At 42.2% G+C, this 72,089-nt stretch overlaps 1 protein-coding gene across 1 annotated transcript; it reads left to right on the top strand.

Moving 5' to 3' along the window:
• Nucleotides 1-23,188: 23,188 nt before the first annotated feature.
• Nucleotides 23,189-68,913, top strand: LOC139370551 (egl nine homolog 1-like). The gene is made up of 5 exons (XM_071110118.1): nt 23,189-24,276; nt 44,760-44,879; nt 61,092-61,228; nt 65,096-65,163; nt 65,517-68,913. Exons 1-5 carry the CDS (start codon nt 23,485-23,487, stop codon nt 65,570-65,572), a joined length of 1,173 nt encoding a protein of 390 aa, XP_070966219.1. The 5' UTR covers nt 23,189-23,484; the 3' UTR covers nt 65,573-68,913.
• Nucleotides 68,914-72,089: the final 3,176 nt, after the last annotated feature.

The following is a 72,089-nucleotide window of genomic DNA, read 5'->3' as shown; positions in this document are numbered from 1 at the left end:
ATGTCCTACAGAGAGAGAGTCCGAGTAAAATACCAGTAAAAGGACCGTTTCTATTTTTACCACTGCACCAAAAAATCTTACCACTCTGGGTTTTTACCAGAGTGATATAATGGAATAATGGAAGCATGCAATGACAATGTTGCTACATAGTTGTCTGTTGTTGCAGCTGGAACTTCCATCAGAGAAAGCTATTTGAGGATGACTGGAGGTCCTGTCTCCCCCGGGGCTACGCTTCAGGCATGCCGCCTCTGAACATCGACATCTCAAAGTGGAGGCTGAAGTGAACAAAGATTTCACAGCAGAGAGAACAATGACGCAGCTGCATACAGGCAGACATGGCCTCCATCACTCAACAAGCATCAACGAAACAATGACTAACTGAAGCAGTGTTCTCCACTTCACAGTTCTGATCTTAGAAATCTGTACATAGACAGTGTGTTCATTCTTTTATTCCAGCTCAACATTAAATCACCTAGTTTAATGATTCAGCTAATCCACTAATCATGGTCTTGGTCATTAGTTGACGAGACAAATCAGGTGTGTTGGTGCTGGGTTGAGACTAAAGTCCACACATACTGCAGCCCTCCATGAATAGGGCTGAAGGACACTGACTTAAAGGGACAACACCCTCCAAAATCAAACTTTGTCAAAAGTAGTCTAATGTCAAGATGAGTTCATGTCCCAGGAGATCTGTTTTGTATATCCAGCTCTATGCCACAATCCAAATTGAATGAATAAGGTAATCCCCATGTAATTTCCACATTTGCGGTGCTTATCTTTTCCATTAATTTGGGGTTGGGCTGGATCTCCAAACCAATGGCGTTTGACATCAACAGGTGCTTTGGTATACTCTTTTACAAAAAAGGTGCTGTCTAGAACCTAAAAGGGTTGTTCGGCTGTCCCCATACTGTAGGAGAACCTTTTCAAGAACCCTTTTGGTTCCAGGTAGAACCCTTTTGGGTTCTATGCAGAACACTTTCTACAGAGGGTTCTTCCTGGAATCCAAAAAGGTTCTACCTGGAACCAAAAAGGGTTCTCCTATGGTGAAGAACCCTTATGAAACCCTGTTTTCTAACATGCTGACAACCCCGCTCGCATCACGTGAGCAAGCGTTGCAAAATAAATGTACACATACATATTATTCAATCATTGCACCAACACTGCTTGTGCGCGTTAACGAGCATCTGCGTGGCCAGGTGCTAAAATTGAACTACTATTTACTCATTGGTTTTTATACCTACGTGGGTAATTGAAAGACGAACTGAGGTCCACACTCCATTCCAGTTGGTAGTGGTAATACACCTTAAAGTTGATTGCCAACCGCCATATGAAGACCAAAGAAGAAGAAGAAGCCTGAAGGAGGAGAGATTACTAGAAACAAACGTTTACCATTTAATTTGTGGATTAATTGTCGGAGCAGAGGACCTTGTGCATTTCAGGTAAAATAACAACCCAATGTTTATATCCTAAGATAAATTAGCTAGCAATAGCAAGCTAGCTAGCTAAATTGCCATAAATGTTTAATGTTTTTTGACCTGTGCCCAAATTAATATAGTTGGTTCAGAGTTTGTTTTGATATGTTAACCTAACTGTCCTGATCGCGTCCAGTGTGGGGGGACAGAATCAACATGCGCGCCATGGCGAACACGGACACACGCGCACATATGGGCTGGTCAGCATGTAGGAGTGTATTCTAGTGACAACCATAACGAGCATGTCAGTAAGCTCTCACAGCATAGCCATTAGGCTTCGGTGCTCTTAGTGGAATGGCTTGCGATTTTTACTGAGGGATGTAAGATTGCTCATATGAAACCATCCCTTCCTCTGCCTACAAGACAGTACAATGAGAATTTTGTACATCTATGATTCCATCATATTGGTCAGACAGCATAACGAGATAACTTGGCATGGTATCATTCTACAATATGACGATAGTAATACAACCAATTTGGAGGCCTTTCCTCTCTGTATGACTTGATAATGAACTTACAGTACTTGACATACAGTATATTCCGATATTCAATGAATATAATTTCATAGATACTAGATTGCAAAACTTTATGCCTCAAAAAGGTTGAGGAAAATTGAAATTGTCACATTCTGTATGAAATTTAAATGACTTTACAATGCTAAAGGCATGTAGGGGGACAGGCGTTGTCAAGCATGTACACACACAAACACACACAAACACACACACTTTTTGTCATGTCATTGGTCTATTGGGACCTTGCGTGAGAACAAGAAGGTTTGAATCTTAAATGCATTTAACCTCCAGTCTGGAATGGCTGCTAATTTCACTGGGTTAATTTGGTTATTGATGCATGAACAGACAATACCCACCCACATATTCCCATCCACACACACATATGCAAGCGTGTACGGTCGCACATGCGCACACACACACGGGCGTGCGCTAGCACACACACACACACACACACACACACACACACACACACACACACACGTCATTCAACAAGCCTCTGTATACTCAGACTGGCTGATAAGAATACACACTGAAAAATATCATCACAAGCACACACTCACACACACCGAACATACACACACGTAACAGTATAGCTTCCGTCCCTCTCCTCGCCCCTACCTGGGCTCGAACCAGGTACCCTCGAAGCATCGTGACCCATCGCTCCACAAAAGCCGTGGCCCTTACAGAGTAAGAGGAACAACTACTTCAAGGTCTCAGAGTGAGTGACATCACCAATTGAAACGCTATTAGCGCGTACCACCGCTAACCATTTCACATCGGATACACTCACTTCCCTTTTGACCTCCTTCTTTTCCTCAGCAACCAGTGATCCGGGTCAACAGCATCAATGTAACAGTATAGCTTCCGTCCCTCTCCTCGCCCCTACCTGGGCTCGAACCAGGGACCCTCTGCACACATCGACAACAGCCACCCTCGAAGCATCGTTACCCCTCGCTCCACAAAAGCCGCGGCCCTTGCAGAGCAAAGGGATCAACTACTTCAAGGTCTCAGAGCGAGTGACGTCACCGATTAAAACGCTATTAGCGTGTAACACTGCTAACCATTTCACCTCAGGTTACACACACACACACCAGTGCCTGCCCACTGGGCACAGACGTCAGTTCAATGTCTATTCTTTGGTTGAGTTGTCAACAAAAAATTTTACCATGACATTGGATTTAGGTTAAAGTAAGGGTGAAAAAATCTAAAAATTCCCTTATGTTGTTGACGTTTTGCAAACCCAATAATTTTTCCACATTGATATGTCATAACATAAAAAAAAACATTTTAAAAAACTTCATGACGTGGAAACAACACTTATTCAACCAGTTTTTGCCCAGTGGGTGGCTGCCAAAGAGCCCCTGTCACTGGCATCCCCCTGGCAGCGGTGGAATTTCAACACTGATCTCCTTCCACACAATAAGCTACTGTCACCTAAGTCTCAGCTCCTCCAACGCCAGCCATGCTATATACACACACACACACACACACACACAGATACCCCCGTTCCACACACACCGCCCCCATACGCACAAACGGTAGCCCCAGAAATGTCAAATGGAAAGGAAGGCGCCTTGTCACAAAGGCCAAGCCAACTAACTGTAAAGGTCAGTCCCAGAATCCACCTCTCAAATGGAACCCTATTCCCTATGTAGGTCACTTCTTTTGACCAGGGCCCATAGGGCTGTAATCAGAAGTAGTGCACTATTTAGGAAATGGATTGCCATTTGGGACACAGTCAAAGACTTCCTGGAGATAGCCGTCATTAACTGTCAAACTGAAAAGAAGGTCTTCATGTACCATTTTACTATTTACTTTTTAAAAATAAAACCTGCTGTAAGTGATGTGGGTAAGTATTTTAGGTCACAACTAGCATAACTGCTTTTTCTGTGCAGTAAAGTAATGTGTTACCCATGAAAATATAGTGTAATTGAAAAATATGATTCTAGTTATTTGGATTTCAAAGGCAATGGAGGGAGGGGCTTGCGTTGAGAAGCGCTGTCTTTGTTTTCCTTCTTTTGATACAGTTCTTTACAAGTGAATCATAAATCAAATTAAAAGAGCAGCCACAATTCTAACCGACAGACAATAATATCTGTTGAACACAATACTGTACATTTCTAGCTGAGCATTGCATTCTGTAATGGGGCCCTTTGGAACAGACTCCTGATTAAAGTTAGATGGGATTCTAGGTATCCTAGATGACCTATGCCCTTAAAGGTGAAAGGCAAAGGATTCCTGCTTTGACATTTAAAAAAAGACAGATAAATATATTACATTTTGTTTAGGCTCGAGCGATACTTTTCAATGTGTGAGCATGCGTGTGCTTTCTATCAGCACAATGGGAACGGAAAGCAAGCCCATGCTCGCACACGGAAAAGTATCGCTCGAGTCCAACATAATGGATTATAACATTGTGAAGTTCAGAATGACACATGTTCGTGTGTACAACATCTAAAGACCTACATCTCTATACTGAGAACTTTCAAACTGTCACATGCGCCGAATACAACAAGTGTAGACCATACCGGGAAATGCTTACTTACAAGCCCTTAACAGTGCAGTTCAAGAAGAGTTAAGAACATTTTTACGAAATAAACTAAAGTAAAACATTTAAAATAAAAGTAACACAATAACAAAACAGTAACAAGGCTATGTACAGGCACTGGTACCGAGTCAGTGTGCGGGGGTACAGGTTAGTTGAGGTAATTTGTAGATGTAGGTAGGGGTGAGGTGACTATGCATAGATAATAAACAGCAAGTAGCAGCAGTGTACAAAATCAATGTAATAGTTTGTGGCCATTTGATTAATTGTTTAGCAGTCTTATGGCATGGGGATAGAATATGTTAAGGAGCCTTTTGGTCCTAGACTTGGCGCTCCGGTACCGCTTTCCATGCGATGGCAGAGAAAATAGTCTATGACTTGGGAGACCAGAGTACGCACTACCCTCTGTAGCGCCTTACAGGTCAAATGCCGAGCAGTTGCCATACCAGGACGTGATCAGCTACTTTGTCTTGCTCACATTGAGGGAGAGGTTGTTGTCCTGGCACCACACTGCCAGTTCTCTGACCTCCTCCCTATAGGCTGTCTCATCGTTGTCGGTGATCAGGCCTACCACTGTTGTGTCGTCAGCAAACTTAATGATGGTGTTGGAGTCGTGTTTGGCCACGCAGTCGTGGGTGAACAGGGAGTATAGGAGGGGAATAAGTACACACCCCTGAGGGGCCCCAGTGTTGAGGATCAGCGTGGCAGACGTGTTGTTGCCTACCCTTACCCCCTGGGGGCGTCCCGTCAGGAAGTCCAGGATCCAGTTGCAGAGGGAGGTGTTTAGTCCCAGAGTCCATAGCTTAGTGATGAGCTTCGTGGGCACTATGGTGTTGAACGCTGAACTGTAGTCAATGAAAAGCATTCTCACATAGGTGCTCCTTTTGTCCAGGTGGGAAAGGGAAATGTGGAGTGTGATTGAGATTACATCATCTGTGGATCTGTTGGAGTGGTATGCAAATTGGAGTGGGTCTAGGGTATCCGGGAGGATGCTGTTGATGTGAGCCATGACCAGCCTTTCAAAGCACTTCATGGCTACCGACGTGAGTTCTAAGGGGCCGTAATCATTTAGGTAGGTTACCTTCGCTTCCTTGGGCACAGGGACTATGCTGGTCTGCTTAAAAAATATTGGTATTACAGACTCAGAAGTTAAAAATGTCAGTGAAGACACTTACCAGTTGGTTTGCGCATGTTTTGAGTACACGTCCTGGTAATCTTTCTGGCCCAACGGCTTTGTGAATGTTGACCTGTTTAAAGGTCAAATCAAATCAAATCAAATCAAATGTATTTGTCACATACACATGGTTAGCAGATGTTAATGCGAGTGTAGCGAAATGCTTGTGCTTCTAGTTCCGACAATGCAGTAATAACCAACGAGTAATCTAACCTAACAATTCCAAAACTACTACCTTATACACACAAGTGTAAAGGGATAAAGAATATGTACATAAAGATATATGAATGAGTGATGGTACAGAACAGCATAGGCAAGATGCAGTAGATGGTATCGAGTACAGTATATACATATACATATGAGATGAGTAATGTAGGGTATGTAAACATTATATTAAGTAGCATTGTTTAAAGTGGCTAGTGATATATTTTATATCAATTCCCATCAATTCCCATTATTAAAGTGGCTGGAATTGAGTCAGTGTGTTGGCAGCAGAAACTCAATGTTAGTGGTGGCTGTTTAACAGTCTGATGGCCTTGAGATAGAAGCTGTTTTTCAGTCTCTCAGTCTCTGCTTTAATGCACTTGTACTGACCTCGCCTTCTGGATGATAGCGGGGTGAACAGGCAGTGGCTCGGGTGGTTGTTGTCCTTGGTGATCTTTACGGCATCGGGTGGTGTAGGTGTCCTGGAGGGCAGGTAGTTTGCCCCCGGTGATGCGTTGTGCAGACCTCACTACCCTCTGGAGAGCCTTACGGTTGTGGGCAGAGCGGTTGCCGTACCAGGCGGTGATGCAGCCCGACAGGTTGCTCTCGATTGTGCATCTGTAGAAGTTTGTGAGTGCGTTTGGTGACAAGCCAAATTTCTTCAGCCTCCTGAGGTTGAAGAGGCGCTGCTGCGCCTTCTTCATGACGCTGTCTGTGTGGGTGGACCAATTCAGTTTGTCCGTGATGTGTGCGCCGAGGAACTTAAAACTTACTACCCTCTCCACTACTGTCCCATCGATGTGGATAGAGGGGTGCTCCCTCTGCTGATCTTGGACTTCAGGAAACATCTCCTTTGTTTTGTTGACGTTGAGTGTGAGGTTATTTTTCTGACACCACACTCCGAGGGCCCTCACCTCCTCCCTGTAGGCCGTCTCGTCGTTGTTGGTAATCAAGCCTACCACTGTAGTGTCATCCGCAAACTTGATGATTGAGTTGGAGGAGTGCTTGGCCACGCAGTGGTGGGTGAACAGGGAGTACAGGAGAGGGCTCAGAAGGCACCCTTGTGGGGCCCCAGTGGAGAGGATCAGTGGGGTGGAGATGTTGTTACCTACCTTCACCACCTGGGGGCTGCCCGTCAGGAAGTCCAGTACCCAGTTGCACAGGACGGGTCGAGGCCCAGGGTTTCAGTGGCACCCTATTGTCCTCAAAGCGGGCAAAAAAGTTATTTAGTCTGCCTGGGAGCAAGACATCCTGGTCCGAGACGGGGCTGGTTTTCTTTTTGTAATTCGTGATTGACTGTAGACCCTGCCACATACCTCTTGTGTCTGAGCCGTTGAATTGTGACTCTACTTTGTCTCTATACTGACGCTTAGCTTGTTTGATTGCCTTGCTGAGGGAATAGCTACACTGCTTGTATTCTGTCATGTTTCCGGTCACCTTTCCCTGGTTAAAAGCAGTGGTTCGCGCTTTCAGTTTCATGCGAATGCTGCCATCAATCCACGGTTTCTGGTTTGGGAATGTTTTAACCTCTAGCGACGAGCAATCCCGTATCCGGGATCTTAAGTATAGCCTCAAGCTCATTAGCATAACGCAACGTTAACTATTCATGAAAATCGCAAATGAAATGAAATAAATATATTGGCTCTCAAGGTTAGCCTTTTGTTAACACTGTCATCTCAGATTTTCAAAATATGCTTTTCAACCATAGCAAAACAAGCATTTGTGTTAGAGTATTGATAGCTAGCATAGCATTAAGCCTAGCATTCAGCAGGCAACATTTTCACAAAAACAAGAAAAGCATTCAAATAAAATCATTTACCTTTGAAGAACTTCGGATGTTTTCAATGAGGAGACTCTCAGTTAGATAGCAAATGTTCAGTTTTTCCAAAAAGATTATTTGTGTAGGAGAAATCGCTCCGTTTTGTTCATCACGTTTGGCTAAGAAAAAAACTTGTATCCGGGAGTGTAATTATAGCCTCAAGCTCATTACCATAACGCAACATTAACTATTCATGAAAATCGCAAATTAAATGAAATAAATATATTGGCTCTCAAGCTTAGCCTTTTGTTAACAACACTGTCATCTCAGATTTTCAAAATATGCTTTTCAACCATAGCAAAACAAGCATTTGTGTAAGAGTATTGATAGCTAGCATAGCATTAAGCCTAGCATTCAGCAGGCAACATTTTCACAAAAACAAGAAAAGCATTCAAATAAAATAATTTACCTTTGAAGAACTTCGGATGTTTTCAATGAGGAGACTCTCAGTTAGATAGCAAATGTTCAGTTTTTCCAAAAATATTATTTGTGTAGGAGAAATCGCTCTGTTTTGTTCATCACGTTTGGCTGAGAAAAAAAAAACGAAAATTCAGTCATTAAAACGCGAGCTTTTTTCCAAATTAACTCCATAATATCGACAGAAACATGGCAAACGTTGTTTAGAATCAATCCTCAAGGTGTTTTTCACATATCTATTCGATGATAAGTCACTCATGGCAGTTTAGTTTCTCCTCTCTTCAAAATGGAAACATGCACGCACCTGGAGATTACGCAATAGTTTCGACGGAGGACACCAGGCGGACACCTGGTAAATGTAGTCTCTTATGGTCAATTTTCCAATGATATGCCTACAAATACGTCACAATGCTGCAAACACCTTGGGGAAACGACAGAAAGTGTAGGCTCATTCCTTGCGCATTCACAGCCATATAAGGAGACATTGGAACACAGCGCCTCCAAAATCTGGGGTACTTCCTGTTTGAAATTTCATCTTGGTTTCGCCTGTAGCATCAGTTCTGTGGCACTCACAGATAATATATTTGCAGATTTGGAAACGTCAGAGTGTTTTCTTTCCAAAGCTGTCAATTATATGCATAGTCGAGCATCTTTTCGTGACAAAATATCTTGTTTAAAACGGGAACGTTTTTCATCCAAAAATGAAATACTGCCCCTAGAGTTTCAAGAGGTTTTAATCATTGCTATGGGAACGACATCATCAATGCACTTTCTAATGAACTCGCTCACCGAATCAGCATATTCGTCAATGTTGTTGTTTGACGCAATACTCACATCGGCTGCCGAGAGCCTTATCAAACAGTCATCCAGAACAGCTGGCATTCTCGTGCATACTTCAGTGTTGCTTGCCTCGAAGCGAGCATAAAAGGCATTTAGCTCGTCTGGTAGGCTCGCGTCACTGGGCAGCTCGCGTCTGGGTTTCCCTTTGTAGTCCGTAATAGTTTTCAAGCCCTGCCACATCTGACGAGCATCAGATGGACATATTTGGGTGTTTTTGGAGCCTTTCTACATGTTTTATCACCGCACAAAGCCGCTCAGTGTGGCTCAGTTGGTGGAGCTTAGCTCTTGCAATGCCAGCGTTGTGGGTTTGATTCCTATGGGGACCAGTACAAAAATGTATGCACTCCAGCTGCTCTGGATAAGAGTGTCTGCAAAATGCCCTCATTAAAAAATATATGTCAATGGTGGGGTAAGTGAAATCACAAAAAAAGTATCTGGACACTTCTATAATGTGCCATTTACATAAAAAATGTAGGTTTGGTTCACAAATATAATTTGTTCAAAAAGCTAACACCCACTATAGCTGATTCTGGCTTCAAACTCCTCTGGGTATTTATCTGTGTGCGAGTGTGTTCCTGAAGGGGTTTGCTTTAAAGAAAAACGACACATTTCGGTGATCTGAAAGCCTTCTCACAAAAACTTTTGACTCGCCAGTGATGGAAAGATCAATCCAAAGTGTTCAACCAACATGCCAACCTATAACTTTGAATCTGTCTTGACATTTACACTGTCCCTTTTACTGTCAAAATAAGTTTCAGAATCGAGTCACTCAAGTGTTGATTTTTCCTTCAAATGTGACAGATAAGCTGGCCCACTTTCCTGCTGAGAAGATACCCTGCCAAGCAAGCATTTACGACGTCCTGCTATTTCTCTAAATATTTCTATGCTCTCCCTAGACATGGAGGGAGAAATGCTTGCAGTAGCAGCAGCAGCAGTGCTACCTCAACGACTCATGTCAGTTGTCCCTTAACATCTGTCCCTAGACAACCTTGGGACAGTGTTGCATTTCCCCCAATAATGGTTAAGGTTAGTATTTGGGGAGTAGAAGCTGATCCTAGATCTGTACCTAGAGGAAACTTCACCCTGGAGCACCTCAGTGACTCACGTTCCAGAACAGGGAAAATGGCCCAGACGACACTGTGTGATTATGTCATAAGCCGTGGTGCGGCTCTTAAAAGCAAAAGGCAGACAGGTATGCATTAGCCCCTTAAACCAGACTGAGTGAGCACAGCGGCCAATCTGGTTGAGTTCAGCAGTCAGTAATATTGACCAGGCTAGGCATGCATAGCTACATATTCCAAAATAAAAAGTGTAGAATTCAGACTTGGGATAATAATGTTTATGCCACTGTCTTCATTTATAATGTCATGACGTTGGCCTGGGGGTAGGTTTATGACAGTCATAAATACCTCTTCCCCCCTTTTTCCTCTCTCTATCCTACTGATGTTACATTGGCAACACCTTGGTTAACATAGTGATTCTGGGAACATCAGAAGGTGGGGGGAAATAAACTATATTCTGGTAATCCGACCAATTGAACATATGCGGTGGTACTTAATGAATATGATGTCAGTTCGGTTGTCATCTGAGACATTCTCATCAATGATAAGATGACATAAACTCTACAGTGGAAAGTCTACACATCAGAGTTATCGGATTCACATGGAATTGTTGTTCAATTTAAATATTTGAATATGAAATCATTTGTGATGGGATGAAATGTGATTTTAGCATCTAAAATGTGAGATTTGGGTTTTCATAAGGTTAGGGCTATGCTCAATCAGTGGCTCGCCCCTGTGAAGGGACATGGGCTATACAACTTTTCAAACATGCCCGCCTCTCCCTTCCTATATAAAGCCTTGATGACAATGTAACCTCCTGTTCCGAGGATGTGAGGATGACTGTCCGATGTCAGAATGGTTCAGATAATAACTACAGAATGAAGCCAATATCAGCGTGAGCTTTGGTTGCGAATGGTATGAACTTTGAACTCTTATTCACTACAGAAGTGATACCTCTTAGCTGTTGAGTTAGCAACAGCTGCTGCAAACGAGGGTTAGGAAGGAACAGACAGAGTATCCCGTCTTTCACACAACGACTTTTCTACAACGTATCCAATTGACCACCAGAGACATTCTTCAAAGGACAAAGGACTCGGTTTGGCAACATGGCCTTCCATCTACCACCAACCTACTGAAGCGCAGCTCAGAGTAAATATTTATTGCATTTTCCTTTTCCAAATGGGCGGTAATTTAGAATGCATAAGATATTGTATTTACGATAGCACAGCTTCGCCCTTTGTTCCTCAGTCTTCCCACTCTTTCACTCAAACCCAGCCCCTTTTCTTTTGTGTAACAAGCTGACATATCCGTTCTGCCCGCCAGGGACATTTTCCTTTGTGACGTCATTTGTAATCAAGTTATGATTAATTATGTGTATGTGTAATTCTGTGTGATTAGTTAGATATTTAGTAAATAAATAATTAAACCCAATTTTTTATTGCTGATTCAACTTGTTAGACAGGGTTCGTGCAGATAACCAAGAATTTACAACTTTTAGATGAGACTGAATTAAGGTGACGATTAATATTGACTGCTATTGATGTAAAATATTACTAGGTCTTTAAGAGTTTATTCGGAAGATAACAGCTCTATAAATATTATTTAGTGGTGCCCCTACTCTCTAGTTAATTACATTTACATGATTAGCTCAATCAGGTAATATTAATTACGGATAAATTATTTTATAGAATAGCATGTCATGTCACTTAATCCGGCATAGCCAAAGACACGACAATAAGTACACGCACAAACACACACAAGCACACCCCTCATAGTGCACAGTAGGCCTATTTTACAGCTTCACTCACAACTGGGGCAAGAAGCCACGGGAGAAAATAACATTTGGAAAAAACTACAAATATAAAATAGTCTGTGAAAGAGACAGAAAGCGTTATGAATTCACAAAAAAACATGGGAAATCTCTGGAAGCATGTGCTACTTGAGTAATGGTGTGAAAAGTTAAACTTGCTACAAATAACCCTCACATGAGCAAGGCAAATTTAACCATTTGGGACTTGAATCAGCCTACTGCTTAAAGATTCATTACTTAAGAATCAGGTCACTGTGCTGCCACCCCAAAACACTGTGACATGCAGACTGGTAGTAGCTAGAAAACAAACTAAATAAATAAAAAGAAGGAAATTACAATAAAGTCTTGGCAGTGATGGCTTGACTACTGTAAACTCACATTCAGAAAACACACAGGCAGCCAATGCAGAGACCTAAAAACCGATTAAATGTTTGCTCTCCGTCTGGTCTTGGTCAGTACCCGTGCTGCATCATTCTGTATGTTTTGCAGTTGACCAATGGCTTTCTTGGGTAGTCCAGACAGGAGAGCTTGACTACTGTAATGCTCTCCTGTCTGGTCTACCGAAGGAAGCCATTGGCAAAACATACAGAATGCTCCAGCACGGGTACTGACCACGACCAGACGGAGAGCACACAGTACACCGGTTTTAAGGTCTCTGCACTGGCTGCCTGTGAGTTTCGGAATTCATTTTAAGATAATTTTATTTGCACCCCAATACATATCAGAAATGCTTTTATGTGTCCAGTAGGTCCCTCAGGTCCTCTGGCACTGGCCTTTTAACCATCCCAAACTCATCGAGAAGCATTATTTAGTTATTATGCTCAAGGGCCTCTGGAATAGCCTGCCAGAGAACCTGAGTGGGGTCGAAACTGTGGACATATTTAAAAGAGATCTTAAAACACATTTTTAGCTTTACTTTTCCTTAGGTTGCTTTTTTAGTTTTTCAGTTTTTGTCATTATTTTAGTTTTTTTTAATCTTATGTTTGTTGTGTAGTAAATATTTCAGCTTTTATTTTCATTATTACATTTTTTTCCCCTTGTGAAGCACATTGCGTTGCATTCCAAGTCTGAAATGTGATCTATAAATAAAGCTTGATTTGATGGGTCTCAGACATATATGTTTTTTGCATGTGCTCGCTGTTTCGGTACATTTTAAAATAAACCACAACCAATTACATCTGTGAGAATAATAAACCAATAAGCACACTTAAAATAAACTGTAATAATAATAAGCATAACCTTAACCATAGCCATAAACGTAAGGATAACCATAACCATGTAACTTGCTCCATTTTTGCAATACTGTGCATGCATTTTCACCATAAGCATAACCATATGACTTCCTCCATTTTCATCATACTGTAGCCTACATGCATTGATTATAGCTTGTGAAATCCAGCCGACTGGAAACTTTGACCACGAGATGAATCAAGTGTACAGAATGTTTTAACCAAGGTCATGAACCTTTCGTTCACACGCAAACACACACGCAGAGAGATACTTTATGCCTGCAGATAATGGCCAAACTCGCTGTAGCCAGAAAAGAGAGAGAGACAGAGAACAGAGAGAGAGAGAACAGAGAAAAAGGAGAGAAGAGAGAGGGAAAAGGTCACACCAATTAAGCAACACAGAGGTGGCAGAGAGTTCTCCAAATCTTGTCGTGGGGAGGCCAAGCGTGAGGGCCCTGACAGAGGCAATGTTCAACACGGACTCATCAGAAACAGGAGGGATAGATCAAATAAACAACCCCCCCAAAAAATAACAAGTTTCTATTTTGACTATGGTTCCGGGCAACTGCTGTCCCTTGGCTCTCAGCTCTCACATATATTTCACTTTGCAACAAGGGTGATTTCTGTTTACAAATTTCACATGCGCCAAAGTGATGCAACTAGGGCACACTGGCAGATGGGAGTTGGTTTGTGTAAATCATGAGAGGAGGAGCCCCTCCCCACCGACTACGAGAGGCGCAGATTGTCGACCAGACAGACTCCTTGTTGACCTGTTGCAATGCATTCATCCACCAGGCGGGAGTGTAACTTCACAAAATCTAAATTGGAGCACTGATGAGCCCAAGTTTGGGTCATGTTCATTAGGACATACAACAGGAAATGTTTTTAAATGTTTTAAAACAAGCAGTTCTTATTGGACAAGTACAGATAGTACCTCCCCATTTCACTCCATTTAGGTGCGTTTCCCTCCTTTCATGCCTACCCAACACAACTATGGTCTAGTTAACTATGGTCTAAGGTGAACCTGCCCATCGAACTGGGACAAACATAAAATGTATGTCTGAAAGCGCAATGTAGAAAAACCCACTATCTGTGTCTGCAACAACTGAATACTGGTCTGAGTTACAGTAAGCATAGAGGGTGCTTGTTTAATTTCATTAACCTCGACAACACTGCAGGAATAGTGACTTCAGTCAATTGATGTGGTGCTTTTTCAAACAGTTTTGTAGTGACATTTTATTTTCTATCTGTACTGTACTGTATGTAAGACTGAATTTGCTGAGCACCAATTGCCTGTATTACAGCGACCTCTACTGGAAGCATGTTTGTGTGGTTTTCGTGACAGCTCTTTTGAATTGATGAGATGACAGACATTTTTGTTATGGTGACTATAACATCATTGACTTGACATTTGACATCAAGATATGCTGTGCTGTTTGTGTGACACTGCATTTTTAATTAAATAGTGCAGGAGAAATAAATACTATGTGGTATCTTTACATTTGTATATTTTCACCAGTAGATCAGTTTTCCTCTTATTTTGCACTTTTTTTCTCTCTTATATTGTGAACTTTGCTTATGATGATTAGCACCCAACCACAGAATTATAGACGGTACAATATCACCTCAAAATAATCTCCATCCAGTACATTTGATACACTGTGACACCGAGGGAAAAAACAAGGAAAAGGTTGTAGCCTGTACATTAACTGTAAATCATCAAGCACATATAAAAGAGCAGAAAAGTAGCTGAGCCACAAAATCAACACAGTTTAGCCAGCATTTCATCAGCTAGATGAGACTCTTAATGACAACCATGAACACAAATGAGGTCATATGAGGTCTTGAGCGGCCCATCAGTAAACAATAGCTACAGGCCCAATAGCCACAGGAAGGAGGGTTTAGCACTTGGATCTATTTTTACTGCGGCAATTAACATCAAAGAATGTGATATCTCTCCATTCTTTGGCCACAGTCTGACACGTAGCTTCGTCGAATGTTGGATGGCTCCTTTCAACGCTGCTGCTATCACTTGGCCTGTCTCCATCTGTTGCAAGAGCATACCTCCACGACACAGATAGAAGGGAGATTGTGGTGTGAGAGAGGAAGGGAGAGGGAGATATAAAAAGAGAGAGAGAGAGAAAGAGTGTGTGTGTGTGTGTGTGTGTGTGTGTTTGTGTGTGTAACGCTTCTCCTCTTCGTCTGTGGAGGAGTAGGAAGGATCGGACCAATATGCAGCATGGTAAGTGTCCATGTTAATTTATTAGAACTGAACACACAAAACAAACTAACAAAGTGAATGAAAGAAAAAAAACAGTCCGGTCAGGTGAAACAACAACTACCCACAACTCAAGGGCGAAAACAGGCTGCCTAAGTATGGTTCTCAATCAGAGACAATGATTGACAGCTGCCTCTGACTGGGAACCATACCAGGCCAAACACATAGACATATAAACATAGAACAAAACATAGAATGCCCACCCCAACTCACGCCCTGACCAACCTAAAATAGAGACATACAAAAGGAACTAAGGTCAGGACCTGACTGTGTGTGTGTGTGTGTGTGTGTGTGTGTGTGTGTGTGTGTGTGTGTGTGTAAAACCTTCTTGGGAAAACCTTCTTATAACCTTATAATTGTTAACAATTATAAAGACTAATAGACACAATAGAAAGACTATACAGAGTATACTGTATGAGAAATGTATCAGAGGAGTTCAGGGTTGGGGTTGGGGTCAATTCCAGGAAGTAAACTGAAAGTCCAACCCCCCCCCCCCCCCCCCCCCAAAATGTAACCTTATAGGAGGCAATGAGGAAATTTGAATTGATATTGGAGAATTTACTTTTTGTATTGACTGAATTTATGAATTATATTATTCATGTTTAGAAGCGTGTTTAAGACGTAATTTCTGGGACATAGAACATTTGAATAATGTGTCCTAATTAACAGTTTTATTTCATAAAGACCATGTTTTTGGGCCATCTTTCCATCATACATGTGTTTATGTAGTTTTGTTATGAAATTACTGTATATTGAGTTGCCACAGCTTAATTGGTTTAAAGTGTGTTGAGTTGTTGCAACTTAATAGGTTTAGTGCAATCGGTTTCCTTAAGCCATTTGAGTAGCAAGTTTTCATGTTCAAGTGAGCTTGTGAGGACAGACGCTGGGAGATGAAAAGCAAGGGCATGGAGTGAATATTTAGTAAATAACAAAACAGGGACAGCGTCTGGACAATGGGAACAAAACAACCTTAATGCAGACACAGGGGAAAAACTTAGGAAGTGACAGATATAGGGGAGGCAATCAATAAGGTAATAGAGTTCAGGTGAGTCCCATGAAGCGCTGATGCACGTAATGATGGTGACAGGTGTGCGTAATGATGGGAAGCCTGGCGCCATCGAGCACCAGAGAGGAGGAGCAGGAGCATGCGTGACAGGGCTTAACTCATTTGTGTGTTAGCTTCACTCAAAAGTGACTTCACTCAAAAGTGTTATGTTACAATAACATAGTATATTTAAGTAAAGTCGACAACATTTCAGTACACTTCACTTAATTATTCAGGTAAAGTCAACACCACTGTGTACACGATTGTGTAATTTGGGGCGGCAGGTATCCTAGTTGTTTGAGCGTTGGGTCAGTAACCAAAATGTTGCTAGATCGAATCCTCGAGCTGGCGAGGTAAAAGTCTGTCGTTCTGCCCCTGAACAAGGCAGCTAACCCACTGTTCCTAGGCCGTCATTGTAAATAAGAATTTGTTCTTAACTGACTTGTTGCCTAGTTAAATAAATAAATGTTACATTTACATTGATTATTTAAGTACGGTTAACAAGAATAGTATAGCTAGTATAGCTCTATGGCCTGAAACATTGCTTACTTTTGTCTACCTTATGACTTACGACAGGGTTAGTTATGTCTAGCTTATGACAAGTTGTTATGTTTACCTTGTGACAGAGAGGTGCCTGGCAGTGCCCATGTTTGTTTGATTCGTGGGACCGTCTGGTTTATTTAAGGTGACGAGGAGAAAGGGAAGAGAGAGAGAGAGAGAGAGAGAGAGAGAAAAGACAGCACACCTGACTTCCTCCACAATAAACAGTTGGGATCCATCCCAAATAGCACCCTATTCCCTATGTAGTGCTTAGGGCTCTAAGGGCTATAGGCCATAGGGCTCTGGTCAAAAGTGCACTAGATAGGGAAGAATATAGGGTGCCATTTCAGACGCAACCTCGAAAATGAGCTGGCGTGGTAGGCGGCCAAGAATATCAAAACGTCTACCCACATGGACAAAACCTCAACAAGACACCGGGTCCCTTGTTTTCCATGGGAGCGGTGAACCGCATAAGCGACACAAAAATGAGGACAAAACAGAGACGGTTAAATAGTATATTAATGACCTCCGTTTTTTGCGGCATCTTCTGAAAGGGGTTGGTATATTGTGATACCCTCTAATGGAGGTGGTAATAGAGCCGCCATGTAGATAGGGGCAGGAATTTATATCTGGTATGCATCTGATAAAAAAAAACAGGGCTCTTATCACTTTGGGTCGACTGGGCCTTTCTTAGCGAGACAATACATCATAGACTGAGAGATGTGGGAGTTTATATGGGTCGTGAATGTGCTGTTGCTTGAGTACTCTCTCTACGTTCTCTTTAAATGCTTACACCCTTCTACTGTGAAGGTATGGCTTAGTCAAATCCCCTGTGTGAGAATAATGGATAAATTGCAAAGATTTAAGGATATCTTGGACTATTTATCCATGAATTGCTGGGTTCATTCTATCCAATCATTGATTATGATTTTGACTATGCCTCCATAATGAGATGGTGTTGTGCACTTTTCATTCAGAACACTGCAAAAGGTCACTTTCACACAGCTGTTTTGCATATACGTGCATCGGAGAGGTAAACACAGCTGCAAGCCAAAACTGGCAATGCCAGTACTGTGACGCTTCCAACACCACGTGTGGGTTCAGGTCTACCCGCAGGTGCCAACGTCAGTACCGCCATGGCAGGGCCTAACAAAGCATTCAGTGTTGGGGCGAGCAAAGTCGCTGCCGCCGTCAGATTGAGCAGAAAGGAGAAGGTGAGTTATTGCCAAACATACCCTGTGCCCCAGTGACAATGTTGTTGAGTCATTGTATATGTGGCAGTAAAGTGGGCCATATAAGCAACTGAGGAGATGACAGTCAGGCTGGCCATGAAGTGAATATAATAGGCCTACCTACTATCCAAACATGCAGTACCAGTCAAAAGTTTGGATACACCTACTCATTCAAGGGTTTTTCTTTATTTTTACTATTTTCTACATTGTAGAATAACAGTGAAGGCATCACAAATATGAAATAACACATACAGAATCATGTAGTAAACAAAAAAGTGATTAAAAAAATCAAAATATATTTTATAGTTGAGATTCTTCAAAGTAGCCACCCTTTGGCTTGATGAGAGCTTTGCACACTCTTGGCATTCTCTCAACCAGCTTCAACTGGAATGTTTCTCCAACAGTATTTTTTATTTTATTTATTTTACCTTTATTTAACCAGGTAGGCAAGTTGAGAACAAGTTCTCATTTACAATTGCGACCTGGCCAAGATAAAGCAAAGCAGTTCGACAGATACAACGACACATAGTTACACATGGAGTAAAACAAACATACAGTCAATAATACAGTATAAACAAGTCTATATACAATGTGAGCAAATGAGGTGAGAAGGGAGGTAAAGGCAAAAAAAAGGCCATGGTGGCAAGGTAAATACAATATAGCAAGTAAAACACTGGAATGGTAGTTTTGCAATGGAAGAATGTGCAAAGTAGAAATAAAAATAATGGGGTGCAAAGGAGCAAAATAAATAAATAAATTAAATACAGTTGGGAAAGAGGTAGTTGTTTGGGCTAAATTATAGGTGGGCTATGTACAGGTGCAGTAATCTGTGAGCTGCTCTGACAGTTGGTGCTTAAAGCTAGTGAGGGAGATAAGTGTTTCCAGTTTCAGAGATTTTTGTAGTTCGTTCCAGTCATTGGCAGCAGAGAACTGGAAAGAGAGGCGGCCAAAGAAAGAATTGGTTTTGGGGGTGACTAGAGAGATATACCTGCTGGAGCGTGTGCTACAGGTGGGAGATGCTATGGTGACCAGCGAGCTGAGATAAGGGGGGACTTTACCTAGCAGGGTCTTGTAGATGACATGGAGCCAGTGGGTTTGGCGACGAGTATGAAGCTAGGGCCAGCCAACGAGAGCGTACAGGTCGCAATGGTGGGTAGTATATGGGGCTTTGGTGACAAAACGGATTGCACTGTGATAGACTGCATCCAATTTGTTGAGTAGGGTATTGGAGGCTATTTTGTAAATGACATCGCCAAAGTCGAGGATTGGTAGGATGGTCAGTTTTACAAGGGTATGTTTGGCAGCATGAGTGAAGGATGCTTTGTTGCGAAATAGGAAGCCAATTCTAGATTTAACTTTGGATTGGAGATGTTTGATATGGGTCTGGAAGGAGAGTTTACAGTCTAACCAGACACCTAAGTATTTGTAGTTGTCCACGTATTCTAAGTCAGAGCCGTCCAGAGTAGTGATGTTGGACAGGCGCAGTATTGAGCACTTGTTGGCTGCTTTTCCTTCACTCTGCAGGCCAACTCATCCCAAACCATCTCAATTGGGTTAAGGTCAGGTGATTGTGGAAGCCAGGTCACCTGATGCAGCACTCCATCACTCTCCTTCTTGGTCAAATAGCCCTTACACAGCCTGGAGGTGCATTTTGGGTCATTGTCCTGTTGAAAAACAAATTATAGTCCCACTAAGCCCAGACCATATGGTATGGCGTATCGCTGCAGAATGCTGTGGTAGCCATGGTGGTTAAGTGTGCCTTGAATTCGAAATAAATCACAGACAGTGTCACCAACAAAGCACCCCCACACCTTCACACCTCCTCCTCCATGCTTCACGGTGGGAACCACACATCATCCGTGGAACCAAAAATCTCAAATTTGGCTTCATCAGACCAAAGGACAGATTTCCACCTGTCTAATGTCCATTGCTGGTGCTTCTTGGCTCAAGCAAGTCTCTTCTTCTTATTGGTGTCCTTTAGTAGTGGTTTCTTTGCAGCAATTCGACCATGAAGGCCTGATTCACACAGTCTCCTCTGAACAGTTGATGTTGAGATGTGTCTGTTAATTGAACTCTGTGAAGCATTTATTTGGGCTGCAATCAGGGGTGCAGTTATTCTAATGAATTTATCCTCTGCAGCAGAGGTAACTCTGGGTCTTCCTTTCCTGTGGCGATCCTCATGAGAGACAGTTTCATCATAGCGCATGATGGTTTTTGTGACTGCACTTGAAGAACCTTTCAAAGTTCTTGACATTTTACGGATTGACTTACTTCCATGTCTTAAAGTAATGATGGACTGTTGTTTCTCTTTGCTTATTTGAGCTGTTCTTGCCATAATATGGACTTGGTATTTTACCAAATAGAGCTATCTTCTGTATACCACCCCTATCTTGTCACAAGACAACAGATTGGCTCAAACGCATAAAAAATTAAAGACATTCCACAAATTAACTTTAACAAGGCACAACTGTTAATTGAAATGCATTCCAGGTGACTACCTCATGAAGCTGATTAAGAGAGTGCCAAGAGTGTGCAAAGCTGTCATCAATGCAAAGGGTGGCTACTTTGAAGAATCTCAAATATAAAATATACTTTGATTTGTTTAACAAATTTTTTGGTTAGTACATGATTCCATATGTGTTATTTCATAGTTTTGATGTATTCACTATTATTCTACAATGTAGAAAATAGTAAAAATAAAGAAAAACCCTTGAATGAGTAGGTGTTTCCAAACTTTTGACTGGTACTGTATAACGGGGTATTTCAGAATTCAGAGGCGAGAGAGTGTATTATAAGGATGTTATAACTACTTAAGAGTTGTTATGGCAGTTTACAGCAAGTGCCATAATGAACTACAAGGGTAGGCCTATCATAAAGCATAATAAATGCATGTGCCTCACATAGAAAGTTACTAAAAGTTGTTGTGAAGATAGCCTCCCTTCTTAGCTTATCTAAGATAGCGTTAGCAGGAAAAGTTCCAGCAAGCCAACTGTTACTCAGACAGACCTTATCAAAGCACTTTTCATATCAGGGATAATTACGCCCCAGATGTAGCCACTGAGAGATGTTAATGGTTACTGTGCAAACAACAACCACTATAAAGACTTTCCCTGTGGGAGAACATAACATCTTAACCTTTAGGTTATACAATGTATAATTAAAGTTAAAACTCTACAGTGTTCAAAAGTAGTCAACTGTATTAGTGTTGATTATCAATTATTTACAGTTACTGAAACTCCCTGAAAGCTAACACTAATAGTGTTAAATGCAACATTAAAAAGTGTCTATTTTGTTCCACACTACACAGAGGTAGCTAACACCGTTATTTAACAACATCTACACTTTCTTTGCTGTGAGATAACCGCCACAATGTTGGGCTGTCGATCAATTTAGAAAAGTTGATCAAAACTATATTTGTTTTAAAGAAAGCTTGAATTGTTGGGAAAGGGCCAGTGGTCAAGTCAGCTTAGATGGAAAAGCAATTCCCTCGGGACTGTAATCTAAAATTAACTTCAAGATAACTACAGTAAAAAGCAGTTGGAAAAAGCCCCTAATGTTCCCTTCAAAAACATGGCAGACAATATGTCTGTCCCAGACCAATTCTCTACCTCTCTCTAAGATAGCAATGGGAAATAATCATATTTGGGTGATTTTTTTGTCATATCCAAGGGTGGCATGTCATAATCAGTGCCTTGGCACACTTCATGTGGTGGCTGAGTTGGCCCTAGTCTAGTGCCTAGAAGAAACTTGGTAACACTTTCTAGTGTTATAATTTACAATAAGTATGTCATAAGGCATTATGCAATTTTAAGGTATGTGTGCCTCAGAAAGTGTTACCAAATGTTTCTACTTGGCGATTTGTGCTGTTGTCGTTTTATATCCCTCTGATTATACAGCATAATGGGTATTATCCCTATCCAAATATTGTTGTTGTTGTTGATATTTGAACCATATTTTATTTGAATTGCATGCTCAACTTTTTAAATGCTCCAACACCCTTTTATTCCAAAGTTGAGCATTATAATTTTGACTTTAGCAATGATACACTTCCAATTCACGGTTTATTATAACCCTGGAGACAGTAAGGTTGCAGGTTGGTCTTCCTTGATTTTACAATGAAACACATTCATGTCTTCCTCTTCAGGAGAGGTGAAGGTTGAGTGTTATATGAGGTCCTCCTCTCTAAAAGGACTGAAGCCAACTGTGTACGTGCAGCCGCTCCAACAGTTCCTGTAAGAGTGCCAGTATTTACCAAGCAGGTGTTCAACTCGGTTTAATATTAATCCTAATTTATTATATGCTGCTGGTGTCGAGGAATTTGTGGGTAAAGGAACACGACCTTTCGTCAGTATCTGTTTTCAGTGAATGAGTCAAACATCAATGGGTAGTAAATTGCTGTCAACAGTTTTGATAAGGTGTTGCTGTTTATTATCATTACAGTCCAGGTATTTCTGGTTTATGATATAGGAGATATATTTCTGATTTTATGATTATTATGATATTATATTTATAATGTTGCATCATATGTTTAAAATCAACTCTGAATATATAGTTGTTTTAATGTTAGGTTATTGTCACTCTTCATCCTAGTATAAAAGTAAATTTGATGAATGACAGCATATATGGATGAGTGTCCAAAATAGGCTAATTTCATATTGCAAATTAACAAAGCTTCATTGCGGGTCAAAACTCTTTCTATTTAATTATGAAAAGAACATTGGGGACATCAAATCATGAAATGTACCTAAGGACTTCATAACACATTCATAATTTAGTAACACATTTATAATAAGTAAACATAACATGCTGATGTAAACAACCACTTTAACTGAAACTGAAAATATAAAATAATGAGTGCTTATAGCTTAATAACGATCTGAATGACAAAAACAACGGCGAATTGAAAAAAACGGCACGCTTTGTTTCTACCTTTGGACGGGCCTTGGCCCCCTCAGCCGTTGGCCCTGCCCTCGTTACGCTGACGTCAGGGGTTGGGTTACTTTGGACTACGTGTGGAGTGAAGTTGAGGGGGAGAGGGGGTGGGGTACGGTGCGTCGGCGCCATGCGACTCGACCAGAACGACACACTGCAAACGAGAGTCAGGCAATTGGTTGTCGTGCTCAAACAGTATTTTATCTATTACCAAACCCAAAAGGAGGGCAATTCACCACGTGATTAAATATTTTAACTGGGATGCCGCCGCTCTCCAATTTCGTTTTGTATTGTTTTGGGAGTCTTCCAAAACTTACACGGTAGCAGCGCGTCAAAAGAGCTAGGTTTAAAGGGGTGCTCGTTCTGCCTTAAGCATGGAGACGGAGAGCGCGAAGGAAAGCGCCGTCGTGACCGATTTGGACAGGGACCAGCAGTATTGTGAGCTTTGTGGAAAGATGGAAAACCTGCTTAAATGTGGACGATGTCGGAACTCGTTCTACTGTAGTAAAGAACACCAGAAATCGGACTGGAAGAAGCACAAGCAGTTTTGCAAAGAGGCCGAAAAACCTCAGTGTCAGCCGCAGCCCGAATCAACACAACAGCCCGCACGGACTGCGAAAGGAGGGCAAGGCAAGCGGTTCAAAAAGAAAAGCACCGAGCAACAGAATGACACAGCTTCTCAGAGCACCACAAACACTGGACGTTCAAATCCGCCTGCAGATGGCGAAAGAATGAAAGATTTGATCACTTTGGCAACTCGCTCGGGTAGTGTGTCTGACAGCAAGCAGACTGGGGAAGGAATTAAGCTCAGCTATAAGACCAACGGACAAACGATGTCCCCCCCGGAAAAACTGGCTATGAACTATATCGTTCCATGTATGAATAAGCACGGCATCTGTGTTGTTGACAATTTCCTTGGAGAAGAGACTGGACTGAGTATTTTGGAAGATGTGAGAGCCCTCCACAAGACTGGTAAATTTACTGACGGACAGTTGGTTAGTCAAAGAAGCGACTCCACTAAAGATATACGAGGAGACAAAATAACTTGGACTGAAGGAAGAGAGCCTGGTTGCGAGAAGATAGCCTTTCTCATGAGTCGCATGGACGACTTGGTCCGACACTGTAATGGTAAACTGGGAAACTACAAAATAAATGGAAGGACGAAAGTAAGTAAACACTGAAAGTGAGTTACACATTATTATTAGATGTTAACATATTGAAATAGTTATTTATCCTCTCCAGTTAGGACTATTTAAAAGTTATGACTCTTAAACATTTGTTTTTGCAGCAACATAATCGTAATATTGAAAACAGGAATCAAATATTTAAAAATGTGCAATAGTATGAATATGGTATCATATGAATTATACTATTATAAGAATATATAATACATAATCTTATAACATATGCCTATTCTTAATATAATAATTAATAAGAGTAGGCCTATACAGTGCATTTGGAAAATATTCAGACCCCTTGATTTTTTCCCCACATTTTATGTTAAACAATTTAATCAATTTTAGAATCTTTCTCTCCTCAATCTACACACAGTACCCCATAATGACAAAGCAAAAATGTTTTTAGAAAATTTAGCAAATGTATTTTAAAAAAACATCACATTTTACATATTTTTTTATTTAACCTTAGCTAAGTCAGTTAAGAACAAATTCTTATTTACAATGACGACGCTGGGCCAATTGTGCACCGCCCTATGGGACTCCCAATCACGACCGGTTGTGATCCAGCCTGGATTCCAACCAGGGTGTCTGTAGTGACACCTCTAGCCCTGAGATGCAGTGCCTTAGAACGCTGCGCCACTCGGGAGCCCAGTATTCAGACCCTTTACTCAGTACTCTGTTGAAGCACCTTTGGCAGCAATTACAGCCTCGAGTCTTCTTCGGTATGACCCTACAAGCTTGGCACACCTGTATTTGGGAAGTTTCTCTCATTCTTTTCTGCAGATACTCTCAAGCTCTTGTCAGGTTGGATGGGGAGCATCGCTACACAGCTACTTTCAGGTCTCTCCATAAATATTCGATTGGATTCAAGTCCAGGCTCAGGCTGTGCCACTCAAGGACATTCAGAGACTTGGCTGTGTGCTTAGGGTTGTTGTCCTGTTGGAAGGTGAACCTTCACCCCATTCTGAGGTCCTGAGCCCTCTGGAACAGGTTTTCATCAGGGATCTATCTGTACTTTGCTCTGTTCATCTTTCCCTTGATCCTGCCTTTTGGCAAACTCCTTAAAAGGCCTGATTGGTGGAGTGCTGCAGAGAGGATTGTCTTTCCGGAAGGTACTCCCATCTCCACAGAGGAACTCTTGTGTTCTCTCAGAATGACCATCAGGATCTTGCTCACCTCCCTGACCAAGGCCCTACTAACCCGATTGCTCAGTTTGGCTGGGCGGCCAGCTCTAGGGAAGATTCTTGGTGGTTCCAAACATCTTCCATTTAAGAATGATGGAGGCCACTGTGTTCTTGGGGACCTTCAATGCTGCAGACATTTTTGTTCTGACATGAACTGGTCAACTGTGGGACCTTATATAGACAGGTGTGTGCCTTTCCAAATCATGTCCAATCAATTTAATTTACCACAGGAGGACTCCAATGAAGTTGTAGAAACATCTAAAGGATGATCAATGGAAACAGGATGCACCATAGCTCAATGTCGAGTCTCATAGCAAAGGGTCTGAATACTTATGTAAATAAAGTATATTTTATTTTTAATTAGCAAACATTTCTAAAAACCTGTTTTCGCTTGGTCATTATGGGGTATTGTGTGTAGATTGATGAAGAAAAACATGAATTTCATACATTTTAGAATAAGACTGTAACGTAACAAAATGTGAAAAAAGTCAAGGGGTTTGAATACTTTTCGCATGCACTGTATGAACAAGAATATGAAAGTATTGTAGCGAATTCTGAAAGTAGCCCTGAAGGCTGGTTGGACGTACTGCTAAATTCTTTAAAGCGACATTGGAGCCAGTTTATGGTAGAGAAATTAACATTCAATTCTATGGCAACAGCTCTGGTGAACATTCCTGCAGTCGGCATGCCAATTGTCCCCAGCACAAGGTGCACCTGTGTAATGGTCATGCTTGTTTAATCAGCTTCTCACCTGTCAGGTGGATGGATTATCTTGGCAAAGGAGATATGCTCACTGACAGGGATGTAAACAAATTTGTGCACAACACTTTGTATGGAACATCTCTGGAATGTTTTATTTCAGCTCATGAAACATGGGCCAACACTTCACATGTTGCGTTCATATACTTTTTCCAGTGTAAATAGTAAAGTACAGACACCCCCCCCCCCCCCCCCCAAAAAAACTTAATTAGTACTTTAAAGTAATTTTACTTAAGTACTGTACACCACTACTTGAAACAAAGCAGAATCAGTGTTACTCACAATACAATGACTTGATGCTTATTAAATTGTTAAATTAATTAAATATTAGTCTTAGTAAATGTAGCTGTTACTACGATATGCTACTTTCCATATGCTAGGATATTTTAGATATAGGGCAAAAAAACTGAGAGAACGGGGTATTCCCTATTACTGAGGAGTCCAGATTCTCTTTCCCTCCACCACCACCTCCCTTTTTTTTGTAGGGATAATAGAGCTCTGTAGTCCTAACATAGGTTTTTCAGTATATTTATGAGGAAAGTGGTGGCGGGGGCAAGATTTGATCCCATGCAGTTATTGGCCATGTGTGCTTAGTGGACCACTGCCACACACCCTAACAACCTCTCACTCTTAACACTAGAACCGCTGGGCCTCGAGGGACACCCCTTCAAGCTAATGAGGAGTCATTCTGACTGCAACGTTCTAACAGTGTAATTTATATATTTCATATATGCTATCGCAAACAAATATTATTTGATTGTGTTTATGAAGGCCTTGGGTAACATTAGAATAGAATTGTTATTTTATTTCAAATTAAACATTTTCATTAGTTTATAACAGAAAACACCCAAATAAACTGTATGCTATATGTAAAAACAGAAAACACCCAAATTCAAGTGTTAAATCAATTTTATTCGTGGATTGCCACTGTTACAACAGTGAAACAGAAAGGATATGTGTTCGAACACAGTAACAGCTTCTGTTTATAATGACAAAATTAATAGCCCAACCACTAAGACACACGGTCAGCAAGACATGTGGTCAGATGATGAAAACATCAGTAGCCTAAACATCATTATAAGCACCAAGTGGCCTTGATAAATAGTGAAAAATCATAACAAAAGCAATAATGGCATTATAATGAATGTGTCTATGACAGCAGTCAAAAATAGATTATTATTGTCAGCTCGTGCTCACATTGTGTGTCTTCACACAATGGCACAAATCTTCGTAACTTTCACTTGCTTGGCACACTGACGTACAGTGCAGTCGGAAAGTATTCAGACCCCTTGACTTTTTCCACATTTTGTTACGTTACAGCCTTATTCTAAAATATATATATTTTAAAATTCTAGACATTTTTGCAAATGTATTAAAAATATAAAGATACCTTATTTACATAAGTATTCAAACCCTTTGCTATGAGACTCAATTCAGTTCAGGTGCATCCTGTTTCCGTTGATCGTCCTTGAGATGTTTCTACAACTTGATTGGTGTCCACCTGTGGTAAATTCAATTGATTGGACATGATTTGGAAAGGTACACACCTGTCTATATAAGCAAAAACCAAGAAATTAGATCGAATTAATTGTCCGTAGAGCTCAGAGACAGCATTGTGTCGAGGCACAGATCTGGGGACGGGGTACCAAAAAATGTCTGCCGCATTGAAGGTCCCCAAGAACACAGTGGCCTCCATCCCTCCAATACATTTTTATAGAAAGTTTGCAAAAATAGTTAAGATAATGCTACCATTGAAAGGCAAATACCTTTTTATTTGTGGAAAAATCACCCTGATTAACTCTTTAGTCATGTCCCAGTTTACCTATTTGCTTATGGTCTTGCCTACACCTAGTGAACAGTTTTTTTTGTATTAAATGGAGAGAGAAAAAATATTCAATTTTATTTGGAACGGCAAGCCAGAAAATAATTAAAACGGGCCTATTTATATAATGAATATGAATTCGAATGACAGAAATGAATAAATATTAAAGCATTAGACCTCTCACTTTGCCTTTTTTATTTATTAAAAACTATCTTCGTAAATTATATAATAAATACGACTGGTAGAGTTATGTCATACATACTTTTTCTGTGTGTTCGCCAGCTCATGTTTTTATTCATACATGCAGCTAACAAAAACATATGTAAATTTCTGCTTGACCCAAAATTACAACCAACTAATTGCAGCATTACCACAAAAATGTAAGAGGAAAGCGGAAAGAGTAAGTAACTTGTCTGTCGGCCCTGCATAAAAGACCATAATTGGTTAAAGAAAATAGTGATAAAGAAAAAAGTATACCAGTTTCATTTAATGACCAAAAAATTGCCATATAGACTGCGAAGTAGATGGGAAGAGATTTTTCCATGGCACGTGGTTTATGAACTGATACGCAAAATGAGGCCGGATTCAAAACGTATATATTTTTCTATTTAAATTATTATACAACATTCTTGCAATCAATAGAATGTTATTTATATGGCGGATATAACTTTCCCAGCTCTGTAGATTTTGCTGTGAAGAGGCAGAATCATTAGATCATTTGTTTTGGTACTGTCCATATGTAGCTTGTTTTTGGTCATAGATCCAGGAATGGCTGAAGATTTGCAATATTTACCTGGAGCTAACCCTGCAGATTCGCACTACTGTGCGATCTGAAAAGTCACAGTCAATCGATTTAATAATATAATAATACTTTTAGCAAAAAAAAATATTTACAATCGGTAGAAACAATGAGAATAGAAAGGTTCAGAACTTTCATGAAACATCACAGCGCGGTTGAAAAATATATGGCAAATTGAAATCCAATAAGGATGGTGTTAAGAGATGGATGGGAGGTTTTGAATGGAGCTGAAGGTTGCGACTAAAACAAGATAACCAATGTAAAACATACTGTGCCTGTAAAACGAATATAGGTTGAGAACATTTTTTTAAAGAGCACAGTTTGAGAGATATGGCAAATAAAATGGGCATCATAAATAGATGGAAGAGGTTGAGGGTAGAGGAAGGACTGGAGTAAAAACAAACAAAATAGAAATATTGTAAAATAGACTGGCCATAAAATGTATATAATATGTATAAGATGGAAAAACAGGCGAGTGTTGTTGTTCACTAGTTTGCACCAATTGTGGGAGGGGTAGTAGGGTAATAAAGGAAAAATGTATATTAAAAAAATATGTAGTGTGTGTGTGTGTGTGTGTGTGTGTGTGTGTGTGTGTGTGTGTGTGTGTGTGTGTGTGTGTGTGTGTGTATATTTTCAAAAATGATATGGGGGATTGGAAATTATGCACTGACGTACAATTGATGGAAGCTACAATCTATCTGCAAAAAAAATAGCAACTATTTGGCCCAAATGCCAAGCGTCACGTCTGGAGGAAACCTGGCACCATTCCTACGGTGAAGCATGGTGGCAGCATCATGCTGTGGGGATGTTTTTCAGCGGCAGGGAGATTAGTCAGGATCGTGGGAAAGATGAACTTAGCAAAATGCAGAGAGATCCTTGTTGAAAACCTGCTCCAGAGCGCTCAGAACATCAGATTGGTGCGAAGATTCACCTTCTAACAGGACAACAACCCTAAGCACACAGCCAAGACAATTCAGGAGTGGCTTTGGTTCAAATTTCTGAATGTCCTTGAGAGGCCCGGACTTGAACCCGATCGAACATCTCCGGAGAGACCTAATAATAGCTGTGCAGCGACGCTCCCCATCCAACCTGACAGAGCTGGAGAAAAGAATGTGAGAAACTCCCCAAATACAAGTGTGCCTAGCTTGTAGCGTCATACCAAAGCAGACTCGATGCTGTAATTGCTGCCAAAGGTGCTTCAAGTTTCTTTATTTTTACTATTTTCTAACAGTGAAGACATCAAAACTATGAAATAACACATATGGAGTAATGTAGTAACCAAAAAATATATATATTTGAGATTCTTCAAAGTAGCCACCCTTTGCCTTGATGACAGCATTGCACACTCTTGGCATTCTATCAACCAGCTTTGTGAGGTAGTCAGTTTGAATGCATTTTAATTAACAGGTTTGCCACGTTAAAAGTTCATTTGTGGAATTTCTTTCCTTCTTAATGCTTTTGAGCCAATCAGTTGTGTTGTGACAAGGTAGGGGTGGTAGAAGATCATTTCCATTTTACCAAATAGAGCTATGGTTATTCTACAATGTAGAAAATAGTAAACATTAAGAAAAGCCCATGAATGAGTAGGTGTGTCCAAACTTTTGACTGGTACTGTATTAGAGTTTATAAAAACATGTTTTTGCTTTGTCATTATGGGGTATTGTGTGTAGATTGAGGGAACAAACAATTTAATCAATTTTAGAATGTGTGTAACGTAACAAAATGTGGAAAAAGTCAAGTGGTCTGAATACTTTCCGAATGCACCGCACCTTTGGTTGTAATGCATAATAGTCTTTGGTTCTCTCTTTGTTGTGTCCCCGTCGTCTTGTCATTCTTCAGCCATATTGTGGAATACAATGGCTGTGCAAGTGCCTTATTTTGCACAGAGGGAGGGATCTCCCACCTCACTTTATCCATGGTGCCTGCCAATGACAGTGGAGTAAAGAAATTGTCCATGGTGACATTGCTCCCCTTGCCAACCCTGAAATAGGGTACATGCCATTTTGTAGATTATAATTAGAACAGATCAATACAATAGAATGGCCCATCCTGTTCTTCATTCACAATTGGCGGTTACATAATTATGCATCTTTCTCTTGCTCATCAACCCATTCATACCCTTTTACCCCTAATCATACTTTACTTCATTTATTTAGTCTGTTTTTATATGTGTGAAATTAGTTCCGGTATAGTTCAGGTTTAGCTCCGAGGCAATTATTGGGGTGACTATCAGCTGGGCACTACAGTTTCAACTGTCGGGAAAAGGAGGGCCAATGGGGAATAACCATTCACTCCAGTTCTGTTTGTGATAATACGATTCATCGACAGTGTGTTATATATACTTATTTAGGAAAAGTCAAGAACGGAGGGGCGACGGGCATGACTTAAAAAATGGCAGAATAATACAAATGAAATTCATGGGCAGTCAAAAGTGTTAATCCTAAAACCGATAGAAAGGATTCAGCGATGGCTTGCCACTGACAAACAAGATTATACATGAATCTGGGAATGACGGCCAATCGCTCATGTCCAACTAAGGGCGAGGATGCGGTAGACACCTGTGGGTGATGGTCGACCACTGACGGTGTTGGACTGATTGTCGGTTCCGAAACGTCCCCTACTTTATGACTGAGTTCCTGCCCGACTTTATCGCTAGCGTCCCACCTCGTCAACAGCCAGTGAAACTGCAGGTCGCCAAATTCAAAACAGAAATCCCATAATAAAAATTCCTCAAACATACAAGTATTTTACACCATTTTGAAGATACACTTGTTGTAAATCCAGCCACAGTGTCCGATTTCAAAAAGGCTTTACGACGAAAGCACCCCAAACGATTATGTTAGGTCAGAGCCAAGTCGCAGAAAAACCCAGCCATTTTTGCAGCCAAAGAGGAGAGTCACAAAAAGCAGAAATAGAGAGAAAATGTATTACTAACCTTTGATGATCTTCATCAGATGACACTCATAGGACTTCATGTTACACAATACATGTATGTTTTGTTCGAAAAAGTTCATATTTTATATCCAAAAATCTGAGTTTACATTGGCGCATTATGTTCAGTAGTTCCAAAACATCCGGTGATTTTGCAGAGAGCCACATCAATTTACAGAAATACTCATAATAAACATTGCTAAAAGATACAACTGTTATGCATGGAATTTTAGATCCCCTTCTCCTTAATGCAACCGCTGTGTCAGATTTCAAAAAAACTTTACTGAAAAAGCGCACCATGCAATAATCTGAGTACAGTGCTCAGACAACAAAAACAAGCTATACAGATATCCGCCATGTTGTGGAATCAACAGAAGTCAGAAATAGCATTATAAATATTCACTTACCTTTGATCTTCATCAGAATGCACTCCCAGGAATCCCAGTTCCACAATAAATGTTTGATTTGTTCGATAAAGTAAATTTATGTCCAAATACCTCCTTTTTGTTTGCGCGTTTAGTACACAATCAAAACTCATGAGGCGCGAGCACTAGGTCCAGACGAAAAGTTATATTACAGTTCGTAGAAACATGTCAAACGAAGTATAGAATCAATCTTTAGGATGTTTTTATCATAAATCTTCAATAATGTTCCAATCGGAGAATTCCTTTGTCTGTAGAAATGCAACGGAACGCAAGCTAACTCTCACGTGGTCAGCTTATGGCACTCTGGCAGACCTCTGACTCATTTAGCTCCCATCCCCCCCTCCTTCACAGTAGAAACCTCAAACAAGGTTCTAAAGACTGTTGACATCTAGTGGAAGCCTTGGGAAGTGCAATATGACCCCATAGACACTGTATATTTAATAGGCAATGACTTGAAAAACTACAAACTCAAATTTCCCACTTCCTGGTTGGATTTTCTTCTCAGGTTTTTGCCTGCCATGTGAGTTCTGTTATACTCACAGACATCATTCAAACAGTTTTAGAAACTTCAGAGTGTTTTCTATCAAAATATACTAATTATATGCATATTCTAGATTTTATGGCTGAGTAGTAGGCAGTTTAATTTGGGCACGCTTTTCATCCAAAATTCCCAATGCTGCCTCCTACCCTAGAGAAGTTAAAATATAAGCGAACCAATTACATCCAGAAGTCAAATAATTAGTTAAGATTGAACACATGTGGACTTGATTTAAGTGTCACACGATCTGAGTATATATACACCTGTTTTGAAAGGCCCCAGAGTCTGCAACACCAATAAGCAAGGGGCACCACCAAGCAAGCAGCACTATGAAGACCAAGGAGGTCTCCAAACAGGTCAGGGACAAAGTTGTGGAGAAGTACAGACCAGGGTTGGGTTATAAAAAAATATCAGAAACTTTGAACATCGCATAGAACACCATTAAATCCATTATTAAAAATGTTGAAAAATATGGCACCACAACAAATCTACTAAGAGAGGGCCGCCCACCAAAACTCACGGACCAGGCAAAGAGGGCATTAATCAGAGCTACAACAAAGACCAAAGATAACCCTGAAGGAGCTCCACAGCGGAGATTGGAGTATCTGTCCATAGGACCACTTTAAGCTGTACACTCCACAGAGCTGGGCTTTACAGAAGAGTGTCCAGAAAAAAATCCATTGCTTAAAGAAAGAAATAAGCAAACACATTTGGTGTTCGCCAAAAGTCATGTGGGAGACTCCCCAAACATATGGAAGAAGGTACTCTGATCAGATGAGACTAAAATTGAGCCTTTTGGCCATCAAGGAAAACGCTATGTCTGGTGCAAACCCAACACCTCTAATCACCCCGAGAACATCATTCCTACAGTGAAGCATGGTGGTGGCAGCATCATGCTGTGGGGATGTTTTTCATCAGCAGGGACTGGGAAACTGGTCGGAATTGAAGGAATGATGGATGGCGCTAAATACAGGGAAATTCTTGAGGGAAACCTGTTTCAGTCTTCCAGAGATTTGAGATTGGGATGGAGGTTCACCTTCCAGCAGGACAATGAACCTAAGCATACTGCTAAAGCAACACTCAAGTGGTTTAAGGGGAAACATTTAAATGTCTTGGAATGGCCTAGTCAAAGTCCAGACCTCAATCCAATTGAGAATCTGTGTTATGACTTAAAGATTGCTGTACACCGGCAGAACCCATCCAACTTGAAGGAGCCGGAACAGTTTTGCCTTGAAGAAAGGGCAAAAATCCCAGTGGCTAGTTGTGCTAAGCTTATAGAGACATACCCCAAGAGACTTGCAGCTGTATTTGCTGCAAAAGGTGGCTCTACAAAGTATTGACTTTGAGGGGTGAATAGTTATGGACGCTCAAGTTCTGTTTTTTCGTCTAGTTTTTTTTCACAATAAAAAATGTTTTGCGTCTTCAAAGTGGTAGGCATGTTGTGTAAATCAAATAATACAAACCCCCCAAAAATCCATTTTTAATTCCAGGTTGTAAGACAACAAAATAGGAAAAATGCCAAGGGGGTCACTGTATAGCCATCTGATGCCCAACTGCACAGTCAATGACATGGCACGCAACCGTTGGTACACATCTAGTCGTGCGATCAGTCTTCACCCCTCCACCAGACAGAACTGTACTAGGGTTACAATACAGTACTGTGTTATTCATCCAGTCTATCCACACACACCAGCAGAATCACGATGCTAGTATGCACTCATTAAGCCTAATCTCTTGACAAACTTTGAAGTCTTAACCATTCTATGTACAGTGTTGGTGTCTACTGTTAACTGGTTGACCGGTGATGCAAAATAATTCAATGCAAAGCTATTCGAATACCTTTGACTGAGCTGTGTGGAGAGCAATGCAAGCGTAATTGCTGCCCTGCTCATGTCCCCTTGACTTTCGGATGTGTAGTGGACCTTGGCCCCTTGCGCCTCTCTCACCAGCTGTTAACGGCACTCTACTGCCAAACTCTCATGGTTTATCATTACTTCATTCCACAATCTGCCCCCGTCGAGAGGACTAGTTCACTAAGGTATGCATCTGTTGTGGCCCCTATAGGTTCTTGCCAGGGGTTCATTGCAAAGTCCACAGGCCCACCACTCAAGCTCAACACATGGGGCCCACCCCCTCTTAACACACACAAACTCAATGTTTTGAGGTTTGAAGGTGTACCCAAAAAGATGCTGTGATGTGCACTTATCTTCAGTTAGGAATCTGCTCAATAGAGGTTTTAAGGTAGAGGCTCAGTCAAACTGCTGTGTATCATCTCTCTCTATTGTTCTGAACTCTCTGATATAAAAACTTGAGACCATTTCTTTAAACAGGGACTTCCTGGCAGGCTGCACCCTATGCTACTGATAGGACGTATTTGAGTCATCCATCGCCAGGACGACCTTCACATTTCCTGCATGTGAGGAACACCCCTTTACCGCCAGCTTTGGGCCCTTACTTGTGTTGTGTTTTAGAGGACAATTGCCTTAAAGATACACTTTGGAAGTTTAGTTCTCATTGTTTAAGTCAAATTGTGGCTTGGATGTTGGCTGCATGTTTCATATGCATATTATATGTTTATACATGCATTTCCTGTTTTCACACAAATCCATGAAAAAATATTGGGGAAACAATGTATGCTTTTGCTCATGGTTGTGAAAAAGGTCACTCTGTCCAATGAGGACATTTCTGGACAATGGGCGATTTCAGTCCATTTAGGGTACCCCTTTGGCTCAAGATCACCTTCCGGCAGATATTACATATAACCTCTTTAAGTTATTAGACCAATAGAGAAAAAATAAACTGATGTAACTGCCATTTTGTTTGGGGGTATGTCTCTGAACCCTTTGAGCTGCTGTAGTTCTCTCAACTCTGTTGGCTAGCAAGGTGACTGAGTTTGTTCTGTCACAGCTGTGAAGAAGGACGACCCCTGATAGATCAGTGACTGTTTGGACGTAGATTGGATTGCTTCCCTTATCAGTCTCTATACACAGACAGACATATGCATGAAGCTCAACTTTGTCTGCCATGGAAAACAGTGGAGCTCTGCTTGCTTGTAACGCAAGCCCCGGATTCTATGAACTTTACTGATGGGTGTCTAACCAAACAAACAACTTCTAAACTACCCAGAGAATGTTGCTTTTGGAACCCGGACATGCTCTGTGTCTTGATGTATCTTCTGTCTATAATGATTGGTTCTGTGGTTGACATGGGGAATGCAAAAAGCAACATTTCACTAAAAGAAAAGCCTGGCTTTTGTGTTAACTAAAATTGCAGTAATTCTACACTGGAAACAACACTATGGTATGGTGTTAAAGGAAAACAATCATCTCCCTAGAGTTCAGATAGGGCTTTCAAGTGATATTTGATAGGAAGTAATCCGCCCTGCAAGCTTAAATAGTGGCTTGTTTATTTTCTATAATAATTTGACGTTTGCCTCAGTCGTTAGTTTGTGAGAAGCAGACTAGTGTCCAGGCTTGAAGGTTTCATTTTAAAATTTTCTGGGTGTTAGGCCTAAACAGTAGGAAAATAAACAGACTGACCATGATATTGTGTGCCATATCCGCTAACAAATTGGGGGAAAAAAACGATCATTATTGTTTCCTAATTGATTGTTTTCCAGTGGTCCTGGGACTTAGCACAAATGCACTCTGTCAAGGTCTTAAAGAACAAGAAAATGTCCCCTTTCCATGATTGCAAGGCTTGGACTTATTTGCCCGAAAAATTGTACATCAATGTTTTTTGTCGCTTGTCACTATTTTGAAATATACATTTGTCACTGAAAGTGTTGGGTGCCTAACACGCTAAAGTTGTCTTGATTGATGGACTTTGACATTTGAAAATGTGTTCATTTATCAACACTTTTCAAAGTTAATTTAACGCTTTTCCAGGTAATTATATGTACATGTTGAAAGTGTTTATTTAAGCACTGTGGGTGTTAAAATTGCTTAGGAGATTTTCCTGTGTACTTTCCTGTTTGACAATTCAAAGGACATGTCAGCTGCAATTGATAGACTTTTGTACAAATTCAAGGAAATTGGCAACAGTTCAATGCAGCTGGTCCAGTTTCACCTGTCAGTTTGCTCAGCCATGTCATCTCCTTGTGGCCGTGCACTACAACAGGATGTTTGAGAAGCGCCAAAGCAGCACTTCCTGCAGACACTGATACGGGCAACAGGGCCATACTGGTTTCTCTGACCTTTAGTACAATAGCATGTTAGCACCTACTAGACAATGAGGAAATGCTCAAGTTACTAGGCAAATAATTGTACACTACCCCTTTCCCTTTAACATGGCCCATTGCATTCATTTGGGATCCACCTGCGCTCCCTAAAGAATCTTACTTATGAGGACCTACAAAATGCAGTGGTCCACACATGGTAATGGGAAACCTATGGCATAATTCCTCCTGGTTGTGTATACTGGTTGTCTCAGGCCTCATAAAAATTCCAAAAACCTTTGGTGAGTTACTGGCTGGCTGCTTTAGGATTGTTTGAACCTGTCCTGGCAGTTTCCCCACCATTTTTATCCTGTCTAGGAAGCGCTATTGATTCATTTAGGGGCTTGTTTGGACGGGCAGCGATGCAATGGGTTGACCCTCACAGGCTACAGGCTAAAGGCTAAAACAGCAATTTAGGGAATGTCAACAAAACAGGCTGAGCTCTCTAGTGAGACACAGATGGTTTATCCAGGGTTGTGTTCATTAGTCCATAAACTGTGGAAAGCTTACCAATACCGGGATGGACTACATGGACTTGGCCAATAAGAAATACGCACAACTTGTTGTAACAAATTCTTACAGTAGTGCAATTCTCTTCCCTGATCTTGGGGGACCCATAGCTTTTGCACACTCAAGCCCCTGATAAGTTGAATGTGGTGTGTTTAGCGCTGGGATAGAACAGAAATGTCCACACCCTGGGTGGATAAATTGTAGAACACTGCCGTAAAGAAGAGCATATTTATCGACTTTGATTGAATATTGCAGGTAATTTCAAACGTGGGTGAGTTGCTTCGTGATCTAAGTGAAGTTGCATTGAAAGAGTGAAAACAGTTGCTTTTTAAACAGCTGCTTTATATAAATCCAGCTTAAAGCATAAAACAGTGCACATCCTTCTTGAAAGTCAGTCTCACTTTAAAAGGTCACTTTGAAAGCAGTTCAGGTCCTTCATCTCAAACACTAAATGTCTGTCAGACAGTAACTCATGTAGCGTAAACTGCACACTGCGGGGGTTGTGCATGACCCGTCTCAATTGGCTCGCTAACCTCCCTCTCTTGACCATAACAAATGTGTTTACTCCAACACCGGTTGAGCCTGGCCTGGATGCTCTTCTAGTGCCAGGGCTAGTCCCCACTCCCCGCTAGAGAAACAGCAGCCAGCTAGAAGACAGACAGACAAGCAGCATCACGCACCGCACGTAGCACGATCATTAAAATAAAGCCTGTCTGGATGGGCTCCAGCTGCCGACACAGGCACCGCTGAGTTTAGATCAGTTCAGCCACTCTTCACCCTGAAGTAGGCTTGGGCAGTATACCATTTATACCATATACCGCAGTGGAGGCTGCTGAAGGGATAACAATAAATCACAATAATGTCTGGAACGGAGTGAATGGAATGGCATCAAACATATGGAAAGAATGTGTTTGACGTATTTGATACCCTTCCACTCATTCGGCTCCAGCCATTACCACGAGCCTGTCCTCCCCAATTAAGGTGCCTCCAACCTCCTGTGGTATACCGGGGTATTGAAAAAAGCAGCAGGATGTTTTTTCAAAACCATCTAAACTATGAAGTTTTTCACAAATATTTGTAGCTAACTTTTAACCATTTCACACTTACCAACAAACGGATGTGATCATCCTACAGTGGTCCCTGTTGCGTACGATCATACCTCTTGGTTAGAACGCTTATTTTGAACGTTCATTTTCGATTGTTGTGTCAATCAGCATTTGAGCTGGCCACATTTTTTTTCCCCACAAACATTTTGCACAAACACAGTCCTTACAAAGTTATGTCCAGAATGTGACCAGTTTATTTTTGGATGGAATGATCAGACGTTCACAGAAGTAGGTACAGCATAACACAATCATCCGAACTAGAAAGATTTAGGCTACATTTGTTCTGGCGCTAACTGAGGAAAGATTGAAGTAACACAAGCAGTCATATTTTTATAACTCTCGGCTGATAGAAACTACAATATGAATTAGCTAATAGCAATTACTATTTATAATTAATCACATCACGGGTGAGCTCACCACTGATCAAAATAATTGAGTAAAACACTTTATATTAAGTAATCTGACGATGGGTAGTTTGTGCCTTGCTTTTTCTTTTCTTCCTCGCATCAACCACAGATAATAGGAGATAAGATGAGTTTGGTCGGTTTATAGTACAACCTTCAAAAAAGTATTTTTTCACACATCGTAGGTGTCCATTGCAATAAATGCAATAATCGGGATGCATTATTTGTCAGTAGTACTTGAAAACAGGTGAATAAAACTGTAATTACATTATGCTCCATACATACTTACATGGATAGATACTGTATGCGCCTACAGTAGAAACGACAACACGATATACAAAAAAATAAGGAACTTACTTTGATAGGAACGCACACATGTCCAACGTTATTATTTGTAAGGAAAACAACAAGGAAGGCAAAGCGAGCGCCAGCAAGAGAATTTTCAAATTCTTGCAAGATTGCGCAAATATATGCATATTTGATCTGCGCAAACATGAGTGAAGTTTATCCGGCTCAGTAAAGCCTCAAACATAAATTGTCCGCAACGCTGAAATGGGCTACTTCTATGTGAATTAATGAGGAGGCGGAACACACCTCAATTCAAACTGTTCTTAAAAAATACAATTTGTTAGAAAATAATTTGAAATTGACAAGTTTAAACAGCCTATAGATAATTTGCAGGCAGTGCGTGTTAACTGTCCTGTTGTGTAAAATCACATTTAAGAACAGTGAGTGCATTCTGACATCATGTGCATGAAACGACTCACGACGGGGCGACCATCAGAGATATTTGGAACTCACTTGTGAAAAGGTTTTAAGTTAATACCTGCAGTCAACTTGTGTTATACGTTAGGAGATAAAGCAGATTGCGTTCTTAATTTCACCTGTGACATTATTTTACATTATGAAGCTTACCGTAGTTCCCCAGAACAGTTGAGCCAGTCGCGTGTTTGTTTTTAATAGCACAGCAGGAGCCGGTATGTCCATAGCGTTCTATATCTATCGGTGTGTCTCAGTTGTGTGGCGAACACATGAGGTAATGCAATTCACTACTAATGGCTTTCTGCCAGAAGTCAAAAACTCTGGATGAGTTATCTGCACAGTTAAACAAATTTCCCTGTGCTTCCTATTAGCATTTTTTCCTCCTCTGTTCTTTCTCCATCTGCTCGGTTTACACATGCTGCTCTTCCTTCAGAAAAGCATGCATCACATCTTTATTTGCACAATTCCCCTAGTTCACTTTTGCTTGTAAATGTAAACTCACTGAAAAATGACATTCGGTAGCTACTAACTTGTATAGCTTTATGAGCTCGATTTCCTTGTCTTTGCAATTAGTTTGTTTGTTTTTCACTCGTTAGCAGTTAGCTAACAGTGTCTATGTGATTTTTCTATTAGTTTGTGCTAATTTTGTTAGCATTTTGATAATAGAAGGTCAATTAGCTTTTCTCGTGTTTTTAGCTCCCCTTTGTGTGCTATGCCGGTAATATCGTAAATCTCGGGATGAGATAAGGACGGTATGAAAATCTGCATACTACCCATGCCTCCTCTGGAGGTGGTGCGGTGTCAGAGATCGAGTAGGATGAGAGAGTGGGAAACATCACTCACACTCACAAACACACTAAGGTGCATTCACACAGACACACACTCACTTTCAAACGTTGAACCATGCAATTACACAGAAAGACTGAAACATGCACAGACACCCTCACCTTCAGACACACAAACACTGGAATACTCAGACATTTACACTCAGACATTTACACTCAGACACCGATACACTCACTCCAAGTGTGCAAAGACTGGAGTGTTGAAGCGCATAATGCTCAATGCTAAGTGCAATATAGCCTATTCCATTTGTGTGGCCTTATACAGTTCAGAGCTGTGACCCATTTATGCATTGTGCCTACAGTAAGCGAGTACCTCGCTCCAATACATGTCTATTGCATTACACATACATTGGCTTTCTCACGTCTGCTTGCAGCAAGTGCGGTATAAAATGTAACTGATCACCATCAACTTTATTTACATAAAATATTCATTAAACATCTGGAAAATAAAGTAACAAGAGCAGCAATTTCAGGTCACAGTTACCAAATTACCCTCAACCCCCTATAACAGTCTTGTTATGCATATTAAGTGCTTACAGTATGAGATGTTTCTTGCGTTTTGTAGGCCGCTGTTGTCATAATATGGTATGCGTAGGGTTGCAAAACTTTTAATCAATTCCCTGGTTTTTCCAAAATCCCTGTTGGTGGATTCCTGGATTCAGGAGCGAAAAAGCAGGAAATCCGTAATCCCCCAACCAGGATTTCTAGAAAACCAGGGAATTTATTGAAAGCTTCCTGAATTTTACAACCCTAGGTTTTGTACGGGCACTGCCTGTATAAAGGTGGTATGGCTGCCAACCTTTTTTCTCCATTCACCTGCCCTCTCTTAATGGGGGCACTTGAGAAATTGCTCTTGCACAGAGCTTATAGGAGGCATAGGTCATGCGAGACATGACCACCAGAAGCCAAATGACGCAATGCCCACATAATGTAAACCCCCACGGCTCACCACCCCACTCCCCCTCTCGCACTGAGCGAAACCTCTCTGACGCACTTCAGCCCCACACTCCATGTCTTCAAATGGCATCTGACGTTATCTTCCGCATGTACCCGTTCACTCCCTCGACTTGCGTCAGCCCTCGGAGCTGTGTTAGCTTTGTCCCTACTCGTCTTTTGTTTTTGTTTGCGTGTGTCGGTGGTTCCCTCCATTTCGAGCCCAGCTTGCACCTGCCAGCAGGGAAAGCGCTAATGGTTGGATAACAGTTGAAATAATGGCGAGTGGATTGTGGGGGCTGTCATGTGTCATGCGTAGCCTGTCACTGACTGCCGGCTGCAGCGTGGAGATCACTCTACGGAATTCGAGGGCGAGCGCGGGGGAGATCGAAGCAGCGTAATTTATATTTAAAAAATGTCAAGTCATTTAGCCGAAGCTCTTATCCACAGTTACTTACAGGAGCATTTAGGGTTAAGTGCCTTGCTCAAGGGCACATCAGATTTTTCACCTAGTCGGCTCGGGGATTGGATCCAGCGACCTCTGTTACTGGCCCAATGCTTTTAAACGCTAGGCTACCTGCCGCCCTATCCTGATGAGCTAAGCAGAAAAATTCAAACAATAGCAGTGGGCCTTTTTTTCAAGTTTCTGCTGCCCTCGTTCCCAACGTTCCGACCTCGACATTCCAAAACTTTCGAGGATGGATTGTTCTGTTGTGCAAAACAAAAAAATCAAGACCTTGGTTATCACAAAGTCTGGCCTTCACGGCATGGCTTCACGACATGGTCTCCACACAGACAGACAACCACACGCACACACGCAACTGTGATCACCACCGCCTATCCCAGTTAGACTCAAAGTCTGACCCAGAGCGCTGGTGACCTATTTCGTGACCTCAGACCCCCCTTTCCTCTCTTTGATTTCCTTTCTTTTGCGTGCGGGCCTCTCTTAAATAAAAAGACGAGGGGGTTTCCACCATCTGGAAATGACCCTGGCGGAGAGGCGTGAACGGGAGACGTGCAGAACATCCTGGTGGTTAACAGCCTCCCGCCCCCCTCTCCCCTCATCTCACCCCACCTCTCCGTCCTCCTCCACAGATGGAAAAGAGATCAGAAGGTCTTCCAGTTCACAAATAAGCACATACAGAGAGAGCCCGGTAATCTGGGGAAAACAGCAGTGTAAGCAGTCTCATGTCATGGTATCATACAGTCCTGTGGGGTCGTGGCGGGGTGGGTTACATTCTGGCCATTGTTGACAGTCTAAGAACCTATCAGAATTATGTTATCAGTGTAGCATAGTTATGATTATTGTAGAACATAATTGAAGAGGACTTGCAATGGGAACTTGACAGGTATATTGTTTGGAAAGCAGTTCCAATTCAGAGTGTTGTCATTTTGCCTACTTTGGAATTGAATGATTTGTCACGTCAATGTCTTCCCACTTTATTTGGATAGTCCCAAATAAATGGTTTGTACATGATTTGTAGATGTTCAATAACTGTCAACAACATTTCAGCTAACTATCCATTGCCCTAGCCCTAATCTTAACCTTAGCAAGTAGTTGCTTATCAACAGATAGTTGTCCCCCATGATTAAATGAGTCCCCGTACGTTCGTTCGTCACACGCGATTTCTCAGACACCACTGGACTGATTTTGACGAAAACTTAGGTGAATGATGTGTTTTGCCATAGAGATCTGGCATTTACAAAATTACACATTCCGCCCTTTAGAATTTTGTGTAAAACACTTAAATGCTACGCCTATGGCACAGAATTACCTATCTGCACAAAACTTGATATGTGGCATCTATAGACAGAAGTCTCAACATATCTCTTGATCTGTTTGACTCCGAGTGATTACATCTGGCACACACGCTCAGGGATATGATAGCTAACCCATGCAATGTCTCAGACACCACTGGCCCGATTTTGATTCAACTTGGGCGAATGATGCATCTTGCATTAGAGATATGTCATGTATAAAATTACACTGATTGATCCAAGGGAGGTGCTGCATCGTTCGTGGGGGACGACATGTTTACTTTTGCCTCGTTTGTTAAAAGTTTGACCATCTGTACTTTCAAGGTTCCAGTTGTATCGTCACATGCACAAAGACAGTGAAATGCCTTTTTTGCAAGCTCTTTCCTAACAATGAATGAATCAATATCAGAGCACAGTGCCATCTCTTTTGGTCCGTAGATATGGGACTATCCAAATAAAGTCTGACGAAATATACTACTTTGCGACTACTCAATTGTAGCCTATGTCCTTGGAAGTACTATACATCTGCAATGACCAAGCAAAATGCATGTGTGTGTGTCCCTCTCCTCCACTTTGGCCCAGTCCCGTGGCAATACCCGAGCACCAAAAAGATGTATCCATTTATAAGAAAATAAAGATGTATCTGTGCATAAAAAAAATGTACAAATCCACCCACGGTTTGTTACGTAACAACTTGTGCCTGTGACCCAGAGACCGACATAATAAAGGGGAAAAATGCTCGTAAGCCAACAGTTCTGACCTATTGTTTTCTAACACTTGAAGTAAAGGCCTGACTGATGACACAGCAAAAACAACTTGGCTACTCCAATTAGCCTCTTTCCTTTCAAATCAGCCCAGCAAGTGTGTCAGTCGCGCCTCTGCCTCGTCTTTCACTCGTCAGCAATTATGAATAACAAGCTCGCCTTTTTGTTTGTGAATCTCTTTTTTTTGTTGTTAGCATTGCTTTGAACAGGAATAATTGAGTATATACTTTGTATACGCATGCATTTCAATAGCAGTATTATCCATTATGAATCAACAAGACGTCTTAAATGACATGACAATTTCATAATAGGAAATGTGCTGTTCTATTATATGCTTTACCAGAGTGTAGCCTAATCATGGAGGCAAGTATTCTGAAATGACATAGAATAAATAGCGTGTTAAAAAGGGGTCACTTTAAACAATTGGCTATGCGTTAATCATTTGTTGTGAAATGCATTGTAATGATTGTCACATTTTATGTATACACAAAATGTATTTGGAAAGCAACAGCCAAGCAACTGAATTGCATCTGTATTGATATCCTCAACCGGTGTCCATGCAGGTTAGCAATAAATTACATCTTAGAAATAGGTGTTTGAAAATATGTCTACTGTTGGGAAGCATTTTTATTTTCTGTGACAACTTTTACAACACTGTCAAAATGGCCACCCAAAATATTTCCTTCTGACATGCCCTTCTCATGTTCTTTTTCAGGCTATGGTGGCCTGTTACCCAGGAAACGGGACTGGGTATGTACGCCACGTGGATAACCCTAACGGCGATGGGAGATGTGTAACATGTATTTACTATCTCAATAAAGACTGGGAGGCTAAGGTATGTCAAAATAATGAACTCAAAGCAAACTCAAAACAATATTTCGTTTATTTAGTTCTGGTTGTAAACTGGTTCTCTGTTTGGGGACATTTCACCAGGTAAAGAAGTATTTTTCATGACAAGATCTAGATGGCATGGGAAAGACTACATATTTTGGTCAAATTCTAACCAGTAAAAAACAATTCTGGTTCCTTAAAAAAATACAGTAGATCTATACAAGGCCTATTCATCAAAGATGCCATAATGACGTCATTGCAACCAGTTTTCTCTGCTGGGAACAACACTGTGGCTTTGAACTGGGAACAACACTGTGGCTTTGAATATTAACTCTGTTAATTCCATGCCAGTCACCCTTCAGTTTCTGGATGTAATCCCAAAGTTCACCAAGCAGACCACTACATGAGTTTATGCGGAGGAGAGAAGCGTTGATCGATAAAGGGGAAAGGGGGGTGTCTAAACAGGTGCTGACACGCTATGGATTAATCCCATACATACTGTACACTGACTCCATTGCTTGGCTACCCAAACTCCTTGCTCCAGAAACCAATGGGTTGGGACAGAGCCAGAACACATGTTGGTAAAGCGTTGTTTTGAAAACTTGAAACTCTGATTGGTTTGAGATGATCCAGTCTGATGACTTTGTTTTGTAAAGCGCCCCTCATTTTGACGCCACCACAGACGACTTCAACGATGGCAGTCTGACTGAATGAAGTGTGTAACAAACGATAGAGCAGCGGAAGAATTCAGTTTGAGTCGGTCAGGTAACTGACTCCATGCCATATGTATGGTGTCCATATAAGGACAGCCTCTGATAGACAAATCAGAAGGATACCAACGCCTTGTGAATCTGAAGCTGTTCTAATATGACAACCATACATGCTACGGTGTGACAAGTGATGACAAAAGCAATTTCTGACATGGCTGACTATGGAGTCCTGTTGGGACGGAAAACATGTAATGGACACAGTCTGCATAATTTACAGCAAATGTGGGCACTCACTGCTATTACATTTTCATCTCAATTGCACAAATAATACACAAAATCCCCCCCACACACAGGCACCAAAGGGGGTGGCAGTAACTTCTAGAACAAACCCCAGGGCTACCACTAGAACATTGTGATTGCAGGTGGAAACTATGCTGGAATGGGGATGACAGGCAGGCAGGTCCTCTAGCTCTCCCACTCTGACGTTGTGGGCCTTTGATTCTAATACGATAGCTCCCTCCCTGCTCCTTCCCCCTTATCTTTGCCTTTGCTGACCCTCCTCTCAGATCTGAAAGAATTAACGTGAATAGGGAGATAAGGAGTTTGGAAACCACTAGTGGATAGTAGTAGGGCTGCAGCCTAGGTCCTTGTAAGACTCGACAGAAGAGAAGCTGTCAGTCTCACTGCCCTACAGGCCTGGTATAAGAGTAGCAGCTAATTATTAAATTAGGACCACTTAGAGATTTTACCTGGGTCATGTTCAGTAAGGAGAAAACAGAGTGAAACAAGAGTAACTACCTAAACTGTTCCAATAAAGACACAGATTTTAATTTACTGTTGTGTAATAATGGTGTGCCCTACTGAGCACGACCCTAAACTTGCAAATGCCTCAACATCAGACATCCCAAACATTTTGTTGTAGCCCTGAACCAGCACACCTGATTCACCTAATCAAGGGCTTGAGGATTAGTTGAATCAGGTGTGCTAGCTCTGGAATATCACATATATGGAATGGTTGGAGGTTTCCGTTGAATAGTTTGAGGAATGCTGGAGAAGTTGATGCATCATCAGTGTTTCCCACTTCCAGTCATCCAGTACCCCCGGACAAGCACACCTGATTCAACTTGTCAACTAATCATCAAGCCCTCAATTAGTTGAATCAGGTGTGTTGTCTGGGGCTACAACAAAAATGTGTGCTGTTGGGAGTACTCGAGGACCAGGGGTTGGGAAATATTCTAATCAATAATGCCTGAGAACCTGGGAATTATTGTCTGACAGCTCCCAACAAGGGTTGTTCTGAGACCCTAGGCGAAGCCAAGGGCTGGGATATAGCCCATGGAGGGAGTTTTCACATGATAATTCCCGGGTATGAGGGAGTTATTGCTTTTTAAAACGTTTGCCAACATATTTACACAAATATTTTTCCCAAAAAATATTATTTTAACAAGTAAATTTGTTTTTGCATTCTGAAATTGCTACCCAAGTGGGCTGGTCGTTAGTTCTTTTTTTCATGTTTTGACCCAGTTGTTAAATTAAAATAATTATATTCATTCGACATTGCTATGCTAAACAAATCATTGGCATGTAGCTAGCTAGCAGAGATTCAATAATCATGAGAGACAAGAACCTCAATTTTTATTTATTTATGTTTATTTCACCTTTATTTAACCAGGTAGGCTAGTTGAGAACAAGTTCTTACAACTGCGACCGTACCAAGATAAAGCAAAGCAGTGCGACACAAACAACAACACAGAGTTACACATGGAATAAACAAACATACAGTCAATAATACAATCGAGAAAGTCTATATACAGTGTGTGCAAATGAGGTAGGATAAGGGGGGTGAGGCAATAAATAGGCCATTGTGGCAAAATTATTACAGTATGTCAAATTAAACACTGGGGTGATAGATGTGCAGAAGATGAGTGTGCAAGTAGCGGTACTGGGGTGCAAAGGAGAAAAATAAATAAAATAATGACAATATGGTGATGAGGTAGTTGGATGGGCTATGTACAGGTGCAGTGATCTGTGAGCTGCTCTGACAGCTGGTGCTTAAAGCCAGTGAGGGTGATATGAGTCTCCAGCTTCAGAGATTTTTGCAGTTCGTTCCGGTCATTGGCAGCAGAGAACTGGAAGGAAAGGCGACCGAAGGAGGAATTGGCTTTGGGGGTGACCAGTGAAATGTACCTGCTGGAACGCGTGCTGCGGGTGGGTGCTGCTATGGTGACCAATGAGCTGAGATAATGCGGGGCTTTACCTAGTAATGACTTATAGACCTGGAGCCAGTGGGTTTGGCGACAGATATGAAGCAAGGACCAGCCAACGAGAGCATTTCGGTCGCAGTTGTGGGTTGTATATGAGGCTTTGGTGACAAAACGGATGGTACTGTGATAGACTGCATCCAATTTGCTATTTTGTAAATTACATCGCCGAAGTCAAGGATCGGTAGGATAGTCAGTTTTACTAGGGTATGTTTGGCAGCATGAGTGAAGAATGCTTTGTTTGCGAAATAGGAAGCCGATCCTAGATTTAATTTGGGATCATTTATGATTTAATAAATATCCCATAGGCCTACATAGGCAGCAACTTATGGTTGGCAAGTCCAAGCTAACCAAGCCAGTTGTTGATATTAATAGTGACGTTTCCATTGATGGCACTCGAATGGAAGAACTGTCCATGATCCTGGCAATGGTTAGTGACAGCCAGTGTTTGCCTCTTCTTTGGCGGAGAATCGGACATCCCTCACATCGCTGCAAGCTAAAATGTCACTCCAGCACTTTCTGTTCTCCATGTTAGGGGCTGCCAAAAACCCTTAAATGAGCTCTCTCACCGATTGCCACACACATACATTATTTCCTGTTGTCCCACATATCAACCAATCAGCATCCAGGACCCAAACAACCTGTTTTATATTGATCTACATTATGAAATCCACTAAGAGGTAGATACCCGGGAGATACTTCCAGAGGGTCTTAATAGCTGCAAATACACTGAAGAAGGATATTTACGCAACAGTTTCAAAGATTTTACTGAGTTACTGTTCATATAAGGAATTCAGTCAATATCAAATAAATTCATTAGGCCCTAATCTATGGATTTCACATGATGGGGAATACAGATATGCATCTGTTGGTCACAGATACCTGAAAATAAAGGTAGAGGCGTAGATCAGAAAACCAGTCAGTATTTGGTGTGACCTCCATTTGCTTCATGCAGCACGTCACATCTACTTCGGATAGAGCTGATCATTGTTGATTGTGGCCTGTGGAATGTTGCCCCCTCCTCTTCAATGGCTGTGCAAAGTTTCTGGATATTGGCGGGAACTGGAACACACTGTCGTACACGTCGATCCAGAGCATCCCAAACCTGCTCAATGGGTGACATGGCTGGTGAGTATGCAGGGCCATGGAAAACTGTGACATTATCAGCTTCTAGGAATTGTGCACAGATCCTTGTGACATGGGGCCGTGCTTTATCAAGCTGAAACATGATGGTGGTGGATGAATGGCACAACAATGGGACTCAGGATCTTGTCAAGGTATCTCTTTGCATTCAAATTGCAATCAATAAAATGCAATTGTGTTTGTTGTCCGTATCTTATGCCTGCCCATACCATAACCCCACTGCCACCATGGGACATTCTGTTGACAACGTTGACATCAGCAAACCGCTCGCCCACAGGACGCCATACACGCTGTCTGCCATCTGCCCGGAACAGTTGAAACCGGGATTCATCCGTGAAGTCGGTCACGACGCCGAACTGCAGTGTAACGGTTTTCATATAGTGAAGGAGAGTCGGACCAAACTGCAGCGTGTCGATTGCGATTCATGTTTAATGAAAAAACACACTAAACACAAACACTACAAAAACAATAAACGTAACGAAAACCGAAACAGCCTATACTTGTGTAAACTAACACAGACCAAGGACATCAGGACTCTAAGGACAATCACCCACAAACACACAGTGAAACCCAGGCTACCTAAATATGGTTCCCAATCAGAGACAATGACTAACACCTGCCTCTGATTGAGAACCATATCAGGCCAGACATAGAAATAGACAAACAAGACATCCAACATGGAATGCCCACCCAGCTCACGTTCTGACCAACACTAAAACAAGGAAAACACACACGAACGATGGTCAGAACGTGACAGTACCCCCCCTCCAAGGTGCGGACTCCGGACGCACAACTTAAACCTATAGGGGAGGGTGTGGGTGGGCATCTGTCCGCGGTGGCGGCTCTGGCGCTGGACGTGGACCCCACTCCATAATAGTTTTAGTCCACCTCCTTAGCGTCCCTAGATAGGCGACCCCCCTTAATGGCGGCTCGGGACAGAGGGGCAGCTCGGGACAGAGGGACAGCTCGGGACAGAGGGACAGCTCGGGACAGAGGGACAGCTCGGGACAGAGGGGCAGCTCGGGACTGAGGGGTAGCTCGGGACTGAGAGGAAGCTCAGCACCGAGAGGAAGCTCAGCACCGAGAGGAAGCTCAGCACTGAGAGGAAGCTCAGCACTGAGAGGAAGCCCAGGCAGGTAGTTGGCTCTGGCAGATCCCGGCTGGCTGGCAGTTCTGGCAGATCCCGGCTGACTGGCGGATCCTGGCTGACTGGCGGATCTGGAAGATCCTGGCTGAATGGCGGATCCTGGCTGAATAGCGGATCCTGGCTGACTGGCGGATCAGGAAGAGTCTGGTTGACTGGCAGATCTGGAAGAGTCTGGTTGACTGACAGATCTGGAAGAGTCTGGTTGACTGGCAGATCTGGAAGAGTCTGGTTGACTGGCAGATCTGGAAGAGTCTGGTAGACTGGCAGATCTGGAAGAGTCTGGTAGACTGGCAGATCTGGAAGAGTCTGGTAGACTGGCAGATCTGGAAGAGTCTGGTAGACTGGCAGATCTGGAAGAGTCTGGTAGACTGGCAGATCTGGAAGAGTCTGGTAGACTGGCAGATCTGGAAGAGTCTGGTAGACTGGCAGATCTGGAAGAGTCTGGTAGACTGGCAGATCTGGAAGAGTCTGGTTGACTGGCAGCTCTGGCTGCTCCATGCTGACTGGCTGCTCCATGCTGACTGGCAGCTCTGGCTGCTCCATGCTGACTGGCAACTCTGGCTGCTCCATGCTGACTGGCTGCTCCATGCTGACTGGCTGCTCCATGCTGACTGGCTGCTCCATGCTGACTGGCGGCCCTGGCTGCTCCATTCTGACTGGCGGCCCTGGCTGCTCCATTCTGACTGGCGGCCCTGGCTGCTCTATGCTGACTGGCAGCTCTGACGGCTCCTTGCAGACTGGCAGCTCTGGCGGCTCCTTGCAGACTGGCAGCTTTGGCGGCATCCTGCAGACTGGCAGCTCTGGCGGCATCCTGCAGACTGGCAGCTCTGGCGGCATCCTGCAGACTGGCAGCTCCTTGCAGACTGGCAGCTCTATGCAGACTGGCAGCTCCCTGCAGACTGGCAGCTCCTTGCAGACTGGCAGCTCCTTGCAGACTGGCAGCTCCTTGCAGACTGGCAGTTCTGAACAGGCGGGAGACTCCGGCAGCGCTGTAGAGGCGGAAAGCTCTGACAGCGCTAAACAGGCGGGAGACTCCGACAGCGCTGGAGAGGAGGAAGGCTCCGGCAGCGCTGGACAGGCGAGGCGCACTGTAGGCCTGATGCGTGGTGCTGGCACTGGTGGTACTGGGCCGAGGACACGCACAGGAAGCCTGGTGCGGGGAGCTGCTACCGGGGGGCTGGGGTGTGGAGGTGGTACTGGAAAGACCGGACCGTGCAGGCGCACTGGAGCTCTTGAGCACCGAGCCTGCCCAACCTTACCTGGTTGAATGCTCACGGTCGCCCTGCCAGTGCGGCGAGGTGGAATAGCCCGCACTGGGCTATGCAGGCGAACCGGAGACACCGAGCGCAAGGCTGGTGCCATGTAAGCCGGCCCAAGGAGACGCACTGGGGACCAGCTGCGTAGAGCCGGCTTCATGGCACTTGGCTCGATGCTCACTCTAGCCCGGCCGATACGCGGAGCTGGAATGTACCGCACCGGGCTATGCACCCGCACTGGAGACACCGTGCGCACCACAGCATAACACGGTGCCTGCCCGGTCTCTCTAACCCCCCGGTAAGCACAGGGAGTTTGCGCAGGTCTCCTACCTGGCGTAGCCATACTCCCTGTTAGCCCCCCCCCAATAAATTTTTGGGGCTGCCTCTCGGGCTTCCTTGCCAGCCGTGTTCCCTCATATCGCCGGCTCCTCTCTCCGGCTGCCTCTGCTCTCCTAAGTGCCTCCACCTGTTCCCATGGGAGGCGATCTCTTCCAGCCAGTATCTCCTCCCAAGTGTAACAGCCCTTGCCATCCAAAACGTCCTCCCATGTCCATTCCTCTTTACGCTGCTGTTGCTGCCTGTTGACACGCTGCTTGGTCCGTTGGTGGTGGGTGATTCTGTAACGGTTTTCATATAGTGAAGGAGAGTCGGACCAAACTGCAGCGTGTCGATTGCGATTTATGTTTAATGAAAAAACACACTAAACACAAACACTACAAAAACAATAAACGTAACGAAAACCGAAACAGCCTATACTTGTGTAAACTAACACAGAACAAGGACATCAGGACTCTAAGGACAATCACCCACAAACACACAGTGAAACCCAGGCTACCTAAATATGGTTCCCAATCAGAGACAATGACTAACACCTGCCTCTGATTGAGAACCATATCAGGCCAGACATAGAAATAGACAAACAAGACATCCAACATAGAATGCCCACCCAGCTCACGTCCTGACCAACACTAAAACAAGGAAAACACACACGAACGATGGTCAGAACGTGACATGCAGTCAGTTCAAGACCTTGGTGAGGACGACGAGCACGAAGATAAGCTTCATTGAGATGGTTTCTGACAGAAATAATTTGGTTGTGCAAATCCACAGTTTCATCAGCTGTCCGGGTGGCTGGTCACAGATGATCCCGCAGGTGATGAAGCTGGATGTGGAGGTCCTGGGCTGGGGTGGTTACACGTGGTCTGCGGTTTTGAGGTTGTTTGGATGCGCTTCCAAATTATCTATAACGATATTGGAGGTGGCTTATGGTAGAGAAATTAACATTCAGTTCTCTGGCAACAGCTCTGGTTGACATTCCTGTAGTCAGCATGCCAATTTCACGCTCCCTCAAAGCTTGACACATCTGTGGTGTTGTGTGACAAAACAGCTCATTTTAGAGTGGGCTTTTATTTTCACCAGCACAAGGTTCACCTGTGAATGATCATGCTGTTTAATCAGTTTCTTGATATGCCACACCTGTTATGTTGGTGGATTATCTTGGCAAAGGAAAAAAAAAAACTAATTTTGTCTGTCATAGTTGAAGTGTACCTATGATGAAAATTACAGGCCTCTCATCTTTTTAAGTGGGAGAACTTGCACAATTGGTGGCTGACTAAATACTTTTTTGCCCCACTGTAATAGGATGTTAGATTACACCAAGACTTGGTCTGTGCCATCTACAGCAGTGTTAATTTTGGTCCTTGGGACCCAAAGTGGTACACATTTTAGTTTTTGCCCTAGCACCACTAATCAAAGGTTTGAGGATGAGTTGATTAGTGGAATGACGTGTGTAGTGCTACAGTAAAGCAAAAAAAGTGTCAGCCCTTTGGGTCCCCACAACCATGATTAGGAAACACTGATCTACACTATGGGTTTATTAACAGATTGATGAACAGATCAAGTTTCTAAAAGGAGGCCTGGGTAAGCCCAGATGTTATAAGACAAATTGGGACTGCAGGATGAATTAGAAAGTGTGTGTTTGGTGCCATTTTACACCATGCAGATACTCAGGGTGTTTCCACACTTGGTCCCTTTCAGACAATTTTCGCTTATTTTTTTTTGGTTCAGTGTGAACACTCCAAAGGAACTCAAGACCCCTCAAAAGTAAGATATGGAAATATGTTTTAACATAAATACATTACATTTTTATATCAATAATTGTCTTCCTTTATATCAATAATTAATATCTTATATCAAACATTTACATTTGTATATCCCCAAAAACGATTTATTAATATAAAAATAGATTTTTATAAATAAAAAAAGATCTATATTTTTATTATTGATATGATTTTAAAAATATATATATAATTTGTATAAGTTTTGATATTGATAAATCATTTTTGTATATCTATAATTCTATGATAATGACCTTCATGGGGGCAGGATAACATTTGCATGCTGCATATCTTCCCTGCTCCCAACAGGAAGACACAGCAACATGGTCGCACGTGTATTTCACCAAGTTAGGAGCGTTGCAGCAAAGATGCGCAGGACGCCATGACCCTAACCCTGTTGCTACAGTAATATAGCACAGCTCTTCTGACACTGTTGAGGAGCAGCAGTGGATAGTATTTTCAGGGAGGAAAAAAAGTTTGCAGGGGGAATCGAACTCACAAACACCGGTTTCTCCATTGAATCCTATTGGGAGTTATTGATATAAAAAAAATAGAATTTCAATGAATACATGTTAAAACAGCTTGCCATAGCCCACCACGTGATCTCGAGAGGTTGCTTGAATTCCAGTTCCCTTTTTTTAGGGCAATTTAAACTCCAGAGGTTCGCTTGTCATTCTTCCCACACCACACTAGGCTACTGCAACACAGTTTCCCCTGACATAACCCCTCACATTGGTGCCACAAAGAAAAAGAGAGATGATGTGCAGGGTTGCAAAAAAAAAAGTGTATTTTTTATTTTTATGTGGATACACAGAAATTCCTAAATATGTGTGGACATTTTAGTTAAGGTTAGTTGTTTGCATTATGTTATCTATAGGCTAAGGGAGCTTCATAAGCTGTTTATTCAACACCATATTTGGTGAGAATCACAACAGGGTACAAAATCAATTCTAGCTCTTTAGGGAGCAGTAGCCTACATTGGGTGTAGATTTTCAATTACAGCATTATTTAATCTGCAGTTATTCTTCTGCTATTTATTTTGTTGCTAATAATATTTACATTGCCTTCAGAAAGTATTCAGAAAGTATTTTGTCGCTGGCCAACACACAATACCCCATTATGTCAAAGTGGAATTGTTTTGTCAAAATTTTCGCAAATGGATAAAAAATTAAAAGCTGAAATGTGAGTCAATAAGTTTTCAACCCCCGTGTTTAACATGATTTTTGAATGAATACCTAATCTCTATACCCCACACATACAATTATCTGTAACGTCCCTTCAGTAGAATTTCAAACACAGATTCAACCACAAAGACCAAGGATTTCGAATGCCTTGCGACGAAGGGCAACCTATAGGTTAGATGGGTAAAAATATCCCTTTGAGCATGGTGAAGTTATTAATTACACTTTGAATGGTGTATCAATGAGGCCAATGGTGACTTTAAAACAGTTACAGAGTTAAATGGCTGTGATAGAAGAAAACTGAGGATGGATCAACAACATTGTAGTTACTCCACAATACTAACCTAATTGACAGAGTGAAAAGAAGACCAGCTGTACAGAATACATTTTTTTTTTTTTTTTTATCCTGTTTGCAACAAACTTTTTGTCCTGAATCCAAAATGTTGCACAATCCAGGTGTGGAAAGCTCTTCGAGACTTACCCAGAAAGACTCACAGCTGTAATATTGTGTGTATGTCGTTGACACAAAATTACAATTAAATCAGTTTTAATCCCACTTTGTAACACAACAAAATGTGGAAAATGTCAAGGGGTGTGAATACTTTCTGAAGGCACATGTTAATAGGATCTTTTAACTAAATGCAATCTATTAGCTTCCAAAATATAAGTAGGTATGTCTAGCTGTCCGCTAACTGATGGAATGGCTTGTCTTGCTCTTTGTAAAAATCCTGAGTGCATTGAGTGAATGTTAGAAACATTTCTTGGTTCCTTTCTAAACATATCAATTTGAATGCAAAGTGGACTCGGATCACAGAATAGATGAAGTGAACTGGCAAAATAGTTGAGTCCTCGTTTTAAAGGCAGGGGCAGTGTGAATACAAAGAGAACCGAGTTAATTACCTTCTCTTTTTTTTACCCAAGAGTTCACTTTAAAGAGAACTGTGAAAACACCCTCAAAGAGCTCGGTTCGGTGTTGATTCTAGTAGAAACCATGTTGTTGGCCTATTGTTACTTCGTACATATAAAAAATAAGTTAAACGGTATTTCCACATTTTTTTTCAGTTACCTTTATAAGCTCATAGTGGGTAACAAAATTGGAGGCATAGCTGTGATTTACTATGAAGGAAACAGCCAAGAGGACACAAGTTGTGGTACCAAGAGAGTACAGGGCACTTATTTACAAATACCTACACAATGAAATGGACAATCTCTGAATAGAGAGAGTATTAGCACATAGTCAACTAAAAGTGATTAAGGTACTGTTGAACTGATTTTCAATAATGTAAGCACAAGGTATCATTTGCCCTTTGAAGTGTATCCACATGGCACTATGGAGTGATATTAGAGCTGACAGATATAGAATCTGAATAGAATAACTTTGAATCATTTCAAAATCAGACCTATCTGATTGAGATCAGATACAATTTCTGTTGCCATTAAAATCACTCCAAATAGCAAAACCTTCCCTTTTAGTTATTTTCTACTTGGTTAAGACCAATTTACTACTCTCTCATATCCACTAGTTCCTCATCATTCCCCAGTCCCCCTTAGGAGGCGAACGGTTAACTTGATCCCCCAGAGAAGCTTGGGGAAATGTGCATGTTTGAAGGTCAACAGACCCCGCTCTCATTTCTTCTTCACACACTGCACACACACACACATCGGAACCCACGCAGTCAAAGGCAAACACACACACACACACCCCTCACACATACCTGTCACACACCGGCCCTCAAGCAAACCTGCATTCATAAGTTATGTAAATCACGCCGTGCAGATTCCTCATAGCTATGTTTAGCACCAGATTAACCCACAGGAAAAAGCCATTCTCCTTTTAAAATTTTCCCACCCTTAACATTTCTATCCTGCGTGTTTCAAGGGGTGTGTGTGTGTGCACCTATGTGTGTTTGCATGCATTTATTTGTATGTGTTGGCATGTGTGATATATGGCCAATATACCACAGATAAGGGCTGTTCTTAAGCACAACGCAACACGGAGTGCCTGGACACAGCCCATAGCCATATTTGTATTTAAATAGGCAAGTCAGTTAAGAACAAAATGTTATTTACAATGACGGGCTACCGGGGGGGTTAACTGTCTTGTTCGGGGGCAGAACGACAGATTTTTACCTTGTCAGCTTAGGGATTCGATCCAGCAACCTTTCGGTTACTGGGCCAACGCTCTGACCACTGTCGCCCCATACATCACAAACCCCAGAGGTGCCTTATTGCTATTATAAACTGGTTACCAATGTTATTAGAGCAGTAAAAATAAATGTTTTGTCATACCTGTGGTATACGGTCTGATATACCACGGCTGTCAGCCAATCAGCATTCAGGGCTTGAACCACCCAGTTTATAATGTGTATTTTGGCCTGTGTGTCATTGTGTTTGTTGCCTTGGTGTTGCTCATTTTCCTCTTAACTCACACTGGCCCAACTCCCAGAAAACGCTACACGTGGTAACAGCTTTATCCGTGGATGTGATTGCTCCTCTGTTTGTTTTCCAGGTCATGTGTGTACACCGAACCACAACTTATCTGCATAGAGTAAATAGCAACAGACACAGACACATCAAAAAGAGATACGTCCCTTTTTCAGGACCCTGTCTTTCAAAGATAATTTTAAAAAATCCAAATAACTTCACTGATCTTCATTGTAAAGGGTTTAAACACTTTTTCCCATGCTTGTTCAATGAACCTTAAACAATTAATGAACATGCACCTGTGGAACGGTTGTTATTAAGACACTTAACAGCTTACAGACAGTAGGTCAATTAAGGTCACAGTTATGAAAACTTAGGACACTAAAGAGGTCTTTCTACTGACTCTGAAAAACACCAAAAGAAAGATGCCCAGGGTCACTGCTAATCTGTGCGAATGTGCCTTAGGCATGCTGCAAGGAGGCATGAGGACTGCAGATGTGGACAGGGCAATAAATTACAATGCCCGTACTGTGAGGCGCTTAAGACAGTGCTACAGGGAGACAGGACAGACAGCTGATCGTCCTCGCAGTGGCAGAACACGTGTAACAACACCTGCACAGGATCAGTACATCCGAACATCACACCTGCGGGACAGGTACAGGATGGCAACAACAACTGCCCGAGTTACACCAGGAACGCACAATCCCTCCATCAGTGCTCAGACTTTCTGCAATAGGCTGAGAGAGGCTGGACTGAGGGCTTGTAGGCCTGTTGTAAGGCAGGTCCTCACCAGACATCACCGGCAATAACATTGCCTATGGACACAAACCCACCGCCCCTGGACCAGACAGGACTGGCAAAAAGTGCTCTTCACCAGTTGTCTCACCAGGGGTGATGGTCTGATTTGTGTTTATCGTCGAAGGAATGAGCGTTACACTGAGGCCTGTACTCTGGAGCGGGATCGACTTGGAGGTGGAGTGTCCGTCATGGTCTGGGGTGGTGGGTCACAGCATCGGACTGAGCTTGTTGTCATTGCAGGCAATCTCAACGCTGTGCATTACAGGGAAGACATCCTCCTCCCTCATGTGGTACCCTTCCTGCAGGCTCATCCTGACATGACCCTCCAGCATGACAATGCCACCTGCCATACTGCTCGTTCTGTGTGTGATTTCTTGCAAGACAGGAATGTCAGTGTTCTGCCACGGCAAGCGCAGGGCCCGGATCTCAATCCCATTGAGCACGTCTGGGACCTGTTGGATCGGAGGGTGAGGGCTAGGGCCATTCCCCCCAGAAATGTCCGGGAGCTTGCAGGTGCCTTTGTGGAAGAGTGGGGTAACATCTCACATTAAGAACTGCCAAATCTGGTGCAGTCCATGAGGAGGAGATGCACTGCAGTACTTAATGCAGCTGGTGGCCACACCAGGTACTGACTGTAACTTTGGATTTTGCCCCCCCTCCCCTTTGTTCAGGGACACATTATTCAATTTCTGTTAGTCACCTTGTCTGTGGAACTTTTTCAGTTTATGTCTCAGTTGTTGAATCTTGTTATGTTCATACAAATAATTACACCTGTTAAGTTTGCTGAAAATCAAAGCAGTTGACGGTGAGAGGACGTTTCTTTTTTTGCTGAGTTTACTTCCTCATTCCTCCCCGCTATTTGCCTAACAAGCGGTTGATTTAGCCACAACTGAAGGTGAATCTGATACAAATGGTTTGAACTAGAGGTCGACCGATTATGATTTTTCAACGCCGATACCGATTATTGGAGGACCATAAAAGCCGATACCGATTAATCAGCCGATTTTTTTTTTTTTTTAAATGTATTTACTTATTTGTAATAATGACAATTACAACAATACTGAATGAACACTTATTTTAACTTAATATAATACACCAATAAAATTAATTTAGCCTCAGGTAAATAATGAAACGTGTTCAATTTGGTTTAAATAATGCAAAAACAAAATGTTGGAGAAGAAAGTACAAGTGCAATATGTTCCATGTAAAATATGTGCCATGTAAGAAAGCTAACGTTTCAGTTCCTTGCTCAGAACATGAGAACATATGAAAGCTGGTGGTTCCTTTTAACATCAGTCTTCAATATTCCCAGGTAAGAAGTTTTAGGTTGTAGTTATTATAGGAATTATAGGACTATTTCCCTCTGTACCATTTGCATTTCATTAACCTTTGACTATTGGATGTTCTTATAGGAACTTTAGTATCGCCAGTGTAACAGTATAGCTTCCGTCCCTCTCCTCACTCCTCCCTGGGCTCGAACCAGCAAAACAACGACAATTAGCGTGCGCTAACTAGCCAGCAATTTCACTTCGGTTACACCAGCCTCATCTCGGGAGTTGATAGGCTTGAAGTCATAAACAGCGCAATGCTTGACGCACAACGAAGAGCTGCTGGCAAAATGCACGAAAGTGCTGTTTGAATGAATGTTTACTTCTGCCTACCAACGCTCAGTCAGATACTTGTATGCTCAGTCAGATTATATATAGGACACGCTAGATAATATCTAGTAATATCATCAACCATGTGTAGTTAACTAGTGATTATGATTGGTTTTTTATAAGATAAGTTTAATGCTAGCTAGCAACTTACCTTGGCTTACTGCATTCGCATAACAGCCTCCTTGTGGAGTGCAACGAGAAAGAGGCAGGTTGTTATTGCATTGGACTAGTTAATGTTGCAAGATTGGATCCCCGAGCTGACAGGGTGAAAATCTGTCATTCTGCCCCTGAACAAGGCAGTTAACACACTGTTCCTAGGCCGTCATTGAAAATAAGAATGTGTTCTTAACTGACTTGCCTAGTTAAACAAAGATTAAATAAAGGTGTAAAAAAAAAAGTCTCATCGGCGCCCAAAAATACCGATTTCCGATTGTTATGAAAACTTGAAATCGGCCCTAATTAATCGGCCATTCCGATTAATCGGTCGACCGCTAGTTTGAACCAAAATGCAACCCTGTTTCGCTCCTGAACCTCATCACTTTTTTTTCTGCACAGTCAGGGTCACGTCATACACTACATAGACAGAAGTATGTGGACACCCCTTCAAATTAGTGGATTTCAGCTACATCTGTTGCTGACAGGTGTATAAAATTGAGCACACAGCCATGCATCTCTATCAGTGACTTTCAACCTGGCACCGTCATAGGATTTCCAACAAGTCAGTTTGTAAAATTTCTGCCCTGCTAGAGCTGCCCTGGTCAACTGTAAGTGCTGTTATTGTGAAGTTGAAACATCTAAGAGCAACATAGGCTCAGCCACGAAGTGGTAGGCTTCACACAAGCTCACAGGACTGGACAGCCAAGTGCTGGAGCGTGTAGCACGTAAAAAACGCCTGCCCTCAGTTGCAACACTCCCTACAGAGTTCCAAACTGCCTCTGGAAGAAATGTCAGCACAAGACCTGTTTGCCGGGAGCTTAATGAAATGGGTTTCCATGGTCGAGCAGCCGCACACAAGCTTAAGATCACCATGCGCATTGCAGGAGAACGCTACAGTATCTGTATGCTACGGCAGACGATTCTGTGCTTCCAACTTTGTGGCAACAGTTTTGGGAATGTCCTTTGACTGGTCTGCAAATATATATATATATTTAAATATATATTTAAATATATTTAATTACAAAGGTTATTGTTCGATGATATTTGCAATTGCGAATTAAACTTGGTGCTTGGTTTCCCTGCGGAAGATTGTCATATTAACAATGTACCTTGCTGCAGCATGGCATTTAGAAAAAAAGTAATGTTTCAATGCCCAGAACGGTAGGTGTTCTTAAAGGTGTTTTTAAAGGTTCTTATTCCATATGATTTTTCTTTCTATTCGTACCTTGTGCTGTTTTATGAGGGGATATGTTCTTTGACAAATTGAAATAGGGGAATACAATTTTAATAATTTCTGAATTAATGAATTATTGGATAAGTTTGGATCATTTATTGATGTCACACATGACTTGTTTTGTCTCGCAGGAACACGGAGGAATCCTGAGGATTTTCCCAGAGGCCAAGGCACAGTTTGCCGACATCGAACCTAAGTTCGACCGCCTGCTCTTCTTCTGGTCGGACCGGCGGAACCCCCATGAGGTGCAGCCGGCATACCACACCAGGTAGGGTGATCTCAAATCAAATCAAATCACATTTTATTTGTCACATACACATGGTTAGCAGATGTTAATGCGAGTGTAGCGAAATGCTTGTGCTTCTAGTTCCGACAATGCAGTAATAACAAGTAATCTAACTAACAATTCCAAAACTACTGTCTTGTACACAGTGTAAGGGGATAAAGAATATGTACATAAGGATACATGAATGAGTGATGGTACAGAGCAGCATAGGCAAGATACAGTAGATGGTATCGAGTACAGTATGTACAAATGAGATGAGTATGTAAACAAAGTGGCATAGTTTAAAGTGGCTAGTGATACATGTATTACATAAGGATACAGTCGATGATATAGAGTACAGTATATACGTATGCATATGAGATGAATAATGTAGGGTAAGTAACATTATATAAGGTAGCATTGTTTAAAGTGGCTAGTGATATATTTACATCATTTCCCATCAATTCCCATTATTAAAGTGGCTGGAGTTGAGTCAGTGTCAGTGTGTTGGCAGCAGCCACTCAGTGTTAGTGGTGGCTGTTTAACAGTCTGATGGCCTTGAGATAGAAGCTGTTTTTCAGTCTCTCGGTCCCAGCTTTGATGCACCTGTACTGACCTCGCCTTCTGGATGATAGCGGGGTGAACAGGCAGTGGCTCGGGTGGTTGATGTCCTTGATGATCTTTATGGCCTTCCTGTGACATCGGGTGGTGTAGGTGTCCTGGAGGGCAGGTAGTTTGCCCCCGGTGATGCGTTGTGCAGACCTCACTACCCTCTGGAGAGCCTTACGGTTGAGGGCGGTGCAGTTGCCATACCAGGCGGTGATACAGCCCGCCAGGATGCTCTCGATTGTGCATCTGTAGAAGTTTGTGAGTGCTTTTGGTGACAAGCCGAATTTCTTCAGCCTCCTGAGGTTGAAGAGGCGCTGCTGCGCATTTTTCACGATGCTGTCTGTGTGACCAATTCAGTTTGTCTGTGATGTGTATGCCGAGGAACTTAAAACTTGCTACCCTCTCCACTACTGTTCCATCGATGTGGATAGGGGGGTGTTCCCTCTGCTGTTTCCTGAAGTCCACAATCATCTCCTTAGTTTTGTTGACGTTGAGTGTGAGGTTATTTTCCTGACACCACACTCCGAGGGCCCTCACCTCCTCCCTGTAGGCCGTCTCGTCGTTGTTGGTAATCAAGCCTACCACTGTTGTGTCGTCCGCAAACTTGATGATTGAGTTGGAGGCGTGCGTGGCCACGCAGTCGTGGGTGAACAGGGAGTACAGGAGAGGGCTCAGAACGCACCCTTGTGGGGCCCCAGTGTTGAGGATCAGCGGGGAGGAGATGTTGTTGCCTACCCTCACCACCTGGGGGCGGCCCGTCAGGAAGTCCAGTACCCAGTTGCACAGGGCGGGGTCGAGACCCAGGGTCTCGAGCTTGATGACGAGCTTGGAGGGTACTATGGTGTTGAATGCCGAGCTGTAGTCGATGAACAGCATTCTCACATAGGTATTCCTCTTGTCCAGATGGGTTAGGGCAGTGTGCAGTGTGGTTGAGATTGCATCGTCTGTGGACCTATTTGGGCGGTAAGCAAATTGGAGTGGGTCTAGGGTGTCAGGTAGGGTGGAGGTGATATGGTCCTTGACTAGTCTCTCAAAGCACTTCATGATGACGGATGTGAGTGCTACGGGGCGGTAGTCGTTTAGCTCAGTTACCTTAGCTTTCTTGGGAACAGGAACAATGGTGGCCCTCTTGAAGCATGTGGGAACAGCAGACTGGTATAGGGATTGATTGAATATGTCCGTAAACACACCGGCCAGCTGGTCTGCGCATGCTCTGAGGGCGCGGCTGGGGATGCCGTCTGGGCCTGCAGCCTTGCGAGGGTTAACACGTTTAAATGTCTTACTCACCTCGGCTGCAGTGAAGGAGAGACCGCATGTTTTCGTTGCAGGCCGTGTCAGTGGCACTGTATTGTCCTCAAAGCGGGCAAAAAAGTTATTTAGTCTGCCTGGGAGCAAGACATCCTGGTCCGTGACTGGGCTGGATTTCTTCCTGTAGTCCGTGATTGACTGTAGACCCTGCCACATGCCTCTTGTGTCTGAGCCGTTGAATTGAGATTCTACTTTGTCTCTGTACTGGCGCTTAGCTTGTTTGATAGCCTTGCGGAGGGAATAGCTGCACTGTTTGTATTCAGTCATGTTACCAGACACCTTGCCCTGATTAAAAGCAGTGGTTCGCGCTTTCAGTTTCACACGAATGCTACCATCAATCCACGGTTTCTGGTTAGGGAATGTTTTAATCGTTGCTATGGGAACGACATCTTCAACGCACGTTCTAATGAACTCGCACACCGAATCAGCGTATTCGTCAATGTTGTTATCTGACGCAATACGAAACATCTCCCAGTCCACGTGATGGAAGCAGTCTTGGAGTGTGGAGTCAGCTTGGTCGGACCAGCGTTGGACAGACCTCAGCGTGGGAGCCTCTTGGTTTAGTTTCTGTCTGTAGGCAGGGATCAACAAAATGGAGTCGTGGTCAGCTTTTCCGAAAGGGGGGCGGGGCAGGGCCTTATATGCGTCGCGGAACGTTAGAGTAACAATGATCCAAGGTCTTTCCACCCCTGGTTGCGCAATCGATATGCTGATAAAATTTAGGGAGTCTTGTTTTCAGATTAGCCTTGTTAAAATCCCCAGCTACAATGAATGCAGCCTCCGGATAAATCGTTTCCAGTTTGCAGAGAGTTAAATAAAGTTTGTTCAGAGCCATCGATGTGTCTGCTTGGGGGGGGATATATACGGCTGTGATTATAATCGAAGAGAATTCTCTTGGTAGATAATGCGGTCTACATTTGATTGTGAGGAATTCTAAATCAGGTGAACAGAAGGATTTAAGTTCCTGTATGTTTCTTTCATCACACCATGTCACGTTGGCCATGAGGCATACGCCCCCGCCCCTCTTCTTACCAGAAAGATGTTTGTTTCTGTCAGCGCGATGCGTGGAGAAACCCGTTGGCTGCACCGCTTCGGATAGAGTCTCTCCAGTGAGCCATGTTTCAGTGAAGCAAAGGACGTTACAGTCTCTGATGTCCCTCTGGAATGCTACCCTTGCTCGGATTTCATCAACCTTGTTGTCAAGAGACTGGACATTGGCAAGAAGAATGCTAGGGAGTGGTGCACGGTGTGCCCGTCTCCGGAGTCTGACCAGAAGACCGCCTCGTTTCCCTCTCTTTCGGAGTCGTTTTTTTGGGTCGCTGCATAGGATCCACTCCGTTGTCCTGTTTGTAAGGCAGAACACAGGGTCCGCGTCGCGAAAAACATATTCTTGGTCGTACTGATGGTGAGTTGATGCTGATCTTATATTCAGTAGTTCTTCTCGACTGTATGTAATGAAACCTAAGATGACCTGGGGTACTAATGTAAGAAATAACACGTAAAAAAACAAAAAACTGCATAGTTTCCTAGGAACGCGAAGCGAGGCGGCCATCTCTGTCGGCGCCGGAAGTCGCAATCTTAGCTTGACCTCTGACCTTTTGACCCCAGAGAAAATGTCCTACTCCTGACCTTCAACCCAGAGTTGTCTGCTTGTCTTCCATCACAATCCCACACATTTTGAGAACTTGGTTGAAGCGTGAATTGTGACGTAGTTTACATTAGGTTAATGCATGCCTTGATCTATGAACAGACATTATTGTAAAGTGTTACCACATTAAGCAACACCACCAACACTATCCAGCTTTAATATATTTGAAAATGCTCAATAATGTTAGAATAGTTGGACCATAACAAATGGTTGGGTAGTGTTAGTGTTAGTATATGTATACATATTATGTGAATAATTGTATGTTCGTTGACCTCTCTGTTTCCGTTGTCTCACTCGCTGTCCAGGTATGCCATAACAGTGTGGTATTTTGATGCCGATGAACGAGCTCGGGCCAAGGAGAAATACCTAACAAGTAAGATGGAGTCCTGGACACGTATTCATAAAAAATCTCAAAGTAGGAGTGCTGATATAGGATCGGTTTTGCCTTTTGGATCGTAATAAATAAGATCAAATTATCCTAGATCAGCACTGTGAGACTAAGACTCTTTATGACTACAGGACCATAGTGATCATCATACGAAGTAAGACTTTATAGGAAGTCATTGAAAATAAGAATTTTGTTCATAACTGGTTGAATAAAAATGAATAAAATAAGAATTTGTTCTTAACTGGTTGAATAAAAATGAATAAAATAATGATTAGTTCTTAACTGGTTGAATAAAATATAACTCTCCGCTCTCCCTCCTTCTCTATTCTGTCCTATAGGTGCAGGAGAAAAGGGAGTAAAGGTAGAATTGAACAAGCCGTCGAATCTGAGCTAATATGAGAGAAGCGGTTGGTCCTGAGGCGCCACTGCCATCACCTGCTGCTGCTGTGGACAGATTTGGAAAGAGGGATGGATGGATGGATGGAAGGAAGGAAGGAAGGAAGGTGGGATGAAGAGGAGAGAGAGGAAAGAAACCAACTTGGACTAGTCCGCTTTCTTTACACTTAATATCCAAAGTTGACACACACACACACACACACAGACAGACCCTGAATGTGATGTCATTGCACTGCAAGGACTCATCATTGTTTCCCAAGTTTCTGTTTTTGCTTGTTGCTTTAATTTTTTGCCTTTATTATGTGTAGAATGCCAGTGTAAAAATTAGCTTTGGAGAAAAAAAATATGTATGGAGTGAGCCGAATGCAAAGAAGTTATATTCTTGTGAATTTTGGGGTGTTGTAAGAAGGGTACCTATATGTGCTTATCTGTCAGACGGGTTGTCATGGTCTCCATCGGCTGGATCTCTCACTGTTAAAATAGAAAAAAAGGTACAGAAGACTGTGTATGATGTCCCTCGACAGGAGGTTGTCACACACTGTCCGGCTATTGCCTGATGCACACCATAAGTCCGCCTCAAACCATACTGTGCTGGTTTGGATACTTTCTTTTCACATGATCCTTTGCAGCACGGTTCTAGTAAATGAGGATGATGCGTAACCAAGCCAGAACAGTACAGTATGGTTTGGCTTAGTAGAGTGAAAAGGCTATTAATAGCTTAAGCTGCACTGACTCGAATACGATAGAAGTTTTCACGTTTGTGCAAACGAGCTGTGGTGATTTTCACATTGCAGGCGTATGTTGATTGCGGTGCCGTTCTGTGTCCTGGCATCCATTGCTTGGTAACTGGGTCCTGTTCATTAGGCACCAAACAGAAGAAAATGGACTGAAACTGACATGCTCGTTCTCCGTTGCAAAGCATTTTAAAACGTTTCTTTGCTTGCCCTTATGAACACTGCCCTGTGTACGTTACAGGAGCATCCTAACCTGCGATCAGAGATCTGTCTGTTGTTGCAGACGTAATATCACCGTTGTCTTAAAAACCAAAAACGGACACCTACCTATTAGCCTTGCAGCGACCTTGCAGCTCTGAAGTTTAGTTTTGAATAAAAAGGCTGATTTTGTAAGTGCAGTTTGAGTCTGCTGCTGTATCGTCTCGTCATTACAGCATGTGTGTGTGTGTGTATCTGCACGTATGCATTTGTGCGATTCTTTCTCTGACCACTGAGCCGAGATTGAAAGTGAGTGAGAGAGACTGTAATAATACAGTCATGACTATTCTCTCCGGCTATACACCATCGCCATCATGTGGTCACAAAACCATAAATGATTCATTCCTGTTAAGGCACATCTGACCAATGAGTTTTATGAACAGGAGAATTGGCAGACCTAACTGAATGCGGCCGGTATCCAAGCGGTTAAGAGCGTTGGTGCAAGTATCCGAAACGTTGGTTTGAATGTTTCCCTTGCTGCCCTTGAGCAAGACAATAACCCCCAACAACAAAGGAGCCGTTGACGTCGATTAAGGCAGCCCCCCCTGCACCTCTCTGATTTCAGATGGGTTGTGTTGAACACATGCAGTTGTGCAACTGATTAGGTTTTCCATTTCTCCATCCACCCTTAAACATACCACAGAACCTTTGCATGTGATTTTGTTTAAACTGTCTATTTGCCATTGATCTATTCATTTGTCAATAAATCAGTTGACAAGTAAATAAGACAACATTTAGAGAATAAATGGTTTCTTGAGATAAACATGTATGTATTGTTTGCATCAAGTTTAACATATAAATTGAGGTAAATAATTACAGACTTTTTAAATTGGTTTCATTATAAAGGGCAAGTTCAATCAAGCACAGCTGAAATATTAGACCTTTTTTCACCCATGTCTGAATATATCTCTTCATTGCAGTCTCCTCAGGAACTTCTCTTCCCAGACCATGTCTCACATCACACCCGCAGGAAAGCCAAGGATATTTTTCTAGCCCCTACTCTTTTGGTTTTTACAAGTGTATGAAGGAATAAGATGGGTGCAAGGAATATGGAGGAAACTCCCCAAATAAACAAGAAATGACAAAGCTGTTAGCGGTTGAGTGAGTAACAGAGTCTGGCTTGTTCTGCTCTAACCAGGAGTATGGTCCCTACTATCAGGAGCAGGGCAGGGGCCCACCTATTGCATTCAGAAAAAACACCTAAATCATTCATGATTTTGAGTTTACATCAAGGGCAACCAAGAAGACAAAGGTCAGATGACCGGTACAGGCCAGGATGAGAAATGTTCCGCCAATGACCGTCACCCTGTCTTTGGACAAATTCCACTTGAGGTATTCAGTGCACTTGGCCCTGAAAATGGACTCCAACACCCCCAGAGTTCCAAGGATGCTGGAGATGGCGGTGATGGCCAAAGCTACTACCCTACTGTAATGGGGAAACAGAATAATTGCCTGTAAGGACAAAGCAAAGGTCACTAGGGAGATCATCCACCCTGCCACTCCCAGGGTGTTGACCACAAACTCCATCCAACTCCTGCTTCAGTGGGGCTTTAGGAGATATTGGAGGGATAGACAGTTCTATACAGCATGGTCCCCCTGGTCAGGAGCAAGGATGAGGCCCCCCATCTGATGTAAAGCCCTCAGCTCACTCCTCTGGGCAATCAATGAGTTGTGGGAGTTTCAGATAATGTTTCTGGCTATCCAGGAGAAAGGGATGAGGAAGAGATTTCCAGTTGGAATCACTATGGCCTTGGACTTTTGACTCTTGATGTGGTTGGTGCTTTTGACCCTGATGAGCAGCATCACCCCCAGAACCCCAGACATGATGGAGATGATGGTCAGGGCTCTGGAGGCCAGCAGGTCCTGAGGTAAGGCCAGCATGGAGTCGTAGACCTTACACTACATCTGGCCTGTGTTCTTGGTCACACATCTCATCCACAGGCCCTCCTAGATGAAAAGGTTGTCTCCTATTGTTGTCTCTATCCAAATGGGGAGTGTGCAGACCACAATGGTCATGACAAATCCTATGTCTCCCTGGGCGATGCCTAAAATGTCCATGCCCATCAACATGCTCTCTTCTATACTTGCCCTTTCTGGAGGAACGGTGATACAGAAAACCTAATTCCAGAACAGCAAATAGGTCAAAACTTCAGAAGATTTCCTAAAAGATGTACAAACCAAGTTCCAGCATGGCATATTCTTCCACTTTGAGTTTCACAGACATTCGTTGCTGAAGTTTTCTGTGCGATTAGAGTGCAGAGCCCAGAATCCCTGTCTGCTTTACTGTGGTGTCAAAAATTAGGCTGTCATGGAAACAAACTATTAATAAAGACGTGGTTATACATTTTCATTGTATTTATTATTGAGATTTTTATTTATATGAGGAAGTAATTTGTCATTATGATACCAACAATTATAAGTGGACAGGCACAGCTATATCCTTTTAGGTTCTTTATTCCAAACACTGCTTGACGTGGCCTCCACGCAGGGAGCCATAACTTCCATCTGCTGTAGCACACATACAAACCAATGGTGCATGTAAACACTAGATGACTGATGGGTGGCGCTGTTTTGAAATCACTGCGTCACCATTTTACTACCCCTCCACCAGTGTAAAAAAGGAAATATTATTTTTTGTCAAGCATATTATATTACAGACACCTTAATGCATAATTTTAAATTGTATTATATGAACAAATAAAACAACAAAAAATGTTTCCTTAAAATACAATTCTTAGAGAGTATGAATGTTACTGTTCACTCTACAACAAAGAAATACTTAAATATATGTAATTTCGCCCTTGAAACATTAAATTGAAATAATGTAGCATTCCTATGGAACCAAATGCATGCTTTTCAACCATTTGCTGCCTGGACCCGCACGCCCGACTAGCATCACCACCCTGGATGGTTCCGACCTAGAATATGTGGACATCTATAAGTACCTAGGTGTCTGGCTAGACTGTAAACGCTCCTTCCAGACTCATATCAAACACCTCCAATCCAAAATCAAATCTAGAATCGGCTTTCTATTTCACAACAAAGCCTCCTTCACTCACGCCGCCAAACTTACCCTAGTAAAACTGACTATCCTACCGATCCTCAACTTCGGCGATGTCATCTACAAAATGGCTTCCAATACTCTACTCAGCAAACTGGTTGCAGTTTATCACAGTGCCATCCGCTTTGTTACTAAAGCACCTTATACCACCCACCACTGCGACCTGTGTGCTCTAGTCGGCTGGCCCTCGCTACATATTCGTCGCCAGACCCACTGGCTCCAGGTCATCTACAAGTCCATGCTAGGTAAAGCTCCGCCTTATCTCAGTTCACTGGTCACGATGGCAACACCCACCCATGGCACGCGCTCCAGCAGGTGTATCTAACTGATCATCCCTAAAGCCAACACCTCATTTGGCCGCCTTTCCTTCCAGTTCTCTGCTGCCTGTGACTGGAACGAATTGCAAAAATCGTTGAAGTTGGAGACTTTTATCTCCCTCACCAACTTTAAACATCTGCTATCTGAGCAACTAACCGATCGCTGCAGCTGTACATAGTCCATCGGTAAATAGCCCACCCAATTTACCTACCTCATCCCCATACTGTTTTTATTTATTTACTTTTCTGCTCTTTTGCACACCAGTATCTCTACCTGCACTTGACCATCTGATCATTTATCACTCCAGTGTTAATCTGCTAAAATTTTAATTATTTGCCCACCTCCTCATGCCTTTTGCACACAATGTATATAGACTCCTTTTTTTTATTTTTTTCTACTGTGTTATTGACTTGTGTATTGTTTACTCCATGTGTAACTCTGTGTTGCTGTCTGTTCACACTGCTATGCTTTATCTTGGCCAGGTCACAGTTGTAAATGAGAACTTGTTCTCAACTAGCCTACCTGGTTAAATAAAGGTGAAATATTTTTTTTTTTTTTTTAAACAATGGAGGATTGCTCCTTCCCGAGAAGTACCAATATGGTGGACAGTGGCTTCAAAGTCTATCAATGGCCAAAACATATCAATTAGCAATCTAGTGTTTTAATACATCATTGATACAAACCCCTACAGCAGGGTTCCCCAACTGGGGAAACTTTTCTTGTTTGAATTTTATTGCTTGACATAAAATACTGTAAAAACACCAGGAAATCAGCTCCAAGTGATTTTAATTTTGGAAATCTGTTCCTAACTAATCCCACGCATAATATAGACACATGATCGTATACAAGCATGGTTTGCAAATGCATAAGCATAAGCATGGTTTGAAATGATCTGTTTGTGATTCTTGTAGTAAAATTGCAGTCTACAAATTATTTGTAATTATGTTCAAAGGGAGGAAATATTCCCGGTAACTTTCACAATTTTGTGTCTGAAAATTCCCGGCGCTTTGGAAAATGACAGGGAATTTTGCAACCCTAGTAGTAAGTACTACTGAAACACGTAATTATTCAACAATTCATAATAGTATTTTGGGCCATCTCCAGGATTTCAGACTTACCTTGTGGCACAGCATAGCAGCACGTGGAGATCATCAGAAGCCATGTCTGCAGTTACATTTTGTAGTTTCAGTTGGAGTAAACACCAATGTTATGGACAGATCCTCAAAGAATATTCCTATTTATAGTTTAGAAAATGGACGGAAAATGGGAGGGACTACCTGTGTGCTCTTATGAATGCCAGCCAGACAATTGTATTTTTATTTTGTCTTTATTTAAACTAGGCAAGTCTGTTAAGAAAAAGCTCTTATTTTCAATGACAACCTAGGAACAATGGGTTAACTGGCTTGTTCAGGGGCAGAACGACAGATTTGTACCTTGTCAGCTCGGGGATTCCATCTGCCGCCCCATACATTCCCCACTTCCTTGATATTGGTCTAGATTAGAAAATAGAGTCATCTGAGAATCAAAGTTCAAATGATTGATCAACATTGCCAGTTTATCAAGATGTTGGATGTTCTGCCATCCGACTTTCTAGGTCAAACCAATTTCTAGGTCAACAGGTGTATTAATCGGCATTATCACACAGTTAGTAGGTAATGGTATTATTGGGCAAATATCATAGAAATTATATAGAGAGTTTGAGCAAGCTTTTAAAGTTCCAATGCAGCTGTTTTTATCTCAATATCAAATCATTTCTGGGTAACAATTAAGTACCTTACTGTGATTGCTTTCAATTAAAATGGTTAAAAATAAACAAAAATAGCTTCTTAACTGAGAGCAATTTCTCAAGCAAGAATTTTGCTAGCACTGTCTGGGAGTGGTCTGAGTGGGGAGTGGAGAACTAAAAGCTAGCTGTTATTGGCAGAGAACTCTCTTAATTATTGGCCTAATTAACTAATTTACCAACTGGTGATGTTACCAGGCAGGCCAAAACTCCACCAAAACAAGCTGAAATTTCAAGCTGTCTTTTCAAACAGCTCTTACACTAAAAGGGCATTATCATCATTTTCACAATTTCACAGTATTTATTCCAACCTCATAATGTGGAAATATGTTTAAACCACAGGGAAAGCAGATTTTTGACT

This window comes from Oncorhynchus clarkii, chromosome 17, assembly GCF_045791955.1.
Source record: "Oncorhynchus clarkii lewisi isolate Uvic-CL-2024 chromosome 17, UVic_Ocla_1.0, whole genome shotgun sequence".
NCBI classification, from domain to species: domain Eukaryota; kingdom Metazoa; phylum Chordata; class Actinopteri; order Salmoniformes; family Salmonidae; genus Oncorhynchus; species Oncorhynchus clarkii.
Note: the sequence above shows the minus strand (reverse complement) of the source record. Positions and strands in the feature narration are given on the sequence as shown.

Coding starts and splice junctions, on each gene's coding strand:
- LOC139370551 (XM_071110118.1), top strand. CDS start 23,485: ATGGAGACGGAGAGCGCGAAGGAAAGCGCCGTCGTGACCGATTTGGAC. Junction 24,277..44,759: donor AAATAAATGGAAGGACGAAA/GTAAGTAAACAC, acceptor GTTCTTTTTCAG/GCTATGGTGGCCTGTTACCC. Junction 61,229..65,095: donor CAGCCGGCATACCACACCAG/GTAGGGTGATCT, acceptor CTCGCTGTCCAG/GTATGCCATAACAGTGTGGT.